The 72089-nt window shown below is 44.1% G+C and overlaps 1 non-coding gene across 1 annotated transcript; it reads left to right on the top strand.

Moving 5' to 3' along the window:
* Positions 1 to 54376: 54376 nt before the first annotated feature.
* trnat-ugu (transfer RNA threonine (anticodon UGU)) lies at positions 54377 to 54450 on the top strand. The gene has a single exon. It is a non-coding gene; the product is annotated as a tRNA-Thr (tRNA).
* The last annotated feature ends 17639 nt before the right edge of the window (positions 54451 to 72089 follow it).

Raw genomic sequence — 72089 nt, 5'->3', positions numbered from 1 at the left:
CCATTGCAGAAAATCTTTTCTGTTCATTTCATCCCTCATAAATAATTGAAATGAAATGTTTATTAGGAAATGCACAACATAAAAAGGAGAGAGAAATAAATGCTGAGTAAAATATAAGTCAATGTTTGGAAGGTAAAAAGAGCAAAAGATGTAACTTTTATTCTGGATGAGTGAGAGGAATACATCACACTTTGGGGCTTTTGTAAGAGGATTTACTGATAAACCTGGGATTTGAGAGGAAGCTGGTTCATGGTTTACAGAACAAATTCAGCCCCTGGGGTGGAGCCAACAGCTGCACCGTCCAATAACAGACAGGACGGGGACACTGTCTCAGGCCTGGTGAGCTCAGTCGATGAAAGCATGAAACTCTGAATCTCAAGTTTTTGAGTTTGAGCCCACGGTGGGTGTTTTCTATTTCCTTTTTAGGCTGATTTTACAGGCGTTATCCAGCTCTGAATTCCTCGGCAAAGAGTCCAAGGAGTGTTTGAAATGAGATTTAACAGCAGTATGAGAAAGTCTCTCCTTGATTCAGGACTCTTACCTCTCTGCAGCATCTCACTGCTGAAGATTGAATTTGGTCTCATTTCATTCTCAGCTCAGGATCAGTGTGGATCACTGGGACTTCTGGCTGTCTCCCACTTCACAATCCATCAGTGCTGAGAAATCAATGGGGAATATTACTCACATGTTGTAATGTTTTATAAATACTTGAATGTATTTCACACTGTGTCTAACAGTGTGAATCTCCCCTGGTATATCAGCTCATCAACACTTCAACAGAACATTCACATAATGTGAGCTCTGAGATCTGTTCAGATCCCATTCCCAAGACCTGGAAAGTGGGATTGGGCTGGATCACTCTTTTTCAGCTGGCACAGACACGATTGCCAAATGGTCTCATTCTGTGCCATAAATTTTCTCCATTTTCGATGTTCTATGAAGTGAGGTGTGATTGGGAGGGGCAATTCCACCAGGGTTATATTTTCTACCAAAACAATGACACAAGGGATACTTCACTTTTTTATTCATTCATTCATGCGATGTGGGCATCGCTGGCTAGGCCAGCATTTATTGCCCATCCCTAATTGCCCATGAGAAGGTGGTGGTGAACTCCCTTCTTGAACCGCTGCAGTCCATGTGGGGTAGGTACACCCACAGTGCTGTGAGGAAGGGAGTTCCAGGATTTTGACCCAGCGACAGTGAAGGAACAGCGATATAGTTCCAAGTCAGGATGGTGTGTGGCTTGGAGGGGAACTTGCAGGTGGTGGTATCCCGTGCATTTGCTGCCCTTGCCCTTCTCGGTGGTAAAGGTCGCTGGGTTTGGAAGGTGCTGTCGAATGAGTCTGGGTGCATTGCTGCAGTGCATCTTGTAGACGGTACACACTGCTGCCACTGTGTGCCGATGGTGGAGGGAGTGAATGTTTGTAGATGGGGTCCCAGTCAAGTGGGCTGCTTTGTCCTGGACGGTGTTGAGATTCTTGAGTTGGAATTGCACCCATCCAGGCAAGTGGAGAGTATTCCATCACACTCTTGACTTGTGAATTGCAGATGGTGGACAGGCTTTGGGGAGTCAGGAGTCATGGATGAGTGAGAGGAATATATCACACTTTGGGGCTTTTGTAAGAGGATTTATTGATAAACCTGGGATTTGAGAGGAAGCTGCTTCATGGTTTACAGAACAAATTCAGCCCCTGGGGTGGAGCCAACAGCTGCACTGTAATTACTCACCTCAGGATTCCAAGCCTCTGACCTGCTCTTGTGGTCACGTTATTTGTATGTCTACCCATGGTAACCTCCATGATGTTGATGGTGGGGGATTCAGTGATTGTAATGCTATTGAATGTCAAGGGGAGATAGTTAGATTCTCTCTTGTTGGAGATGGTCATTGCCTGGCACTTGTGTGGTGCGAATGTTACTTGCCACTTATCATCCCAAGCCTGTGAGACTGAAATAGCTCAGTTGGGAGTGTGTTAGACTGAAGATCCCTGGTTCAATCTGGGGTTTTGGCAGTTCTCCTTTATTCTGCATCGCCCTTTGGTTTTGACTCTTGAGCTGCACAATTTACACTGAAATTATTTCCCCAACTCTGAAGGTTGGATTGGAACAGAGAGATATCAAGGATGGGAAATATTTACATTGTCTGCTTTAGCTTATTTTCTATCTCCTTGTGTTCTTTCCCCCAGTTTTTGAATCTTTCGGGGCCGGGTGAACATTTGATTTGCTGCATATGTCCCAAACTGAAGCCTTTTCCACATCTCTGGGCGGTCAGACTTGCTCTGTCTGTTTTTGCTGCTCGTGACCATTAACGAGAACAGGCCACCAGTTCAATGTTTATCAGCAAATGGAAGATAATTGGAAAGAATTCTGTGTTACTCCAGACCAGTGACAAAGATACAATGGATGTTTTTCAAAATAAATTCCCTTTGACATTTTATGTAAACTTGTTTGCATCTAAAAGTTGGATTTTAAGTGTTGCAAAAATGTGACGAGTGAACACAAACCTCATGGTGCTCATTTTCAGATTTATTGCAGTCATCCGACAAAATAAGTGAAAGAATATTCCAATGAAATGATTTGGAAAGTAGGTGTGACTTTTGTTGGTGCCTTTCTTTGCTCTGTTGGTGAAACTTTCTTGCACCTGACTCCTGTTCATGTCTCTGTTTCCTCTATTGAATGAGGAAGGAGGTATTTGATCAGAAATCAACTGGATTGTGTACCTTTGAGAGGGGATTTCTGCACCATCAGGGCTGGAAACAGGAGTGAGTGAAAGACAATATGTGGAGTTTGATTTTGTACAGGGGGAGAGCAAATCTAACAGGACTGTGAGATATTGGCCTGGATTTTACAGCCCCAATAGCGGTGAACTCTGAGACTTTCACTGCTATTGAGGGTCTGAACAGCACTGCAACTGCTGGTACATTCACACACGAACACCAGCATCTGGAAGTTGTGGTGGTGAGAAATGAGCTTAGAAGGAGCCTCTGATCATAATCGCACCAGCCAACTCTTTAAAGTGACAGGGACCTGTAGTTCAGCAATTTGGGCTCATTGCCCACAATGTACCCTGATTTTTACCTGGGTTGGATTAGACCCGGTACCAACAGGCTCAGGGCCTGCTCGGGAAGGACTTTTCTGTTGACACAACAGCTCCACTATTCCAGGAAGACACCAGCAGGAGCAGTGGTCAACTTTCAGAAAGGAGTTCAGACATTTTAAATGTTGTATTTTATTTCTTAATTGTATGTAACTTTTTAGCATGGCCTTATCAGAGTTCTTAAATTTACATCTGACTTTTTATTAACAAGATTGAAGTGCTTTTAAAAGATCTCTAAATGTATATGACTTTTTATCAAGATTTACTTGGCTTCTTTGAAAAGACTCTTGAGCAAGATTGAAGTGACTTTTAAAAACTACATCTTATCCTTTAAAATCCTGCTTCCATGCAGATGACATTGGAAGATGACTTCAGAATAGCTTAGACTATCTTTCTAACAGGTACTGCAACAGCTTAAGACCTACTTTTCTGCAAAAGCTGGTGAATTACCTTCCGGGAGCGGAGAGGAGCGGAGCGGAGCAGACCGATATGGACCGATATGAGGAGAACGTTGAGAGCGGAGCCTATAAATCCAATCCGAGGATCGAGGCCCAGTCTCTTACCTTCCAGGAGTGGAGTGGAGCTCTTCCAGTGTGCTGGAGTTTTGAAAAAAAAAGAAGCCAACTGTGATGTCAGAGGAGAGCTGCAAGGTGATTGGTTGGTGAGTCACTGCTGTTAGTGTATTTAAATATCATAAAGAAAAGGGCAAAGTTTTTTAGTTGAAAAAAAAACCTCTGCTGATAAGATGAGTACTACTAAAGTGTTTTTTTTATTCAGTGTAACTTATGAAGGACTTTAGATTGTAGTGGGTAGAACAAGGCCCCGAGTGTCATTAGCATTTTTTTAATTAAGGGAGTAACTAATTAATCTAAGGGTAAGTCATGGCAGGAGAACTCAGTCCCGTGATATGCTCCTCCTGCGCTATGTGGGGATTCAGGAACCCTCCCAGTCTCCATGACCACCATGTGTGCAGGAAGTGTATCCAGCGGCTGCTACTGGCTACTCGCATTATGGAGCTGGAACTGCGGGTGGTTTCACTGTGGAGCGTCCACGAAGCTGAGGGCGTCATGGATAGCATGTTTAGTGAGGTGGTCGCACCGCAGGTAATGGATGCACAGGCAGAAAAGGGATGGGTGACCACCAGATGGAATAGTAGGAGCAGGCAGGTAGTGCAGGAGTCCCCTGTGGCCATCCCCCTCTCAAACAGATACACCGCTTTGGTTACTGTTGGGGGGATGACCTCCCAGGGGAAAAGAGCAACAGCGCGGTCCGTGGCAGCACAAAGGGTTCTGCCGCACAGCAGGGGAGGAAAAGGGTTGGAAGAGCTATTGTGATAGGGGATTCTATCATAAGGGGTGCAGATAGGCGTTTCTGTGGCCGCAAACGAGACTCCAGGATGGTATGTTGCCTCCCTAATACTAGGGTCAAGGATGTTTCGGAGCAGCTGCTGGAAATTCTGAAAGGGGAGGGTGTGCAGCCAGAGATCGTGGTCCATATTGGTACGAACGACATAGGCAGGAAGAGAGATGAGGTCCTGCAAAGTGAATATAGGGAGTTAGGCAGAAGGTTATAGAGCAGGACCTCGAGGGTTGTAATCTCAGGATTACTCCCTGTGACACGTGCTAGTGCGGGTAGGAATAGGAGGATTAGGCAAATGAATGCGTTGCTGAAGACTGGCGAAGGCGGGAGGGCTTCAGGTACTTGGATCATTGGGATCTCTTCTGGTGCAGAGGTGACCTGCACAAGAGGGACGGGTTGCATCTGAACTGGAAGGGGACCAATATCCTTGTAGGGAGATTTTATAGTAATACACTGCAGGGTTTAAACTAGTCTTGCAGCGGGGGTGGGACCCAAAGTAGTAGTCTCTCCGATGAGATAGTTGAGGCAAATGGAGAGGTTAAAGCAAGCAAGTCCAGTAGGCAGGCCAGGCAGGGGCAGGACAGGGAGTGTGGAAGGTCTGGTGGGCTAAACTGCATTTACTTTAATGCAAGTATCCTTACAGGTAAGGCAGATGAACTCAGAGCATGGATCGGTACATGGGATTGTGGTATTGTAGCTATTACGGAAACGTGGTTGAGGGATGGGCAGGACTGGCAGCTCAATGTTCCGCGGTACCGATCCTTCCGGCGTGACAGAGGTGGAGGTAAGAGAGGAGGGGGCGTTGCACTATTGATTAGGGAGGACATCACGGCAGTACTTAGAGAGGATATCCCGGGGTGAATGTCCAGTGAGGCCATACTGGTAGAACTTAGAAATAATAAAAGGGTGATCCCTTTGATGGGATTATACTATAGGTCCCCCAATAGTCAGAGGGAAGTGGAGGAGCATATATGTAGGGAAATCACAGATAGGTATAGGAATTATAGGGTTGTAATAGTAGGTGATTTTAACTTCCCTAATATTGACTGGGACTGCCTTAGTGCTAAGGGATCAGATGGGGAAGAATTTGTTAAGTGAGTCCAGGATAGTTTTCTGAAGCAGTACGTGGATGGCCCGACTAGAGAAGGGGCTACACTCGATCTCCTCTTAGGAAATGAGAATGGGCAGGTGGTTGATATGGCAGTGGGGCAGCACTTTGGGACCAGTGACCATAACTCTATTAGCTTCAAGATAGTTATGAAAAAGAATAGGACTGGTCCTCAGGTTGAAGTCCTAAATTGGGGGAAGGCTAATTTCCATGGCATCAGACAGGAACTCTCAAAAGTTGAATGGGAGAGGCTGTTTACAGGTAAAGGGACGTCTGGCAAGTGGAAGGCTTTTAAAAGTGAGATAGGAAGAGTTCAGGGCCAGCATGTTCCTGTTAGATGGAAGGGCAAGGCTGGCAAGTTTAGGGAACCTTGGTTGACGAGGGATATTGAGGGTCTGGTCAGGACAAAGAAGGAGGCATACGTCAGGTATAGGCAGCTGGGATCGAGCGAGTCCCTCGAGAAGTATCGGAGATATAGGAGTATACTTAAGAAGGAAATTAGGAGGGCGAAAAGGGGCCATGAGATTTCCCTGGCAGATAAGATAAAGGAGAATCCTAAAAGATTTTATAAGTGTATTAAGAGTAAAAGGGTAGCGAGGGAGAGAGTAGGTCCCCTTAAGGATCAGTGTGGCAATCTATGTGTGAAGCCACGCGAAATGGGCGAGGTCTTAAATGAATATTTCTCGTCTGTATTTACCGTGGAGAAGGTCATGGAAGCTAGTGAGTTCAAGGGAGGGAACAGCGATATCCTGCAGCATATCAACATTACAAAGGAGGAGGTGTTGGAGGTTTTGAAGCGCATTAAGGTGGATAAATCCCCAGGGCCTGATCAGATGTATCCTGGGATGCTATGGGAAGCAAGGGAGGAGATTGCTGTGGCGCTGGCAGAGATTTTTGTCTCATCGTTAGCCACGGGTGGGGTACCGGAAGACTGGAGGATAGCTAATTTGTTAATTAATAAATTAAATAACAAATCATGTCGCCTCTTTCTCTTCTAAACTCTGGCGGAGACTAGCCTAGCTTGTCCAATCTTTCCTCGTAAGACAGCCCACCCATTCCATGTATTAGTCTCGTAAACTTTCTCTGTACTACCTCCAATGCATTTCCATCCTTCCGCAAATAAGGAGACCAGTACAGTACTCAGTACTGCAGAAGAGGTCTCACCAATGTCCTGTATAGCTGAAGCATAACCTCCCTACTATTGTATTCAATTCCCATGGTGATAAATGATAACATTCTATTAGCTTTCCTAATTACGTGCTGGACCTGCATACTAACCTTTTGCAATTCATGCCCTCGGACACCCAGATCCCTCTGCATCTCAGAGCTCTGCAATCTCTCACCATTTAGATAATATGCTTTTTTATTCTTCCTGCCATAGTGGACAATTTCCGACTTTCCCACATTATACTCCATTTGCCAGGTCTTTGCCCAATCACTTAACCTATCTATATCCCTTTGTAGCCCCCTTATGTCCTCTTCACAACCTACTTTCCTACCTATCTTTGTGATCAGCAAATTTAGCAACAATACCTTCGGTCCCTTCATCTAAGTCATTTATATAAATTGTAAAAAGTTGAGGCCCCAGCACAGATCCCTGTGGCACACCACTCGTTACTTCTTGCCAACCAGAAAATGACCCATTTATGCTGACTCTCTGTTTCCTGTCAGCTAGCCAATCTTCTATCCATGCCAATATGTTACCCCCGACACCATGAGCTTTTATTTTCTGCAATAACCATTGATATAGCACCTTATCCTTCTGGAAATCGAAATACAATACATCCACTGGTTCCCCTTTATCCACAGCACATGTAACTCCCTCAAAGAACTCCAATAAATTGGTTAAACATGATTTCCCTTTCAAAAATAAATGTTGACTCTGCCTGATTACCTTAATTTTTTCTAAATGCCCTGCTATAACATCCTCTGTAATAGCTCCAAACATTTTCCCTAAGACAAATGTTAAGCTAACTGGCCTGTCGTTTCCTGCTTTCTGTCTCCCTCCCTTTTTGAATAAATGAGTTACATTCACTCTTTTCCAATCTAACGGAACCTTCTCGAATCTAGGGAATTTTGGAATATTAAAACCAGCGCATCAACTATCTCACTAGCCAATTCAGGACCTGGCGACTTGTCAACCCGCAGCTCCAACAATTTGTTTAGTACCACTTCCCTGGTGATTGTAATTTTCTTGAGTTCCTCCATCCCTTCAATTTCCTGATATACGGCTAATACTGGGATGTTATTTGTATACTCAATAGTGAAGACCGATGCAAAGTATCTGTTCAATTCATCTGCCATCTCTTAATTATCCATTATTAATTCCCCAGACACACTTTCTATAGGACCAACAGTCGCTTTGTTAACTCTTTTCTTTTTAAAATATCTATCGAAACTCTTACTAGTTGTCTTGAAATTCCTTGCGAGCTTTCTCTCATACTCTAATTTTACCTTCCTTATCAATCTTTTAGTAATTCTTTGCTGTTTTTTTTATATTCTGTCCAATCTTCTGACCTGCCTCCCACCTTTGCACAATTATAGTCTTTTTCTTTAAGTTTGATAGTATCTTTAACTGTTTTCGTGAACCATGGATGGTGAGTCCCACCTTTGGAACTTTTCTTTCTCGTTGAAATGTATCTATTCTGTGTATTCTGAAATATCCCCTTAAATGTCTGCCACTGCATCTCTATTGACTTATCCCTTAACCTAATTTGCCAGTTCCCTTTAGCTAGCTCTGCTTTCATGACCTTATAATTGACCTTATTTAAATTTAAAATACTAGTCTGGGACCCACTCTCCTCTCCCTCAAACTGAATGTAAAATTCAATCATATTATAATCGCTACTACCAAGGGGCACCTTAACTATGAGGTCATTAATTAATCCTATCTCGTTGCCCAATGCCAGGTCTAGTATAGCCTGCTCTCTGGTTGGCTCCAGAATGTATTGTTCCAAGAAATTATCCCCAAAACATTCTATGTATTCCTCATCTAGGCTACCTCTGCCCATCTGAATTTTCCAGTCTATATGTAGATTAAAATCCCCCATAATTATCACTGTACCTTTCTGACAAGCTGCCATTATTTCTTCCTTTATATCCCATCCGACAGTGTGGTTAATGTTAGCTGGCCTGTACACCACTCCCACAAGTGTCTTCTTGCCTTTATGATTTCTCATTTGTACCCAAACTGCTTCTACTTCGTGATCTCTTGAACTTAGGTCATCCCTCTCTATTACGCTAATGCCATCATTAATTAACAGAGCTACCCCGCCACCTTTTCCAAGCTTCCTGTCCTTCCAAAATGCCATGTCACCTCCAATATTCACATCCCAATCTATGTCGCCCTGCAGCCATGTCTCTGTAATGACTATCAGATCGTACTCATTTATTCTATTTGTGCTCTCAGTTCATCTGTTTTGTTTCGAATGCTCCATGCATTCAGATACAGAGCATTTAGTTTTGTCCTTTTATTATTTTTGTCACCTCTAGCCTTATCTGTCGATTTACTCTTAGATTTGTACATTCTGTCCCTTCCTGTCTCGGTCTCTTTATCATTTCCCATATTTATACCTTTCTCTCTTGCCTTGTCTCTCCTCCTTGATTCACCATATCTTCCCAAATTTGATCCCTTGCCCCCACTATTCAGTTTAAAACCGTCTCTACTTCTCTAGTTATTTGGCTCGCTAGAACACCGGCACCAGCATGGTTCAGGTGTAGACCGTCCCAACGGTACAGCCACCACTTTCCCCAGTACTGGTGCCAATGCCCCACGAACCAGAACCCACTACTACCACACCAGTCTTTCAGCCGCACATTACTTTCTCTAATCTTATTTGTCCTATGCCAATTTGCACATGGCTCAGGTAATAATCCAGAGATGATTAACTTTGAGGTTCTGCTTCTTAATTTGCTGCCTAGTTCCTCATACTGACTTTGCAGAACCTCTATCCTTGTCCTGCCTATGTCCTTGGTACCGACATGGACCACGTCGACTGGATCCTCCCCCTCCCATTGTATGTTTCACTCCAGCCCTGAGCAGATGTCCTGAATCCTGGCACCGGCAGGCAACACAGCCGTCTGGACTCTTGCTCTTTGCTGCAGAGAACAGAGTCAATCCACCTTACTATACTGTCCCCTACATTCCTTTTTTCTCCCTCTTTGAGCTGCAAACACTTACTGCAGACGTGTTTGCCCTGGATCACACTGGCATCCAGGAGCTCCCATATGCTGCAGCTGTGACACATCACCTGTCCTGTCATCCTTAATGTGTTTCAATTAACTACTTAAATATTTTATTCAATTATTCATTTTACTGTATATTTTATTAAACTTACCACTAGTTTGTTTACTATTTTAAACGTTTGGACGAAAATGGACCTTAATCACTGACCAGATTCGCATCAAGCAGGTCGGTTCTTCCAAACCAATCAACTACCTGCTTGCCTGTGATGTCACAGCTTACCAGATCCTCACCAAACAGCTCCTTCCACTGCACCGACGGAAGAACCAAATCCTGTGTCCTCACCCCAGCGGCTCTCTGTTTCCCTGCTCTCACTCTCCATTGTGACGTCACTCCACGATTTTTTTTTCCCCTGCTCTGCTCCTCTCTGTCTCGCTCTGTCACCGAGTCTGTGCTTTTGGCGCATTTCTTCATTTGTTGTTCCGTTGTGCTCCTCTGCTTCTGGTCCAAAATCTGACTGTGGTGGGACTTGAACCCACAACCTTTAAATATCTTCTTAATCATTAATTAGAAGTCCAACACGCTATCCATTGCACCACAGAGCATCACACATTTGTATTAACATCACTAAGGCCTTTGATCTTGTCAGCAGAGACGGCCTCTTCAAACTGCGATGGAACATAGGCTGCCCTCCTGACCTCTTGGGCATCATCTCTTCTTTCCACGAGAACATGCACAGTTCCATCAGTTACAATGGAGCAACATCAGACGCTTTCAAGATCAGCAGTGGGGTAAAGCAGGGCTGCACGCTGACGCCAACTCTCTAAGGAACAGAGCAACATAGGAGTAAGCCACTCAGCCCGTCGAGCCTGCTCTGCCATTCAATTCGATCATAGCTGATCATCTACCTCAAAGCCCCTTTCCCGTGCTATCCGCATATCCCTTGATGTCATTAGTATCAAGATTACTATCAATTTCTGTCTTGAACATGCTCAATGATTGAGCTGCCACAGCCCTCTGGGGCACAGTATTCCAATGATTCACCACCGTCTGAGTGAAGAAATTCCACCCATCTCAGTTTTAAATGGCCTGCCCCTTATTCTGAGACGATGTCCTTTGGTTTTAGACTCACCAACCAGGGCAAACATCCTGTCTACATCCACACTGTCGCGCCCTGTAAGAATTTTGTCAGTTTCAATCAGATCACCTCTCATTCTTCGAAACTTTAAGGAATACAGGCCCAGTTTCCTCATAAGACAATCCCACCATCCCAGGGATTAGTCTGGTGACATAAAAACAAGAAATGCTGGAACCACTCAGCAGGTCTGGCAGCATCTGTGAAAAGAGAAGCAGAGTTAACGTTTCAGGTCAGTGACCATTCTTCGGAACTGACATATATTAGAAAAGTCACAGGTTATAAGCAAGTGAGGTGGGGGTGGGGCAAGAGATAACAAAGGAGAAGGTGTAGATTGGACAAGGCCACATAGCTGACCAAAAGGTCATGCAGCAAAGGCAAACAATATGTTAATGGTGTGTTGAAAGACAAAGCATTAGTACAGATTAGGTGTTAACGGACTGAATATTGAACAGCAGCAAGTACAAACCTGAAAAAAAAAACAGTAGGTAAGCAAACTGAACAAACTGAGATGAAATGAAATAAATGCAAAAAAAAGATTAGTCTGTTGACCCTCTGTTTCACTCCCTCTTTGGCAAGTATATCCTTCATAAGATGAGGAGACTAAACTGTACACAATACTCCAGTGCGGATTCACCAAGGCTCGATACAATTGCAGCAAGACATCTTTTCTCCTGTACTCATGACCCCTCGTGTGGGTACAACATACCATTTGAATTCCTAATTGATTGCTGCACCTGCACAAGAGCTTTTAGTGTCTCAGGAACAAGGACACCCAGGTCCCTTTGGACATGGACACTTCCCAACATCTCACCATTTAAGAAATACTCTGTCTTTCTGTTTATTCGACCAAAGTGGATAACTTCACACTTATTCACATTATATTCCACGTTCTTGCCGATTCACTTAGACTCTCCAGATCCCCTAGAAGCCTCTCTGCATCCTCCTCACAACTCATACTTCACCTAGCTTTGTGTCATCTGCAAACTTGGAAATATTACGTTTAATCCCCACATCCAAATCATTTATATAGGTTGTTAACAGCTGCGGCTCCAACACTGATCCTTGCAGTACCCCAATAGTAACAGCCTGCCATCCTGAGGAGGACCCGTAATTCCTGCTCTCTGTTTTCGGTCTGTTAACCAATTCTCAATCCATATCAGTATATTATCCCCAAGCCTATGTGCTCTAATTTTGTTTACTCACCTCCTGTGTGGGACCTTACCAAAGGAAAATGCAAATACCACACATCCACTGGTTCTCCTTTATCTGTTCAATAGGTAACATCCTCAAAAAACTCAAGAGGTTTTTCAAACCTGTTTTCCTTTTCATAAATCTATGTTGACTCTGCCCAATCATATCATCATTTTCGAACTGTCTAGTTATCACATCCTTTATAATTGGCATATTCGTCTCCATGCTGCTATTGTACAATTTCAATGACTCAGATGGGGGTGTTCAGCTGCACATCAGAGCTGACGACAAGCTGTTGAAATTGGCAAGACTGTGCGCCAAGACCAAAGTGGGTAAATTCCTAGTCTGTGAGTTGCTGTTTGCTGATGATGCTGTGCTGACATCCCATAATGAAGTTCAGTCACAGCAGCTTGTAGATCGGTTCTCCCTGGCCTGCAAAGAGTTTGGACTGACGATCAGCATCAGGAAGATGAAAGTTATGGGCCAGGACGTAGAGACTCCACTTTCCATCAACATCAACAACCTCACTTTGGAGGTTGTCAACAGCTTCACATCCCTTCGATCAACAATCACCAGCAATCTGTCCCTTGATACTGAAATCAGCACCAGGATTGTCAATGCTGCAGCTGTCATGTCAAAGTTGAGAAGACAAGTGTGAACCGACAGCAAACTGACCGAAAATACAAAGCTCCACGTGTACCAGGCTTGTGTTCTCAGCACCCTCCTTTATAGTAGAGAAGCATCAACAACTTATACAAACCAAAAAAAGCGGCTGAACAGCTTCCACCTCCACTGCCTCAGATGGACACTGGGCATCTCCTGGCAGGACAGAGTGCCGAATGCGGAAGTACACCAGCGTGCAGGGATCCGCAGCATGTTTGCCCTCTTGACTCAGCGGTGACTCTGTTGACTGGGCCAAATGGATGATGGTCACATTGCCAAATACATGCTCTATGTTGAGCTTGCTATCAGCACGAGACCAACAGGTCAGGGAAAAAAATCAAGTCCTTTGGAGAGTGGGCATGGATTTATAAATGGGAGTTCATGCTTGACGAATCTAACTGCATTTGTTGATAAACGATCTGAGAATGCTGATGAAGGGAATGCAGTGGATGTTGTTTATATGGATGTTACGAAAGCATTTTATAAAGTACCACATAAAAGGGTGGTTAACAAAATTGGGGTTCATGGATTAGAAGGGTCAGTGTCCATTTGGATAGTAAATTGTTTTAAAGACTGAAAACAGCGAGTCATATTAAATGGTTCTTGGTCAGACCGGAGGATAGTCGACAGTGGTGTTCCCCAAGGGTCAGTGCGAGAACCACTGCTTTTTTTGCTAAAGGTAAGTGACTTGGATCTTGGAATACAGAGTAGAATCTCAAAATATGCCGATGACACCAAACTTGGAGGAGTGGCAAACAGTGAGGATGATATGAACTGCCTGCAACAGGACAGTGATGGGCTAGCAGAATGGGCAGACAGGTGGCAGATGGAATTTAATAGTGACAAGTGTGAGGTGATGTATTTTGGCATAAGGAATAGGGAGAGGCAATATATACTTAATGGCACAGTTCTAAAGTGTGTACTGGAATAGAGGGACTTGGGGTTCATGTGCATCGATCTTTGAAGGTGGCAAGACATATTGCGAGAGTGGTTAGCAAAGCATATGGGATCTTGGGCTTTATAAATAGAGGCATTGAGTACAAAAGCAGGGAAGTTATGCTGAACCATTATAAAACTCTGGTTAGGCCCCAATTGGAGTGTTGCTTCCAGTTCTGCTCAGCTGACTTTAGAAAGAATGTGAGGGTCCTTGAGAGGATGCAGAGGTGATTTACCAGAATGGATCAAGGGATGGGAGATTTTAGTTCCAAGGTTAGGTTGGAAAAACTAGGATTATTCGGCCTATATCAAAGGAGATTGAGTGGAGAATTGATAGAGGTGTAAAACACCTCTCGAGAACAGGCCATCCTGGACTGGGTATTGAGAAAGGATTAGTTAACAATCTTGTTGTGTGGGGTCCCTTGGGGAAGTACGCCCTTAATCTGATAAAATTCTTCATTAAGATGGAGAGTGAGAGAGTTGATTCCGAGACTAGGGTCCTGAATCTAAACAAAGGAAACTTTGAAGGTCTGAGGCGGGAGTTGGCTATGATAGATTGGGGAACGTTACTTAAAGGGTTGACAGTGGATAGGCAATGGCTAGCATTTAAAGGGCGCATGGATGAATTACAACAATTGTTCATTCCTGTCTGTGCAAAAGTAAAACAGGAAGGGTGGCTCAACTGTGGCTTACAAAAGAAATTAAGGAAAGTATTAGATCCAAGGAGGAGAAATATAAAATGGCCAGAACAAGCAGCAAATCTGAAGATTGTGAGCAGTTTGGAATTTAGCAGAGGAGGACAAAAGGATTGATTAAGAAGGGGGAAATAGAGTATGAGCGTAAGCCAGCAGAGAACATTAAAACTAACTGTAAAAGCTTCTATAGATATGTGTAGAGAAAAAGATTAGTGAAGACAAATGTGGGTCCCTTACAGTCAGAAACGGGGGAATTTATAATGGGGAACAAAGAAATGGCAGACAAATTAAATACATACTTTGGTTCTGTCTTCACAAAGGAGGATACAAATTACCTCCCAGAAATGTTGTGGAACATAGGGTCTAGTGAGAAGGAGGAACTGTATGAAATCAGTATTAGTAGGGAATGTTTGGGAAATTGATGGCATTGAAGGCCGATAAATCCACAGGGCCTGATAATCTACATCCCAGAGTACTTAAGGAAGTGGCCCTTGAAATAGCAGATGCATTTCTGGTGTTTTTTCAAAATTCTGTAGAATCTGGAAGAGTTCTAATGGATTGGACGGTAGTTTATGTAACTCCACTATTTAAAAAAAGAGGCAAAAAGAAAACAGCGAATTATATACCGGTTAGAATGACATCAGTCGTGGGGAAAATGCTGGAGTCTATTATAAAAGATGTAATAGCAGAGTGCAATAATAACTCGTCTCCACTCCTAGTATTTCTAAATCCCACACATTCACTATAATGTGAACAATTATTTCCTGTTGTGTCTCTCTCAGATTTGTAAACTTCACTGTTTTGGAGTGAGGTGACATCTACTGGCGGGAAGCAAGAACTGCAATCAAGCAGCAGAAACTCCACAGTCTGTCAGGGTTAAAGAAACATTGCAATGTGAGGAAACAGCGAAGTGGTTTGATTGGGTAGATGGAGACATGATTCCACTTGTGGTGGTGTCTGAAGCAAAGGCCAGAAATACAAAATTGTCATCAATAAAAGAAATGAGGAATTCATGAAAAATGTAGTAACGTTGTGAGTGGTTAGAATGTGGATCGAATAGAAAGTGAGATTGGGTGGACAGAAGCAGTCTGAAAGGATGGCTGACACAAAAGATGAGTGCCTTGAAACGTTAACTGTGTTTCTCTCAGCACAGATGCTGCCAGAGCTGCTGAACATTTCCAGCACTTTCTGTTTTTATTTCAGCATTTGCAGGATGTTGCTTTGATCTGAAAAAAATTGGATGATTGACTGTGGGGTTCCAGTGAAATTCCAGAGCAGCTAAAGAAGCCCAACCCATCAGTGGCTCGTTGGTCTAGGGGTATGATTCTCGCTTCGGGAGTATGGTTAATTAACATGCGAGAGATCCTGGGTTCAAGTCATTGTTGATTGTAATCAGCTTCAATTCGCTGATAGTTTTGGAAGTGAGCAGATTTCCTTTGCTTGAGTCTACAACATGGAACTCAGTCTGACATGTGGACCCATGGGAGGATTTGAATGCCATCCCTGCGTTGGAGTTGTATCCATCCAATAAGAGACCGAGTAGAAGTGACAGTTCTGTCAGTCGAATATGAGACTTTTAATGGCAGGGTTGTGAGTTTGAGTGCCATTCTGTTTTTCCCTTTTTTAAGGCTTCATGAGCAGAGAGTACAGGGAGTGTTTGAAATGAGCAAGTCTCGCTTTGATTCAGGACTCTTACCTCTCATGCAGCATCTCACAATGAAAGATTGAATTTGATCTCATTTCATTCTCAGCTCGGGGTCTGTGCGGCTCAGTGGCACTTCTGGCTGTCTCCCGCTTCACAATCCATCAGCACTGAGAAAGCAATGGGGAATATTACTCACATGTTGTGTTCTTGAATTTTTTGGAAAACTTGAATGTATGTATTTTCCTTCAAAACAAGGACACCAAGAAACTGTTAATGTAGGACTGAAATAGCTCAGTTGGGAGAGCGTTAGATTGAAGATCTAAAAGTCCCTGATTCAATCCTGGTTTTCAGCAATTCCGTTTCCTTATGCGTCCCTTGCCTTGGTTCTGATTTTCCAGTTGCATAATTTCCTTTGAAATTATTTACCAAGAACCAGTGGATTGAATTTGAGAAACAACACAGAGCCATTTACAGCATAGAAGGTGGTCATTTGGCCTATCACGTCCATTCTGGCTATCCCCGGAGCAATCCAGTCAGTCCCACTCACCAGCTCGATCCCTTTCGTCCTGCAAATTTCTTTCCTTCAAGTATCCATCCAATTTCCTTTTCAAATCATTGATTGTCTCTGCTTCCACCACACTCGTGGGCCAAGTCATGACCACCAACAACATAAAAAAGTTCCAGCTCATTAAGAATGGGAAATACTTATGTCTTCTCTTTGCTTATTCTCTATTTCTATGAGAATAGACTGACAGTCAACATGAAAGGGAACACAAAAATCTTCGAGCAGCATGTAAATGATAAGTGGGGAGTAAGAAGTTGAGTAAGGCCTATTAGGGACAAAAAGGATAATATAAGCTGAGAGGTGCAGGGCAATGTTAATCTACTTAATGAGTACTTTGTATCAGTGATCACTAAGGAAGTGGAATTTAACAAAATATCAGCGAGGCAATGGAGAGAGTACAAATTGAGAGAGGGAGGTACTAAAATGAGGTATAAAGTATCAGGGTGACCTGGTATCCATGTCAATAAGTCACTGACAGCTAACATGCAGGTGCAGCAAGCAATTAGAAAGGCTAATAGTATGTTAGCCTTTATCACAATAGGATTTGAGTACAGGAGTAGTGAAGTCTTGCTTCAATTGTATAGAACCTTGGTTAGACCGCACTTGGAGTACTGTGTGCAGTTTTGGTCTCCTTACCTTAGGAAGGATATTATTGCCATAGAGGGAGTTCAACGAAGGTTCATCAGACTTGTTCCTGGGATGGTGGGCCTGTTCTATGAAGAGAGATTGGTAAACTGGGGCTGTATTCTCTAGAGTTTCGAAGAATGAGAGGTTAACTCATTGAAACCGACAAAATACTTAAAGGACAGTCAGGGTAGATGCAGCTAAGATGTTTCCCCTGGTTGGGGAGTCGAGAACCAGGGGATGCAATTTCAAAATAAGGGGGAAGCCACTTAGGACAGAGATGTGAAAAAATGTTGTTATTCAGAGGGTTGTAAATCTTTGGAATTCTGTACCCCAGAGGGCTGTGGAAGCTCAGTCATTGAGTATGTTTAAAGCAGAGATTGACAGATTTCTAAATACAAATGACATAAGGGAATATGACGAAAGTGTGAGGAAAAGGACATTGAAGTGGATGATCAGCCATGATCATATTGAATGGCGGGGCAGGCTCGATGGGCTGAATGGCCGACTCCTGTTCCTATGTTCCGAACCCCACATGATCAGCGAGGCACAGCCTCAGACCGACTTGTCGGGTGGTGTAAACAGATATCACTGCTTCTGATCTTCACCAGAACAGAGAGTGAGATATAACATTGATCATCAAACAGACTGTGAGAGAATGCAACAGAATAAAACACATGGAGAGACAGTGTGGAATAACAAATAGATTAGATTGGAATGTTGAATTCTGATTGGAATGGATAAAACACCAGAAACAACAGATTAAATTGGGATTCTCATCACTATATTGATCTGAGACAGAAAAGCGAAACTGATGGAAAGAAGGGAAGAAGGAAGAAAAGAAAGAATGGAACTGTTCAATTTTTTTCAGTTTTTTCAGTCGCCCATCAAAGCTGGATTAAAAAAAGTTGCAAATAACAGAGAATTTCACCAAAAAGGGAGATTAAACGCTGCTGAAAGCTTGGATCGAAGGATGTCCCAACAGATCACCTGTTTAACTGTCTCCTCACTGGGGGATTTCAATCAGTGAGAAATATTATTCGCTACCTTTGTTTTGTTAATGAACCCAGAACTGTCACTTGGTGTAATATCTGTGTTCCGACTCCTGAATAATAAAATTGTGAGTTTCTCGATATTTTCGGGACAAATTTCCTGCTGAAAGAACTAAGAACTCTTTTCTAATTTACTCAATACTATATACACACTCATCAAGCCTCCGAAGCTCGCATCCTTGGTGCTGCTCTCTCTTCTCCCAAACCTCATCCCATGTGACTGTTACATCATCACTCTGACAGTGGGAGGGGTTGATCCCACTGTCTTCAGCATTAACCCTTTACATCCTTATACTGCACTGTCTGTCCAAAAAAATCAGTGGAGGGAACTTGATTTATCGAAACACCAACAGCTGCCAGTTGAAAATCAACTCAACCCATCAGAGAGAGAGAGAGAGACTGTCAGAGAACTTCCTGCATCCAGTCCTGACCCTGTCACACTCAGCAGATGCTCACCCAGACCCCGCTCTCATCAACACTGAACATTTTTACTGAGACACTTCAAATACTGTTTATAAAAGGCAGGAAAGGTCAAAGTTCACACAGTTGCATTGAATAGAACAAAGTTTAATATCTTGTGACCTTTTCTCGGTAACCACGAGACATAGGTTTTCTTATCTGGTTACTTTGATTTTTCTTGTTCCTGACTGACAAATATTCCAAACCTCAGATAAACCCTCCCACTTGCGTCATGTCCCAGTCTCGGTTAAAAGCAACACATAATGACACAAACACTCTGCAACACAGAACGCGGTCACACGTTCCTTCAGTGAGATTAATGTCAAGCTGTTTTCCAGGTTGAATGGAACGGTGAACAAATTTCGATCAAAGAAGTTACCTTTGAAATATCAGGACTGAATTTCTGGACAAGGAGGAGCAGCCATTCCAAACTCACATCCTTCACAAAGGTTGTTTTCTCCTGTGACTGAAATTCATCATGTAAATTGAATTATGAGTTCAAGCTCACAAGACGCAGATGTGAACTTCTAAAGCATGTTGCTAATAATGACAGAAGGCTCTGCTGGGAGTTGAACCCAGGATCTCCTATTTAATAAGCAGGTGTTTTAGCCAACTAAGCTACAGAGCCAAAAAACAAATACTTCTGCAGTTGAAATCAGAAGAGGGCAGTATATTCTCATCCCATTTCTCCACTGGTCACAACATATTTTAAATATTTCCCACTTATTGAGACAGGCAATCATATACTCTATTTTTCTCTGTACTGAGAATGAATGTTTTGGAAGGAAATAGATACATTCAATTGTTTCTGAAAGGTTACAGAACACAACATATGAGTAATATTCCAGATTGCTTTCTCAGCACTGATGGATTGTGAAACGGGAGACAGCCAGAGGTCCCACTGAGCCGCACTGACCCCGAGCTGAGAAAGAAATGAGATAAAGTTCAATCTCTCACAGCGAGATGCTGCAGAGAGAGGATTCCCAAATCAAAGTGAGACTTTCTCATACTGTTGTTGAATTTCATTTCAAAGACTCCTTGTACTCTCTGCTAATGAAGCCCCCAAAAAAGGGAAAAACAGAATGGCACTCAAACTCACAACCCTGAGATTAAAAGTCTCATGTTCGACTGACTGAACTGTCACTTCTACTCAGTCTCTTATTGGATGGATGCAACTGTATGCTCCAATGCAGGGGCAGCTTTCAAATCCTCCCATGGATCCACATGTCAGTCTGAGTTACATGTTGTAGACTTAAGCAAAGGAAATCTGCTCACTTCCAAAACTATCAGTGAGTTGAAGCTGATTACGATCAACATCATCAGAGGTCAGAACTACCTGGTGAAAGAAAACACCCTGAAGAAGGATCCACAATTCTTCAAACGCATCAAAAAAGTGAAAAACCAATAAATGCATGAGTTAATCCAAGACAAACAACAGAAACACAGAAGAATTCCATTCCATACCAGATACAAGTCGTATTGTTTCTGTATCCAGCTCTCAGTTACTGCTCCACCTTCATACACCCCCTTGGTGATCTGTACATTTTGTTCATTTCAATTTTGTCGACAGGCTCTTTGAATCCAGTTCTCTGGTCCTCAAACAGGCTCCGCATGAAAGTCAATTACGCCTGCTGTCAGGCTGCAACCGATCGATGACCTTCAACTAAAAACACAAAAGACAATGGGTTCGTCCAGGAGTTGAACCCCGAACTTCTCGCATATTAAGCAATTATACACCCAAAGCGAGAATCATACCTCTAGACCAACAAGCCACTTACAATGCATGTGTTTTTAGCTCCTTTGGAAAAGCTGTTCATCCATTTTTTTTCAGATCAAAGCAACATCCTGTAAATGCTGAAATCATAACAGAAAGTGTTGGAAATGTTCAGCAGCTCTGGCAGCATCTGTGGAGAGAGAAACACAGTTAACGTTTCAGGGTGTTCACCTTTTGTCTCAGCCATCCTTTCAGACTGCTTCTGTCCACCCAATCTCACTTTCTATTCTATCCACATTCTAACCATTCACTACATAATTACATTTTTCATGAATTCCTCATTTCTTTTATAAATGACAATTTCGTATTTCCGGCCCTTGCTTCGGACACCACAGCAAGTGGAATCATGTCTCCATCTACCCAATCAAACCACTTCGCTGTGTCCTCATATTGCAATGTTTCTTTAACCCTGATAGACTGTGGAGTTTCTGCTGCTTGATTGCAGTTATTGTTTCCTGCCAGTAGATGTCACCTCACTCCAAAACAGTGAAGTTTACAAATCTGAGAGAGACACAACAGGAAATAATTGTTCACATTATCGTGAATGTGTGGGATTTCGAAACACGAGGAGTGGAGACGAGTTATTATTGCATTTTGTCAAAACAAACATAACTTACAATGTTGTGTTAAATCCATCACTCTGTTTTCTTGACTCTGCGAGTGACCTGGAGTCATTGAGTCACTGAGTCATTTGTGGGATAAAAGGAGGCCATTCGCCCCATCGAGTCCATGGCGGCTCTCCAGGGAACGATCCAGTCAGTCCCACTCGAATGCTCGATCCCCGTAGCCCTGTAAATTTATTTCCTTCAAGGGCCCATCCAAATTCCTTTTGTAATCATCGATTGTTTCCACTTCCACCACCCTCATGGGCAGCGAGTTACAGATCATCACCAATCACTGTGTAAAAAAGGTTCTTCCGCACATCCCCCCTGCATCTCTTGCACAAAACATTCAATCTGTGTCCTAGTCCTTGTACCAATAGTTAATGGGAACAGTTTTTCCTTGCCAACTTATCTAAAACTGTCATAGCCTTATACACCTCTATCAATTCTCCCCTCAATCTCCTTTGATGCAGGCAGAACAACCCTAGCTTTTCCAGCCTCACCTTGAAACTATAATCCTCCATCCCTGGAACCCTTCTGGTAAATCTCCTCTGCATCCTCTCAAGGATCCGCACATTCTTTCTAAAATGTGGTGAGCAGAACTGGACACAACACTCCAATTGGGGCCAAACCAGAGCTTTATAATGGTTCAGCATATTTCCCCTGCTTTTGTACTCAATGCCTCTATTTATAAAGCCCAAGATCCCACATACTTTGCTAACCACTCTCGCAATATGTCTTGCCAACTTCAAAGATTGATGGACATGCACCCAAGTCCCTCTACTCCTGCACATTCTTCACCACTGGAGCATTGAGTATATATTGTCTCTCCCTATTCCTTCTGTTAAAATACTTCACCTCACATCAATCACTATTAAATTCCAGCTGCCACCTGTCTGCCCATTCTGCTCGCCTATCACTGTCCTGTTGCAAACAATTCATATCATCCTCACTGTTTGCCACTCATCCAGGCATACTTTGAGATTCTACTCTATATTTCAAGATCCAAGTAATTTATCTGTAGCAAAAAAAGCAGTGGTTCTAGCACTTACCCCTGGGGAACACCACTGTCGACTATCCTCCAGTCTGACAAAGAACCATTTAATATGACTCACTGTTTTCTGTCCTTTAGCCACTTTTCTATCAAATTGCACACTGATCCTCCTATTCCATGAACCTCAATTTTGTTAACCACCCTTTTATGTGGTACCTTATCAAATACTTTCATAAAATCCATATAAACAACATCCACTGCATTCCCTTCATCAACATGCTCTGTTAGTTCATCAAAAAATGCTGTTAGATTAGTCAAGCATGAACTTCCATTTATAAATCCATGCTCACTATCCTTAATTAACTCAAACCTCTCCAAGTGACTGTTGATTTTTCCCTGTTTATTGTTTCTGAAACCTTACCCACCACTGCTGTTAATCTAACAGGCCTGTAGTTAGCCGGACTGCCCTTACACCCTTTCTTGAATAAGGGTGTCACATTTGCCTCTGTTCAATCCTCTGGCACCTCCCCCGTATCCAGGGAAGATTGGAAGATTATAACAAGCCCTTCCGTTATCTGCATCCGCATTTCCTGTTGCAATCTGGGATGTAAGCCAACTGGACCAGGTGATTTATCTACCCGAAGCACAGCCAGCCTTTTTAGTAGCTCCCTCTCTCAATTTGTACCCTTTCCATTGCCTCTACTCTCTCCGCTTCTACTGATATTTTGTCAGATTCCAATTCCTTAGTGATCACTGATACAAAGTTCTTTTGGGCCTCCTTATCTCGAGAGACAATGGATACGCGCCTGGAGGTGGTCAGTGGTTTGTGAAGCAGCGCCTGGAGTGGCTATAAAGGCCAATTCTGGAGTGACAGGCTCTTCCACAGGTGCTGCAGAGAAATTTGTTTGTTGGGGCTGTTGCACAGTTGGCTCTCCCCTTGCGCCTCTGTCTTTTTTCCTGCCAACTACTAAGTCTCTTCGACTCGCCACAATTTAGCCCTGTCTTTATGGCTGCCCGCCAGCTCTGGCGAATGCTGGCAACTGACTCCCACGACTTGTGATCAATGTCACACGATTTCATGTCGCGTTTGCAGACGTCTTTATAACGGAGACATGGACGGCCGGTGGGTCTGATACCAGTGGCGAGCTCGCTGTACAATGTGTCTTTGGGGATCCTGCCATCTTCCATGCGGCTCACATGGCCAAGCCATCTCAAGCGCCGCTGACTCAGTAGTGTGTATAAGCTGGGGGTGTTGGCCGCTTCAAGGACTTCTGTGTTGGAGATATAGTCCTGCCACCTGATGCCAAGTATTCTCCGAAGGCAGCGAAGATGGAATGAATTGAGACGTCGCTCTTGGCTGGCATACGTTGTCCAGGCCTCGCTGCCGCAGAGCAAGGTACTGAGGACACAGGCTTGATACACTCGGACTTTTGTGTTCCGTGTCAGTGCGCCATTTTCGGACACTCTCTTGGCCAGTCTGGACATAGCAGTGGAAGCCTTACCCATGCGCTTGTTGATTTCTGCATCTAGAGACAGGTTACTGGTGATAGTTGAGCCTAGGTAGATGAACTCTTGAACCACTTCCAGAGCGTGGTCGCCAATATTGATGGATGGAGCATTTCTGACATCCTGCCCCATGATGTTCGTTTTCTTGAGGCTGATGGTTAGGCCAAATTCATTGCAGGCAGACGCAAACCTGTCGATGAGACTCTGCAGGCATTCTTCAGTGTGAGATGTTAAAGCAGCATCGTCAGCAAAGAGGAGTTCTCTGATGAGGACTTTCCGTACTTTGGACTTCGCTCTTAGACGGGCAAGGTTGAACAACCTGCCCCCTGATCTTGTGTGGAGGAAAATTCCTTCTTCAGAGGATTTGAACGCATGTGAAAGCAGCAGGGAGAAGAAAATCCCAAAAAGTGTGGGTGCGAGAACGCAGCCCTGTTTCACACCACTCAGGATAGGAAAGGGCTCTGGGCTCATTAAATATATTAACATTGCCCAGCACCTCTGAGCACATACTATCCTCTTTGTCCTTAATAAGGCCCACTCCACCTCTTGCTACCCACTGATTACTTATCTACTGCTCAAAGATCTTTGGGTGCCCTTTCATGTTGACTGCCATACTCTTCACATAGAAATAAAGAATAAGCTAAATATAGAAGATATAAATATTTCCCATCCTTGGGTGAGGTGGAATTTTTTTATGTTGTGAGTGGTAATGTCCTGACCCACGAGTGTGGTGGAAGCAGAGACAATCAATGATTTGAAAAGGAAATTGAATGGATACTTGAAGGAAAGAAACTTGCAGGAGGAAAGGGATTGAGCTGGTGAGTGGAACTGACTCGATTGCTCCGGGGAGAGCCAGCATGGACATGATGGGCCAAACGACCACCTTCTATGCTGTAAATGACTCTGTGTTGTTTCTCAAATCCAATCCACTGGTGTTTGGTAAATAATTTCAAAGTAAATTGTACAACTGGAAAATCAGAACAAAAGCATGGGACGCATAAAGAATTGAAATTGCCTTTAGATCTTCAATCTAACACTCCCCCAACTGAGCTATTTCAGCCCCACATTGTTAATGTCTTTGTGTCCTTGTTTTGGAAGAAAATACATACATTCAATTGTTTCTGAAAGGTTACAGAACACAACATAAGAGTAATATTCCCCATTGCTTTCTCAGCTCTGATGGATTGTGAAGTGGGAGACAGCCAGAAGTCCCACTGAGACGCACAGACCCCCAGCTGAGAATTAAATGAGATAAAATTCAATCTTTCATCGCAAGATGCTGCAGAGAGATGAGTCCTGAATCAAAGCAAGACTTGCGCATACTGTTGTTGAATTTCATTTCAAACACTCCTTGTACTCTCTGCTAATGAAGCCTAAAAAAAGGGAAATATAGAATGGCACTCAAACTCACAACCCTGAGATTAAAAGTCTCATATTCGACTGACTGAACTGTCACTTCTACTCAGTCTCCTATTGGATGGATACAACTGTATGCTCCAATGCAGGGGTGGCTTTCAAATCCTCCCTTGTCAGACTGAGTTACATCTTGCAGACTCAAGCAAAGCAAATTTGCTCAGTTCCAAAACTATCAGAAGCTTATTACAATCAACATCATCAGAGGTCAGAACTTCCTGGTGAACGGAAACACCCTGAAGAAGGATCCACAATTATTCAAACGCATCAAAAAAGAGAAAAACAAGAAAATCGATGAGTTATTATTATTAGAGATACAGCACTGAAACAGGCCCTTCGGCCCACCAAGTCTGTGGCGACCAACAACCACCCATTTATACTAACCCTACAGGAATCCCATATTCCCTACCTCCTACCGACAGTAGGGGCAATTTACAATGGCCAATTTACCTATCAACTGCAAGTCTTTGGAGGGGACAGGAAACCAGAGCACCCAGCAAAAACCCACACAGACACAGGGAGAACTTGCAAACTCCACACAGGCAGTACTCAGAATTAAACCCAGGCCCCTGAGACTGTGAGGTTGTGGGGCTAACCACTGCGTCACTGTGCTGCCCTAATCCGAACCAAACAACAGAAACACAGAAGAATTCCATTCCATACTAGATACTAGTCGTGTTGTTTTTGTATCCAGCTCTCAGTTACTGCTCCTCCTACAGACACCCACTTGGCGACCTGCGCATTTTGTTCATTTCAATTTTGTCGACAGGCTCTTTGAATCCAGTTCTCTGGTCCTCAAACAGGATCTGTATGAACGTCAATTTCGCTTTCTGTAAGGCTGCAACCAATTGATGACCTTCAACTAAAAACACAAATGAAGAAGGGCTAGTCTGTTAACCTCTCGCATATTAACCAATCAGACACCCAAAGCGGGAATCATACCCCTGGACCAACAAGCCACTTACAAGGTGCATTATTTTTAGTTCTCTTTAGAACTGTGCCATTAAGTATATATTGTCTCTCCCAATTCCTTCTGCTATAGTGCATCACCTCACACTAGTCGCTATTAAATTCTATTTGCCACCTGTCTGCCCATTCTGCTAGCCTTTCACTGTCCTGTTGCAGGCAGGTCATATCATCCTCACTGTTTACCACTCCTCCAGGTTTGGTGTTATCGGTATATTTTGATATTCTACTCGATATTCCAAGATCCGAGACATTTCCATATAGCAGAAAAAGCTGTGGTTCTCGCGGTTTCCACTGGAGAACATCCACTGTCGACTATCCTCCAGTCTGACAAAGAACCATTTACTACGATACGCTATTTTCTGTCCATAAGGCAATTTTCTATCCAATTGGACAGTGACTCTCCTATTCCATGAACCTCAAATTTGTTAACCGCCCTTTTATGTGGTACCTCATAATCCATTCTTAATCCATCCATCCATCCTTTCTTAAAATCCATATCAACAACATTCGCTGCATCATCTTCCTGTTAGTTCATCAGAAAATGCAGTTAGTCAAGCATGAACTCCCATTTAGAAATCCATGCTCACTCTCCTCAATTAACTCAAATCTCTCCAAGTGACTGTTGATTTTTTCCCTAATATTGTTTCTAAAACCTTACTCACCACTGCTGTTAATCACACTGGCCTGTAGTTACCCGGACGATCCTTACACCCTTTGTTGAAATAGGAAGTCACATTTGCCACTGTTCAGTCCTCTGGCACCTCCACAGTGCTTTTTGGGAGGGTGTTCCTGGTTTTTGACCCTGCAACAGTAAAGGAATGGCGGAATAATGCCGAGTCAGGATGGTGTGTGACTTGGAGGGGAACTTGAAGGTGGTGATGTTCCCATGCGTCTGCTACCTTTGTCCTTCTAGGTGGTAGAGTTTGTGGGTTGGAAGGTGCTGTTGAAGGAGGCTTGGTAAGTTGCTGCAGTACGCATTGTAAATGTTACACACTGCTGCCACTCTGCACTGGTGCTCGAGGGAATGAATGTGTAAGGTGGTGGATGGGGTGCCAATCAAGTGGGCTGCTTTGACCTGATGGTATCAATCTCTTGAGTGTTGTTGGAGCTGCAAGCATCCAGGCATGAGTATTCCATCACATTCCTGACTTGTGCCTTGTAGATGGTGGGCAGGCTTTGGCGAGTCAAGAGGTGAGTTAGTTGCCGCAGAGTGCCCAGCCTCCGACCCGCTCTTGTAGTTGTAGCTGTAGCTGTAATAGTAATAGGCAACCGTCCGTCTCGGAAGACGATGGGCTACGCCCGGGGTGTACGTTACTTCTGTATTAAACATCGTTTGTTGTGGCTGTAGAGGACGACACGTGAGTGACAATCCCTTACACAGCTGGTACAGATGAATATCATTGGTCCGATGTCGACTGACAATTTTTCCTTCCTCTGAGCTCTCTTCCCCCCCAACTGGTCATTTCTTTTGTCCTCTGCTTTTCCCATGGTCTTCCTGAATGCCCTTCTCCAGGAATTCCAGTCAGCAGGAAGGAATTCCCATGCATCGACTACACTCCCAGTCTGCTGGATATCTCGCTTGCAGATGTCCTTGTATCACAGACGTGGGTGACCTGTTGGTCTCATGCTGATAGCAAGCTCACCAAAGAGCGTGTCTTTGGCAAAGTGACCGTCATCCATTCAGCACACATGACCCAGTCAACAGAGTCACCGCTGACTCAAGAGGACAAACATGCTGCAGATCCCTGCACGCTGGTGTACTACCGCATTCGGCACTCTGTCCTGCCAGGAGATGCCCAATATCCATCTGAGACAGCGGAGGTGGAAGCTGTTCAACTGCTTTTCTTGGCTTGTATAAGTTGTTGATGCTTCTCTACTATAAAGGAGGGTGCTGAGAACACAAGCCTGGTACATGTGGAGCTTTGTATTTTTGGTCAGTTTGCTGTTGGTTCACATTGGTCTTCTCAACTTTGACATGACAGCTGCAGCATTGACAATCCTGGTGCTGATTTCAGTATCAAGGGACAGATTGCTGGTGATTGTTGATCCTCCAAAGAGAGGTTGTCGATGTTGATGGAAGGTGGAGTCTCTACGTCCTGGCCCAAAACTTTGATCTTCTTGATGCTGATCGTCAGTCCAAACTCCTTGCAGGCCAGGGAGAACCGATATACAAACTGCTGCAAGTGAATTTCATTATGGGATGTCAGCATAGCGTCATCAGCAAACAGCAACTCACAGACTAGGAACTGACTCATTTTGGTCTTGGTGCGCAGTCTTGCCAAGATGAACAGCTTGTCATCAGCTCTGGACACCCCCATCTGTGTCACTGAAAGTGTACAATAGCAGCATGGAGAAGAGTATGCTAATTGTAAAGGATGTGAGCTGTGAGGAGGTTATAAGGAGGCTTCCAGGGGACTTGGATAGGATAAGTGAATGAAATGACAGATGGAATATAATGTGAATAAGTGTGAAGTTATCCACTTTGTAGAATAAACAGAAAGACAGAATATTTCTTAAATGGTGAGAGGTTGGTAAGTGTTGATGTCCAAAGGGACCTGGGTGTCCTTGTTCATGAGACACTAAAATCTCGCATGCAGGTGCAGCAATCAATTAGGAAGGCAAATGGTATGTTGGCCTTAACACGAGGGGGCATGAGTACAGGAATAAAGATGTCTTGCGGCAATTGGATAGAGCCTTGGTGAGATCGTGCTGGAGTATTGTGTACAGTTTTGGTTTCCTTATCTAAGGAAGGATATACATGCCACAGAGGGAGTGCAACGGAGGGTCACCAGACTAATCCCTGGGATGGTGGGATTGTCTTATGAGGAAACTGGGATTGTATTCCTTAAAGTTTCTTTTAAAAGGCCATTTAAAACTGAGATAGGGTGGAATTTCTTCACTCAGAGGGTGGTGAATCTTTGGAATTCTCTACCTCAGGGGTTTGTGAAAGTTCAATCATTGAGCATGTTCAAGACAGAAATTGATAGAAACCTTGATACTCATGACATCAAGGGATATGGGGATAGCATGGGAAAGGGACGTTGAGGCAGATGATCAGCCATGATCTAATTGAATGGCAGAGCAGGCTCGACGGGCTAAATGGCCTCCTCCTATGTTCCTCTGTTTCTAAGAGAGTTGTCACCAGGACACAGCCCTGCTTTACCCCACTGCTGATCTTGAAAGCATCTGATGTTGCTCCATGGTAACTGATGGAACTGTGCATGTTCTCGTGGAAAGAAGAGATGATGCCCAAGAGTTCAGGAGGGCAGCCTATGTTCCATCGCAGCTTGAAGAGTCCGTCTCTGCTGACAAGATCAAAGGCCTTGGTGATGTCTATAAAGACAATGTAGAGTGGTCTGTACTGTTCACAGTACTTCTCCTGTAACTGCCGAAGTGAGACAATCATGTCGACTGTCGATCTACCAGCTCTGAAGCTGCACTGAGACTCAGCATAGATGTGCGATGCCAGGGTCTGCAATCTGGTCAGAGCAATGTGAGCAAAGACCTTCCCCACAATACTTAGCAAGGAGATGCCTCGGTAATTGCTGCAGTCACTGTGATTCCTATATTTTTGTACAAGGTGACAATGTTTGCATCACGCATGTTTTCAGGCGCAGATCTCTCCTTCCAACAGAGACACAGAAGTTCATGGAGATGCTACAACTGTGCCGCTTTTCCGCTTTTGATGATTCCAGGTGGTATACCATCATTTCCCGGGGCTTTATCACTGGCAAGACGGTCAATGGCATTGTTGAGCTCTATTATAGTGGACTCACTGTCGAACTCCTCCATGACAGGGAAGTCTGGAATGGCACTGAGAGCTACTTCAATGACAATGTTCTCCGTTATGTAGAGTTCAAGGTAATGCTCCACTCACCTTTCCATCTGCTTGTTAGGTTCAGTGATGATTGTCCCTGTCTTTGTCTTCAAAGGTGCTGATTTAGTTACTGCTGGGCCGGTTGCTTCCATAATTTTTTTTTTATTCATTCATGTGATGTGATCATCACTGGCTGAGCCAGCATTTATTGCCCATCCCTCATTTCCCATGAGAAGGTGGTGGTGAGCTGCCTTCTTGAACCGCTGCAGTCTATGTGAGGTAGGTACACCCACAGTGCTGTTAGGAAGGGAGTTGCAGTATTTTGACCCAGCGACAGTGAAGGAAAGGCGATATAGTTCCAAGTCACGATAGTGTGTGGCTTAGAGGGGAACTTGCAGGTGGTGGTGTTCCCATGAATTTGCTGCCCTTGTCCTTCTAGTTGGTAGAGGTTGCGGGTATGGAAGGTGCTGTCTAAGGAACCTTGGTGTGTTGAATTCCTTCATATGTCCCTCCAGCATCCCCCAGATTCAGCGGCAGATTGAATACTGTTGCAGTGTTTTTACCAGTATTGATTGGTGCAGTGCCGAGCAGTCTGCAGAGACTTGTTTCTGGTAGTTCTGAGAGTGTCGAGAGTTTGTCTGCTGGGGACTGGTTTGTAGTTCATGAGGGCTCTCTTCTTAGTTCCAGTAACTGACTCCATTTCAGTCCAATAAGCCTCAAACCAGTCAGCATTCCTCCCATCTCTTTTCCCGTGCAGAGTTATAGATGGTGGCGTGCAGATGATTCCACTTTGACACCGCACTGACGCCTTGGGTGTTTTCTGAAAGAGCCTGATCAATGATGTTGAGGAACTCCTGGGTCCTTTCTGGATCAGTGGTTCGGCAAGTGTTGATCCATGAAGGACCTTTCTTCTTGGATGGGTGAAGCTTCCTTGGCTGAAGCCTGACCTTGCTACGCACCAGGGTGTTGTCAGTGTCACAGACAGCGCTGTGATAGCTGTGAGTGATGAGGACACTGCTGAGGGTGGTACATCTGGTGATGTTAAGTTCTAGCTGGTGCCAGTGGCGTGATCTTGGATGGCTCCAGGACACCTTGTGGCACAGCTTGAACTGGAAGTAGCTGTTTGTCACACAGAGTCCATGGTGACAGCATAGATCCAGCAACCTCTGTCCATTTTTGATCATCTTGCCAATCCCCTGGTGCCCTATGCTCGTTGGCCAAGCTATAGTCAGTACCCACACTTGCGTTGAAATCTCCTAGAAGATACAATCCCTCAGTGCTGGGAATTCTACTGATGGCAGCGTCAAGTGTCTCATAGAATTGATCCTTGACATCTGGGGTGGAGGTGAGTGTCGGGACATAGATGCACATGAGATTAACTGGGCCCACGCTTGTTGACAAGTGAAGAGTATGAAGTCTCTCTGAGCCTACTGTGGGTGGTTCACTCATCACATGTAGCGTGTTTTTTACTGTGAAACCCATGAGTTGCCTCTTGGGCTTTCCCCTGCCAGAAGAAGGTGCAGTGTTTCTCTTTGAGGGATCCACTTTGAACGAGTCTAGTTTCTTGCAGCACAGCAATGTCCACATTGAGCCTTGTGAGCTCCTTGTCGATCACAGCTGTCTTGTGTGTGTCATCAACCTGCAGAAGGTTGTCAGTAAGTCCAGGACACATGGTCCTCACATTCCAGCTTGCGATGCGAAGGACTGGTGTCTTCTTTGTTAAGTCTGTCTTGCCTGGTGCATAGATTATCGAACTGCCTGTTGAGAGATGACTCTCTAAGCTCCAAGCACCCATTGAAGCAAGTAGGTCGTGGCAGGACAGCAGTTAACTGAGTGGGTGGTAGCTATCCAATGAGACATGATGATCTCTCCCTCTGTCAGAAGTAACCCCTGGTGCTCATACTCTACACCAATTGAGTGAGAGCTTACAATCAGCAACTGTTTATTCCCGTGTTGTGCTAATGTTCAAGCACAAAGCTGGAGTATCCTCTCCAGGGCACAGGCCTGGGCAAATAGTATGGAGACACTGAGCATCAGGACACCCTCTCAGCATTGCTAGTATTGTCCAAAGGAAAGGAAAAAAACAGTACTGTTTGGTATTGCTCTGCTGTAGGAGTTGCTGGAAAACTACCTGATAAGTAACAGGTAACTGCCAAAGGGACTCCAATCCAGATTTACTGTCCAGGTTTACTCCCTCAGCCTTCTTCTCTCTCAAGCAATCCACAGGGAAGTGAGATTTTTTGCCCATAGCTGGGGCTCTGTTTCTTGGCATCAGGATGGAACCACACGCCAGTGGGCCTGCATGACATGCACAAGGATATCACACATTGCCCCATCCCTGTGACAGCTCAGAGAGATACCCTGATGATAATGCACCCCACAGGAACATCACAAACAGCCCCCTCCCGAGGACAGCTCAGGGTCAGACACTGCACACACTGCAACAACAGTGACATTACTGTATTAGTCCCTCCATTCTGAAAAACAAGCATTCACCCTACTTTATGCTTTCTGTCCCTCAGCAAATTTTGTATCTACGCTGCCACTGCCCCTTTAATCCCATCTGCTCGAATTTTGTTAACAAGTCTATTTTATGGTACTTTTTCAAACACAATTTTGAAGTCCAGACGCACACCATCAACCTCACCACCCTGGTCAACTCTCTGTGAAACTTCATCAAACAAATTAATTAATTATTTCAGACACAATCTTCTGTTAACCAATCTGTCCTGGCTGTCATTTATTAGCCCATGTTCTACCAAGTGACAGTTAATTTTCTCCTGGATATTTGTCTCTAAAAGTTTCCCCACCACCGACATTAGACTAACTGGTCTTTAGTTCCTGGGTTTATCTCTCTTTTTAAACAGGGCTGTAAATTAGCAATCCTTGCAGACTTATCTTTCAGTTCTGGAAAGTCTATTGTGGACAATCTCTTTGGGCATGACTTTAACCAATTAAAGCAACAGGATACTTGATTACTAAGTCCAGAACTTTTATTGAGAGTAAAATAGTGCTTAATAATTGAAAGCAAAATTATCTTTAACAAACTTGGACAATATAACTTTACTGCTCCAGCAGGTGTGTGGACTGGTCGAGCTTGGTCTCAGAGTGTCACGGTCCTCTTTGTCCAGTCTAGATCCCTCATCAGGTGGAGAACTTGGTTGATGATCTGAGCCTTTACCCCTGAGATCTTCTAGTGTTCCTGCGCACTGAAACCTTACAAAATCCCTACTTTTAACCCCTGGATTGCCATCACACCACCTTGCAAAATAATATTTGGTCCGAGCTGTTGCTAGGTACATTTAATAAGTTCTTAATGATGTCTTCCACTAACAGTCACCTGTCCTCAGAATCTCAGACATGAGCACAATGGAGTGGTTTCACACTGTCTCCCAAACTAATCTGAAACAAGTTTCCTATTCATTAAATCGAGACTCTTGACGGTCACGATGTACCAGACCATGGGTTTTATCAGGGGTCCGAGAAAGGTCCATTGTTTGAATACATTTAGCTGAAACTGTCCTTTCCCACACAGACACAGAAACTCACAGTAATTAGATTGAACTAACTTTAAATGAAAACCCATTCTCTCTAAAATGTTTATTGATTCATTATTTATAACTCAATCAAGGTTCATTACCTTTACAAACATCTGTTTCATGATGGGTAGCTACTCATTAATTATACAGGATATAAACGTTAGTACTGAACACAAAATGGCTCCTTTGGTCATGTGTTAATTGTAAAATGGCTTCCTTGACCTGATTAGTTATTACAACAGATACATTATAAAAATGGTCAAGTTAACCTGAGATCGAACTACCCAAGCTTACCTGCATCCTCCAGTCCTCTGGCATCATTCCCATATTCAAGGAGGATTGAAAGATTGTGGTTTGAGTCTCTGCTATTTCCACCCTTACTTCCCTCAGCAACCCAGGATGCAGCCCATCCAGACCGGGTGACCTTTCTACTGTGAGCACTGCTAACCTTGTAATTATCTCCTCTTTATCTATTTTCATCCCCTCCAATTTCTCCACAACCTCCTCCTTTACTGTGACATTTGCACAATCTGCTTGTTTTGTGATGACAGATGAAATGTACTTAATTAGTACCTCAGTTACAACCTCTGCCTCCACAGGATCTCCTAATTGACCCACCCTTTCTTTGACTGTCCGTATGTTGGTAAAAGACTTCAGTGTTCCCAGTTCTGTGACCTGCTAATCTTTTCTCATACGTTCTCTTGCTGATCTCATTTCCCTTTTCAGCTTCCCTTTGTACTTTCTGTATTTTGCTTGTTTCTCTACTGCATATGAATCCTCACATGATTTCGATATTAATGGTTTATGAACTATTTTGTTGAAGGATTGAGTTTTGTAAATTTCTCCAGAGCTCCCCTCATGGTCAGGCAGAAAGTTTAACTGCTGTGTTTTCAAACAGCAACAGCTTTATTTGAAAAGCCATTGGGACAGGATTCCGGGTTTTAATCCATCACAAATCTGGTTCTGATGTCTTGTGGCTCCAGCTGTCACATGACCTGTCAGAGGATGACCTCATAATTGACCAAGTAATGGAGCTGTGGGTTGATGTTTAAATTGTTTCAAAATAATTTTCAAGAAGGACAATCAAAATGAATCGATATATAAAAGGTAGATTTTGTGAATTTGTGCTCCCAGTGGAAATTCCTGCAGAGTCTGCTGGTTTTCATATCCCCAATTCCCCACAGGAAGCTCTGTGCTCGGAGTCTGTATTCCTTACATCAACATTATACAGAATCATTTCATGGGAGACCCCAGTGTGAATTGTGGACAGGTGGGTCAGTTTTAACTTTCAAAGTAACACAGGAGCAAAATACTGCAGATACTGGAACTCTGAAATAAAAACAGAAAATGCTGGAAATACTCAGCAGGTCTGGCAGCATCTGTGGGGAGAGAAACAGAGTTAACGTTTCAGATCTGTGATCTTTCATCAGAACTGGGCTGAAATTGTCAGAGGGACTGCGATTGTGGAATCAATTTCAGGGTCAAAGACATTGTACTCTGTAATGATGGGAAGATGGTGATTATTAAGTATGGTGCAAAAATATAGATGCTTTTACATTATTTGAATCAACATTGATTTAAACTTTGTGCTCATGAATCCTATATTTTGATCAAAATGACACTGATAACAATGGAAAAAGCAACACATGCATTTCACGACCACAGGACTTTGTAAAGCCTTTTACAGCCAATGAAGGACTTTCCAAGTGTTGTCACTGTACAGTACAATACAATACCCGACAATAAGGATATTTCACATTCGAGTCACACAAGTCCCAGGCAATGACCATCTCAAACAAGAGAGAATCTAACCATCTCCCCTTGACGTTCAACAGCATTACGTTTGCTGAATCTCCCACTATCAACATCCTGGGGGTTACCATTGACCAGAAACTGAACTGCAGTAGCCATATAAATATCATGGCGACAAGAGCAGGTCAGAGACTACGAATCCTGCGGCGAGTAACTCACCTCCTGACTCCCCAAAGCCTGTCCACTATCTACAAGGCACAAGTCAGGAGTGTGATGGAATACTCTCCACTTGCCTGGATAGGTGCAGCTCCAACAACACTTCAGAAGCTCAACGCCATCTGGGACAAAGCAGCCCACTTGATTGGCACCTCATTCACAATGTTCACTCTCTCCGTCACCGATGCACTGTTGTAGCAGTGTGCACCGTCCACAAGATGCACTGCAGAAAGGCAGCAAGCCTCCTTCGACAGCACCTTCCAAACCCGTTACTTCTACTACCTAGAAGGACAAGGGCAGCAGATGCATGGGAACACCACCACCTGCAAGTTCCCCTCTAAGCCATACAACATCCTGAATTGGAAATATATCACTGTTCTCTTCCTTTTGATGGGTCAAAATCCTGGAACTCCCTTCCGAGCATCATCACATGGACTGCAGTGGTTCAAGAAGGCAGCTCACCACCACTTTCTCCAGGGAATTAGGGATGGGCAATAAATAAAAATAAAATCAATAAAAAAGACAATAATTCCCAAAAGTAGAAAATACATATGAAAATGAAAATATAATAAAGCACAGTCAGCATGGATTTCACAAAGAAAGACTTGATTAACCTTATCTTTGAAGAATCAACAGCAAGAGTAATACAGCAGATGTAGAAGAGTTTAAGTTAATAAAGCCTCATCCTTTTTTGTGTTTAAACCAACAAATTGTGGGTGAACAGACAAGCACACTAACTGACAGAGCTGCATGTTGTGCTTTCTAAATTACCCTAAAGCAGGGTGTAAATGAGTTAAATCTTCAAGTTGCTGCAACCAGAATAGCCATTGTCCACTATCAGTTTTACTGTTATAAATAAAGATGAAACATTCATTGTGAATCTATAGAAACAGTCTGGTCCTGCACACTGCAGACACATCCACGTCATCACCAACCAACTCACCTATAATTGATGCAGTTATTTGACTTTTCCCCATTAGCTCCATGGAATTAATTTTAAAAAGTTTTAATTCTAAGAAGTTTTGTTAATATTCAGCCCTTGAGAAGAAACCATTCCCTGGCCACAGTGGAGAAAGCATTGAATATAAAACAGTAGACGACCAGGTAACACAGTGAAAGCTTATCAGCTAATCTATAATTGCTTAGTATTCTTACTTTTGCTCTTGCTATTCGGTTTTTCATCCTTTTCAGCTCCTGACTGTGGATATTATTGTGATTAAATGTGAAAAGATGCACTGTGTCTCAGCCCCGTTATATTGACTCTTTCTCTGTCCAGTGCTGTATACACACAGATACTGACAGTGTCTCTCCCTCCCTCAACTTTCCAGCCCTGACGGTGCAGAAAGCGCTGTTCAAAGTTACACATTCTGACTGTTTGCAGTTGATTAGTGAGAGATTATTAACGTATCCTTCTGCAGCGCTGCCTCGGTTAATAACAGCAGATCGAAGTCACATTTCAGATACAGAAACAGACGCATCAATTATACACTCTTTCCCAGAGTGAGTGAGGCCGGGACAAGCAGCAACATTCCAGCCCCACACTCTGCAATTACCCAGCACCAGCGGAAAGCAGTGAATACAGATTCAATCAGTGGGTTAATGTCCATTACAGGGATGCAAGATTCCACAGCCCAGGATAAACATCCCCATACACCGAGAACAAGCTCAGGAAAACCCGGGGGAGTTAATATCCCAGTCACTGAGCATTCCAGTAACATTGAACAAGTTACTGAACTGAGTGAACTTTCAAAGTACAGAAGTGATGACGAGGTCAAAAAGGTCTGAACAGTTGAGGTGACTGAGCGGTTTCAGCTTCTCTGTTCAGGTTGCAGCTTTAACTGGAGGCATGTGTTTAAATCCCACTTCTGACAACTTGATTTTCAGTTACTTTACAGAGCTTCCTTGAAGGTTTGAGGTGGAGTAAATACTGAAGAACTGTTTCTAACTGCTGAACGGTCCATAACGAAAGTTACAGATTTAAGGTGACTCACAAAACCAGAAGGAACTTGAGGAAAAATTCCTTTCTGCAATGTGTGGTTAGGATTTCAGTTATGTGGATAGATTGGAGAAGCTGGGGTTGTTCTCCTTGGAGAGGAGATTTGATAGAGGTGTTCACAATCATGAGGGGTCGTGACAGACCAGATAGAGAGAAACTGTTGGTAGAAGGATTGAGACTCAGGTAAAAGCTGTGGCTCAGTTGGTCACACACACCTCTAAATCACAAGCTTCTGGGTTCAGATTTCACAGCTGACACTCCAGTGCAGCACTGAGGGTGTTGAAGGTGCTGCCTTTCAGGTGTGATGTTAAACCAAGACCTGGTCTGCATGTTTGGGTGAATGTAAAAGATCCCATGCTACATTTTCAAACAAGTGAAGAGCAAAAGTTGCAGGTTCCAGGATTTAGATGTTTCAGTAAGAACAGAGAAGATGGTAAAAGAGGGGGGGGGGTGTGGCATTGTTAATCAAGGAGAGTATTACAGCGACAGAAAGGACGTTTGAGGACTCGTCTACTGAGGTAGTATGGGCCGAGGTTAGAAACAGGAGAGGTGAGGTCACCCTGTTGGGAGTCTTTTATAGACCTCCAAATAGTTCCAGAGATGCAGAGTAAAGGATAGCGAAGATGATTCTCGACAGGGGCGAGAGTAACAGGGTAGTTGTTATGGGGGACTTTAACTTTCCAAATATCGACTGGAAATACTATAGTTCGAGTACTTTAGATGGGTCAGTTTTTGTCCAGTGTGTGCAGGAGGGTTTTCAGACACAGTATGTAGACAGGCCAACCAGGGGCAATGCCACATTGGATTTGGTACTGGGTAATGCACCCGGCTAGGTGTTGGATTTAGATGTAGGCGAGCACTTTGGTGATAGTGATCACAATTCGGTTAGGTTTACCTTAGCGATGGGCAGGGACAGGTATATACCGCAGGGTAAAAATTATAGCTGGGGGAAAGGAAATTATGATGTGATTAGGCAAGATTTAGGATGCGGAGGATGGGGAAGGAAACTGCAGGGGATGGGCACAATCGAAATGTGGAGCTTATTCAAGGAGCAGCTACTGCGTGTCCTTGATAAGTATGTACCTGTCAGGCAGGGAGGAAGTTGTCGAGCAAGGGAGCCGTGGTTTACGAAAGAAGTTGTAGCGCTTGTCAAGAGAAAGAAGAAGGCTTATGTTCGGATGAGACGTGAAGGCTCAGTTAGGGCGCTTGAGAGTTACAAGCTAGCCAGGAAGGATCTAAAGGGAGAGCTAAGAAGAGCAAGGAGAGGACACGAGAAGTCATTGGCGGATAGGATCAGGGAAAACCCTAAGGCTTTCTAGAGGTATATCAGGAATAAATGAATGACTAGAGTTAGATTAGGGCCATTCAAGGATAGTGGTGGGAAGTTGTGTGTGGAATCAGAGGAGGTCGGGGAAGTGTTAAATGAATATTTTGCGTCAGTATTTACAGTAGAGAAAGAAAATGTTGTCGAGGAAAATACTGAGATTCAAGCTACTAGGCGAGATGGGATTGAGGTTCACAAGGAGGAGGTGTTAGCAATTTTGGAAAGTGTGAAAATAGATAAGTCCCCTGGGCCAGATGGGATTTATCCTAGGATTCTCTGGGAAGCTAGGGAGGAGATTGCAGAGCCTTTGTCCTTGATCTTTCTGTCGTCATTGTCGACAGAAATAGTGCCGGAAGACTGGAGGATAGCAAATGTTGTCCCCTTGTTCAAGAAGGGGAGTAGAGACAGCCCTGGTAATTATAGACCTGTGAGCCTTACTTCGGTTGCGGGTAAAATGTTGGAAAAGGTTATAAGAGACAGGATTTATAATCATCTTGAAAAGAATAAGTTCATTATCGATAGTCAGCACGGTTTTGTGACGGGTAGGTCGTGCCTCACAAACCTTATTGAGTTTTTCGAGAAGGTGACCAAACAGGTGGATGAGGGTAAAGCAGTGGATGTGGTGTATATGGATTTCAGTAAGGCGTTTGATAAGGTTCCCCATGGTAGGCTATTGCAGAAAATACGGAAGTATGGAGTTGAAGGAGATTTAGAGCTTTGGATCAGAAATTGGCTAGCTGAAAGAAGACAGAGGGTGGTAGTTGAAGGCAAATGTTCATCCTGGAGTTTAGTTACTAGTGGTGTACCGCAAGGATCTGTTTTGGGGCCACTGCTGTTTGTCATTTTTATAAATGACCTGGAAGAGGGTGTAGAAGGGTGGGTTCGTAAATTTGCTGATGACACTAAGGTCGGTGGAGTTGTGGATAGTGCCGAAGGATGTTGTAGGGTTCAGAGGGACATAGATAGGCTGCAGAGCTGGGCTGAGAGATGGCAAATGGAGTTTAATGCGAAAAAGTGCGAGGTGATTCACTTTGGAAGGAGTAACAGGAATGCAGAGTACTGGGCTAATGGGAAGATTCTTGGTAGTCTAGATGAACAGAGACATCTTGGTGTCCAGGTGCATAAATCCCTGAAGGTTGCTACCCAGGTTAATAGGGCTGTTAAGAAGGCATATGGTGTGTTAGCTGTTATTAGTAGGGGGATCGAGTTTCGGAGCCACGAGGTCATGCTGCAGCTGTACAAAACTCTGGTGAGACCGCACCTGGAGTGCTGCGTGCCGTTCTGGTCACCGCACTATAGGAAGGATGTGGAAGCTATGGAAAGGGTGCAGAGGAGATTTACTAGGATGTTGCCTGGTATGGAGGGAAGGTCTTACGAGGAAAGGCTGAGGGACTTGAGGTTGTTTTCGTTGGAGAGAAGGAGGAGGAGAGGTGACTTAATAGAGACATATAAGATAATCAGAGGGTTAGATAGGGTGGATAGTGAGAGTCTTTTTCCTCGGATGGTGATGGCAAACACGAGGGGACATAGCTTTAAGTTGAGGGGTAATAGATATAGGACAGATGTCAGAGGTAGTTTCTTTACTCAGAGAGTAGTAGGGGCGTGGAACGCCCTGCCTGCAACAGTAGTAGACACGCCAACTTTAAGGGCATTTAAGTGGTCATTGGATGGACATATGGATGAAAATGGAATAGTGTAGGTCAGATGGTTTCACAGGTCGGCGCAACATCGAGGGCCGAAGGGCCTGTACTGTGCTGTAATGTTCTAATTCTAATTCTAATTCGAATTCTAATTATCCCTGGTGTTATGATCAATATTTTCCCCTCAATCAGATCAGTTGGTCATTATCACATTGCTGTTTGTGGGTATTAGCTGCTGCATTTCTGACATTACAACAGTGATTACACTTCAAAAGTATTTCATTGTTTACAAAGTGCTTTGATATGTCCAGTGGTCTTGAAAGGTGCTATATAAATGCAAGTATTTTCTTTCTTTATCACAACACATTGCTGTGTAAAAAATGGTTCTTCATGTCACCTCTGGTTCTTCTGCCAATCACCTGATATCTGTGTCCTCTGCTGACTGACCCTTTTACCACTGGAAACAGTTTCGCCTTATTTAAAATGATTTTGAACAAATGTGTCAAATCTCTTCTGACCTTTCTCTGCTGCAAGGAGAACAACCCCAGCTTCTCCAATCTCTCCACATAACTGAAATCCCTCACCCTGCTACCATTGTGGTAAATCTCTTTTTTATTCTTTCATGGGATGTGGGCATTGCTGGCAAAGCCAGCATTTATTGCCCATCCCTAATTTCCATTGGGAAGGTGGTGGTGAGCCGCCTTTTTGAGCCATTGCAATACCTGCTGTTAGGAAGGGAGTTCCAGGATGTTGATCTAGTGACAGTGAAGGAATTATGATATAGTTCCAAGACAGGATGGTGTGTAGCTTGGAGGGGAACTTGCAGATGGTGGTGTTGCCATTCATCCAATGTCCTTATAGGTGGTCGAGGTCGTGGTGGATGGAGTGCTGATCAAGTGAGCTGCTTTGTCCTGGATGGTGTTGAGCTTCTTTGGTGTTGTTGGAGCTGCACTCATCCAGGCAAGTGAGGAGCCTTTCATCACACTCCTGACTTGTGTCTTGGAGATGGTGGACAGGACGTGAGTGATTCACTTTAGAATTCCCAGCCTCTGACCTGCTCTTGAAGCTATGGTATTTATATGGCTGTTCCAATTCAGTTTCTGTTCATTGGCAGACCCCGGGATGTTGATAGTGAGGGATTCAGCAATGATAATGCCATTGAATGTCAAGGGGAGATAGTTAGATTCTCTCTTGTTGGAGATGATAATTTTGGGAATTGATAGGAAGCTGCTTCATGGTTGGTGGAACAAACGCCCGCCATTGGGGTGGAGCCAACAGCTGCATCCGTCCAGTAACAGACAGAGTGGAAGTACTGTATCAGGCCTTGTTAGCTCAGTTGGTGGAGCATGAGACTTTTAATCCCAGGGTCTTCGATTTGAGACCCATGTTGTGTGGTTGTTCTTCCCTTTTTCAGACTTCGTCAGCAGAGAGTTCAAGGAGTGTGTCTGGTCCATTTCCCACACATCTGCCCTCCCCTCTTCCCATCCCTCCCTGAAACGCCACAGGTTTCCCCTTGTCCTTACTTTCCACCCCACCTGCCTCCACATCCAAAGGATTATCCTCCGCCATTTCCACCACCTCCAGCGTGATGCCACCACCAAATGCATCTTCCCCTCCCCTGTCAGCATTCCGAAAGGATCGTTCCCTCCGCAACACTCTGGTCCACTCCTCCATTAACCCCAATACCTCGTCCCCTTCCCACGGCACCTTCCCATTCAATCGCAGGAAGTGTAATAGCTTCCCTTTTACCTCCTCTCTCCTCACTATCCAAGGCCCCAAACACCCCTTTCAGGTGAAGCAGCGATTTACTTGTACTTCTTTCAATTTAGTGTACTGTATTTTCTGTTCACAATGCGGTCTTCTCTAAACTGGGGAGACCAAACGCAGATTAGCTGACCGCTTTGTAGAACACCTCCACTCAGTCCGAAAGCATGACCCTGAGCTTCTGGTTGCTTGCCATTTCAACACATCCCCCTGCTCTCATGTCAACATTTCTGTCTTTGGCCTGCTCCAGTGTTCCAGTGAACATCAACGCAAGCTCGAGGAACAGCACCTGATCTTTCGATTCGTCACTCTACAGCCTTGTGGACCGAACCTTGAGTTCAATAACTTCAGAACATGACTGGTGTCAGGAAAACCCCCCCAACCCACCTGCCAAGACTGAGGCACACATGATTTTTGCCACATGAACATTAAAACTTAAAATTGCAAGCGCCTGACTGGAAAGAATTTTGCATAGTAACAAACAGTATTGAAACAAAGGGACGCAGTCTTTTGCTTCCCCAAGACACAGCAGAAGTGGTCAGACCAGTTTTAGTCACATGACTAGTTGGCTGTTGGTTTTTTGAACTTGCCACAGATTTGAACTCAGAACACCATGTGCTCCCGGATGGGGCAGACCCTCTCCAGTCCTGCCTGCCTCCATCTCTTTCCCACAGAACTGAACCTTGTGAAAACATGTGAATCTCAAAGAGAGAAAAGTCTCCAACATGTACAAGGTTTAAGTAGAATACTGGGCCCTACGAAATGCAAGAATTACCTACAAAAGTGCTATACCGTGAGCTCGAAGCACAGTAACAAGATATTGCCTCAAACTGTTCCACTTTATCTTTTATTTTTTCTGTCCCCGCTGCATCTGTATATCACGTGTGCATGCTAGCATGGGTACATCGTATGTTTGTAGGCCTGAACCGTATTAAAGTTTAAGCAAGTTTAATAAGTTTCACTTTTCTTCTTTAAACCAAAGAAAGCCTGTTTGTGTTCATTTCTTTGCATTATAATTGGAAAGCTGTGAACAAGGATTCACAAAAGGGGGAGCACAAAACACAGTGTGTTTAAAACCATGTGCCTGTTTTTCATGTAGTCAGAGCTGCTCATTATTCTGCTATTAACACTCTCTCTGGACAAATGCTTTGTCTTTGACCACAAGAATTAACGGACTCTTTGCCTTTGTCCCAGGACAACTTTGTTATTTAATCTTTCCTGCCCTCTGCCCTATCAAACACCTTCCCCTTTGTTCTCTCCCACAGGCCCCTCTCCTTCACTTGTTTAAAACCTAATTCTTTTCTAACCTTTGCCAGTTCTGATGAAAGGTCACAGACTTGAAACTTTAACTCTGTTTCTCTCTCCACAGATGATGCCAGACCTGCTGAGTATTTCCAGCACCTTTGTTTTTATTTCAGATTTCCAGCATATGCAGTATTTTGCTTTTACTATATCAGAAAGTCTCTCCTTGATTCAGGACTCTTACGTCTCGCTGCTAAAGATTGAACTTTATCTCATTTCACTCTCAGCTCTGGGTCAGTGTGGATCAGTGGGATTTCTGGCTGTCTCCTGCTTCACATTCCATCAGTGCTGAGAAAACAATGGGAAATATTACTCATGTTGTGTTCTGTAAATTTTGACAAACACTTGAATGTAAATATTGTCTTCCAAAGCAATGAGCGAAGGATGGTTTTAGTGTGTGGCTGAAATAGATCAGCTGGATTTGCATTGCACTAAAAATCGCAGTTCTTGGTTCAATCCCAGGTTTTGGCACTTTCAACCTCTCCTGTGTCTTTTTCTTTGGCTCCAATTGTCAAGCTGCATGATTTACTCTGAAATTTGCACCAGAGAATCAAGGCACCAGCGAGCATGAGGAGCTGAAATTAGCACAGATCGAAACCACTTAATACTTCTGACTGAAGATGGTTGCAAATGCTTCAGTTTTGCCTTTTGCACTGACGTGCTCGGCTCCACCATGATTGAGGATGTGGGTGTTTTTGGAGCCTCATCATCTGGTTAGTTATTAAATTATCCACCACCATTCACGACTGGATGTGGCAGGACTGTGGAGCTGTGATCTGATCATGAAGGAGATATCCGTGCGTGGAGTGGCAGGATGTATGGAGAGTGATCCTGAAGAGGGTGTCCGAGCCTGGAGTGGAAGCTTTCCATGGAGGTGCAGGAGTAGGCCATTCAACCCCAATGTTTTATAAAGGTTTAGTATAACTTATTTGCTTTTACTCAATGCCTCTATGAATAAAGCCAAGTGTCCTGTTTGCTTTTAGCAACATTTTCAAACCTTCTGAGATTGGTGCACATTGTCTCATTCTTCCTCCCAAACTTTATCACTTTACACTTCTCTGTGGAAAATTTTATCTGCCATGTGAAAGCCCATTTTGACAGTTTTTTTTATCTTCTCCTGAAGTGTGTTACTGTCACTGGCATAAGACGAAATTCCCCAGCATTCTTTGATGCTATCTCCATGGAAAGAGCAATCTTACACGCTAGCTGAAATGTAGGATTTTGCGTGTTTAGTATCTTTTCTCATCCACCAATATAAGCACAAATCTGTCTCATAATGTACGGTCTAAGAATGTGCCAAAGTTGCAATGTAGTGATAAATTCTTCAGTTCCACAATGTACTCACGAACTATTTCACTACTTTTCTGCTTTCTGGTTCCAAATTTCTAGCTTGCCGTGATCTCTAGTGGCTTAGAGGTTAAAATGTTCCTCCAACTTGGTGATGATTGTTTTGAATTCACATCTTTTGCCTTGATGGGAGCAGGAAGATGTGTTAGCATGTCATACACTTCGAGGATAATTTACATTCGCAAAATTACTTTCTTGCCCTCAAGAATTGCCTTATTCTGAGTCTTGACCTCTTCACTTTCACCTTCAAGTTCCAAAATGTTATTAGCTCTGAAAAACATGTCCAGTCTTTCAATATATGAACTGAATGGTTCTCGAGCCCTCTCATAAGTTCCGAGCCTTCTGATGTATCCCTTGGGTGCAACCATATTGTCCCAAATAATCACTTTGAATCTGATGCACACTAAGACCCTGCGGTAAAGGCCTGCTCATTTATGAAATTGAAACCCGACCCGGTCCGACCTGACCACATCCAACCTGAACCTGACCCGGGCCCGAGTCCTTTGATTTTTTTCCCGCACCCGACCTGAACCGACCCGACTACCATAATAAAGTTAATTATATCAAACATAGCTTGTCCAAATGTTGTGATCCTCCATTCCGAAAGCTGGCTATTCCTGCGGAATCATGCAGAAGTTCCCTCCCTGAGCAAGGCAGCACTGTGTCTGCCTCCAGCCCGACCCGTCACGAACCCGAATGCCGGACACGGAAGAGAGACCCGACCCGAACCCGACACATGTCTTCGGGTCTGGTCGGAGTCGGGTCAGGTAGCCATGCTTTACCCTTGGGCATCTCATTCAACTGAGGAGACAGTCTGTAGCACAGGCTTCACACAATCCACCCAAAATCTCCACCATCTGAGCAGGTAGGTCACCAGGAGCTGGCTGTTCTTGTTCACTGCAGTCCCTGCTGCTGTTTGCTGCCTATATTTACAGACTTTTATCTCATCCTCATCACCATTTTCTCCAATATATTCAGGGGGCATCAGCAGAGAAAATGGAGACCAAATGCGACAAGTGCAAGGAAATGTTTATTTACAATATTACATCATAAACATAATATACAAAAACATTACATGTGTGAAACACGTCCCGATCAAGATGTGTCTGAATAAATGGATCCCCTCACAATAAACACTGTCACCTTTCAATGTTTAGCAGACGAGTGTGAGGGCCAGATGTGTGTGATTCCCACAGTAATGTGTTTGTTCAAAGTTCAGGAAAAGATGGAGATATGAATAATTTACAGGGAAATCTTTGAAGCATATCTCCATGTCTCTCACTCACAAAGATCTGCAAACTTGTGGATTCAGAAAGAACCCAGAGACAGATAGTCCTGCAATAACCTGTAACTCCAGGAAAGGATGTTTTCGAGATTTTGCCCTGTAGCTTAGTTGGTTAAAGCCTCTGTCTAATAAACAGCAGAACCTAACTTCAAACACCAACAAAGCCTCACTGCAGTGAAGAAACGGAAAGTTATGATTTAAAGATTACTCTGTCAATCATTCACATCTCTGTCTTCCCCTGAACTTCGAGTTCAAATTTGTTTGTGAAGTTGAGTGACACGTTAAGAAAGCACAGTCTTTGTCTTTGTGAAAGAAGTGATTTGGGAATGGCTGTTTGAAACTGTCCCTCCTTGCACAGAAATTCAGTGCAAATGCTCAAATCACCCACAATTTCCACGAGAGAAATGTGTTCACAATTGCATTTGACGTGAAACCGCCTCAACATTAATCTCACTGAAGCAGAGTGTGACCATGTTGTATGTTTCAGAATGTTGGTGCCGTTATTTGTCGCTTTTAACCGAGACTGGGACACAACGCAAGGTTGATCCAAGGTTGGAATATATTATCATTCAAGAGCAAGAAAAATCAAAAGGAACCGAATAAGAAAACCCAGTCACCAGATTTGAGAATCTGTAGATCCGCTTTGGGAAAGTGAATCAGAGCAGAATGAAGGGTGAACTGTCCGACTGCCCAGAAGAGATGAAGACACAACTCAGTCAGCACGTTCCCCTGGTTCATGATGCTGGAACATTCCGCTCACAGAAATGATTCAACCCGATGACAAACATTCTTGCAGCTGATAAATTATGCTAATGATTGAAGGACTTTCTCATGTGGTTACCTAGTGGTAAGAAGATATTAAACTTAGTTTCAATCAATCCAGCTGCGATGAACTTTGAATTTTTCTGCCTTTTATAAACATTATTTGAAGGGTCTCAGTGACAATGTTCAGTGTTGATGAGAGTGGGGTCTGGATGAGCATCTGCTGAGCGTGACAGGATCAGGACTGGATGCAGGAAGTTCTCTGACAGTCTCTCTCTCTCTCTCTGATGGGTTTGAGTTGGTTCACAACTGGCAGCTGTTGGTGTTTCGATAAATGAAGGAAGTTCCCTCGAACCATTTTTTTTTGATTCACAGAGTAGTATAAGGATGTAAAGGGTTAATGCTGAAGACAGTGGGATCAACCTCTCCCACTGTCAGAGTGATGATGTAACAGTCACATGGGATGAGGTTTGGGAGAAGAGAGAGCAGCACCAAGGATGCTAGCTTAGCAGGCTTGATGAGTGTGTATATAGTATTGTGTGAATTAGAAAAGAGTTCTTAGTTCGTTCAGCAGGAAATGTGTCCAGATAATATCAAGAAACTCACAATTTTATTATTCAGGAGTCGGAACACAGATATTAACTCCAAGTTACAGTTCTGGGTTCATTTAACAAAAAAAATAGAGAATAATATTGCTGACTGATTGAAATTCCCCAGTGAACAGACAGTTAAACAGTTGGGACATCCTTCGATCCAAGGTTTTGGCAGCATTTGCAACTTTTGCAACTTTTTTAAATCCAGCTTTGATGGACGAGTGAAAAAACTGAAAAAACTGAACAGTTCCATTCTTCCTTCTTCCCTTCTTTCCATCAGTTTCTCTTTTCTGTCCCAGATCAATATAATGATGAGAATCCCAATTCAATCTGCTGTTTCTGGTGTTTTATCCATTCCAATCAAAATTCAACATTCCAATCAAATCTATTTGTTATTCCACAGTGTCTCTCCATGTGTTTTATTCTGTTGTATTCTCTCATAGTCTGTTTGATGATCAATGTTACATCTCACTCTCTGTTCTGGTGAAGATCAGAAGCAGTGATATCTGTTCACACCGCCTGACAAGTCGGCTGAGGCTGTGCCTCGCTGATCACGTGGAGTTGAAGCAATTCTTCCAGTCAGTTAGTTCAGTTGTCATTTCATGAGAAATTCGAAGTCATCATGACTTCGTCAGTGACCTAATGGTTCAGGTGTCTGAGTGATGTTAATCATGCTGTGATCAAATGATTGTATGTTCCAGTCTTTCCGTGGTGGGTTTTCACACTGAGTAGAAACGTGTTGGACATGGTCTGGAAATGTTTCACACCGCTCCATTCCCAACAGGCCATGACCTGATGTGATGGAAATTTCATTTACTTACAGAAGCTACATTTCCATGATTGCACATCTGGCTGCACAGTCAGGATCTGTGTGAAGGTGACGGTTGTGCTTCTATTACTTGCCAGGTGCCGAGGTGGCTGAGAGGTTAAGGTGATGGACTGCTAAACCATTGTGCTGTGCACGCGTGGGTTTGAATCCCATCCTTGTCGTTCGATTATCAACTGCCTGTTGCGTTCTTGTTTACAGCTTCAATGTGAAGTCGGCCTGGAAACCTGTTCTTGTCAGTATCTTGACGGTGGTTCCAGAATTGTTTATACTTTATTAAAATTGAGACAGACAATTGGAATTCATCACCCAAATTGGACTGGAATGAAGATCAAATAGGGATCACGAAATGGAGCAGGATTTTCCCTCCCCTCCTTCCTTCCTTCCATCTTTACTTTCTCTGGATTTACACCAAGTGAACGACTAACGGGAAAAGCAAATGGCGAGGGAGCAGAAGCAGAACATTATCCTTTGGCAAGAAATTTATTTTCAAATCTTCTTGATAGATTAAGTGAGTGAGTAATGTTTTGGCAGATGGAGTTTAAAATGAGGGGTCATCTAGTACCTACGAAAGATAGATCAGAGTGTTTTCTGTTAAGTGGTGAGATAATAGAAACTGCGGAGGCGCAGAGACCCAAGTACTGAATCATTAAAAGCTCGTGGACTGGTAGAAAAATAATGTGAAAAGTGAACGGAATATGAAGATTGGAACTCATGTTGTAGTTATATAAAGCTCTGTGCTCCTGAAGTAAATGTCCAAGCCCAGATTGTGGGGAATCTGTGGAGAGTGATTTGTTTTTATTCATTAATGGGCGCGAGTATCGCTGATAAGGCTGGCATTTATTACCCATCCCTAATTGCCGTTGAGAATGTGGTGGTGAGCTGCCTTCTTGAACTGATGCAGTCCATATGGTGCAGGAACACCCACAGTGCTATTGGGGAGGGAGTTCCAGGATTGTGACCCAACAACAGTGAAGAAATGGCGATATAGTTCCATGTCAGGATGGTGAGTGACTTGGAGGGGAACCTGCAGGTAGTGAGTTCCCATGCATCTGCTGCCCTTGTCCTTCGAGGTGGTAGTGGTCACGGGTTTGGAAGGTGCTGTTGAAGGATACTTGGCGAGATACTGCAGTGCATATGGAGATGGTACACACTGCAGCCACTGTGTACTGGTGGTGGAGGAAGTGAATGTTTAAGTTGGTGGGTTAGGTGCTGATCAAGTGGGCTGCTTTCTCCTGGATGGTGCTGAGCTTCTTGAGTGTTGTTGAGTGGGATGTATTCCATCCCACTCCTGACTTGTGCCTTGTACATGGTGGACAGGATTTGAGGTGGCAGGAGGCGAGATACTTGTTGTAGAATTCCTAATCTCTGACCTGCACTTATAGCTGCAGCATAGATGTGACTGGTCCAGTTTAGTTTCTGGTCAATGGTAACCCCCAAGTTGTTGATGGTGGGGGATTCAGTGATGATTATGCTGCTGAATATCAAAAGGTAGATGGTTTGATTCTCTCTCAATGGAGATGTTCACTGCTGAGCACTTGTGTGGCCAGAAGGTTGCTTGTCACTTATCAGCTCAAGCCTGAAGTTTGTACAGGTCTCGCTGCTTGTGGGCACAGACTGCTTCAGAATCTGAGGAGTTGTGAGTCATCAGCGAACATTCCCACTTCTGACTTATGTTGAAGGGAAAGTGATCAATGAAACAGCTGAGGATGTTTGGGCCGAGGACACTACCCTGAGAAAGTCCTGAGGCAGTGTCCTGGGCTGAGATGATTGGCCTCCACTAACCACAACCATCTTGCTTTGTGCGAGGTATGACTCCACCAAGTGGAGAGTTTTCCCCTTCATTCTCATTGACTTCGGGATCCTTGATGCCACACTCACTCAAGGGCAATCACTCTCACCTCTCCTCTAGAACTCCACTCTTTTGTGTCTGTTTGGACCAAGCTGCAATAAAAAATAAGAACAGAAGAAATATTAGCAGGAGTAGGCCATTTGGCCCCTCGAGCCTGTTCCACCATTCAATAGGATCATGGCTGACCAGATCATGGCCTCAACCCCACTTTCTTGCCTGCCCCCCATAACCCTTGACTTCCTTGTAGATAAAAATCTGTCAAACTCAGTCTTGAAGACATTCAATGACCCAACCTCCACTCCTCTCTGTGGTAGAGAATTCCAAAGATTAATGACTCTCTGAGAGAAGAAATTCCTCCTCATTTCCTTCTTAAATGGAAGACCATTATTCTGAAACTGTGTCCCCTAGTTCTAAATTCCACTATGAGGGGAAACATCCTCTCAGCATCCACCCTGTCAAGCCCCCTCAAAATCTTATATGTCTCAATACGATCACCTATCATTTTTCTTAACTCCAATGAGTATAGGTCCAACCTGATCAACTCTCCACATAAGACAACCACTTCATCACAGGAATCAATCCAGGGAACCTTCTCTGAACTGCCTCCAATGCAAGTATATCCCTCCTTAAATAAGGAGACCAAAACTACACAGTACTCGAGGTGTGGTTTCACCAACACCCTGTACATTTGCAGCAAGACATCTCTTCTTTTATACTCCATCCCCCTTGAAATAAAGGGCAACATTCCATTTGCCTTCCTAATTATTTGCTCTACCTGCATGGTAACTTTTTGTGATTCATGTACGAGGACACCCAGATCCTTCTATACCGCAGCATTCTGTAATCTCTCACAATTTAAACAATATTTTGCTTTTCCATTCTTCTTACCAAAGTGGATAACCTCACATTTTCCGACATTATACTCTACCTGCCAAGTATTTGCCTGGAGTCGAGGAACCCTGGCAGAACCTAAACTGAGCATCGATGAGCAGATTATTGCTAAGTGTCTGGTGCTTGATAGCACTGTTGATGACATCTTCCATCACTTTGCTGATGATTGATAGGAGACTGATGGGGTGGTAATTGGTCAGATTGGATTTGTCCTGCTTTTTTTTAATGGAGTGGGCACACCTGGGCAATTTTCCACATTGTCGGGTAGATGCCTGTGTTGTAACTCTCCTGGAACAGTGTGGCTGAGAGCACAGCTAGTTCTGGAGCACAAGTCTTCAGTACTAGAGCCGGGATGTTGTTAGGGCGTATTGTCGTTGCTGTATCGAGTGACTTCAGTTGTTTCTTGCTATCATGTGGAGTGAATCGAATTGGCTGAAGACTGGAAACTGTGATGCTGGGGACCTCAGGAGGCCGAGATGAATCATTCACTGAGCAATTTCTGATGTAAGATGGTTGGAAATGATTTAGCTTTGGCTCCACCATTATTGAGGATGGGGATTTTTTGGAGCCTCCTCATCTGGTTAGTTATTTAATTGTCCACCATCATTCATGACTGGATGTGGCAGGACTAAGGACCTGTGATCTGATCATGAGGGAGATATCCATGCATGGAGTGGTGGGATCTATGGAAAGTGATCCTGAAGAGGGTGTCCGAGCCTGGAGTGGCGGGATCTGTGGAGCGTGACCCTGACGTGTGTGTGCAAACCTGGAATGGAAGCTTTCTGTGGAGGTACAGGAGCAGGCCATTCAAACCCAGTATTTTATAAAGGTTTATCATAACTTATTTGCTTTTACTATATGTCTCTGTTAATAAAGCCAAGTGTCCTGTTTGCTCTTTGAAGCCTTTTCAAACCTTCTAAGATTGGTGTACATTGTCTCTCTGTTCCGGCACCCACTTTAGAATTGTAACATTTCATTTATATGGCCTCTCCTTATTCTTCCTCCCAAATTGTATCTCTTCACAATTCTCTGTGTAAATTTTATCTGCCATGTGAAAGCGCATTTTACCAGTTTTTTTAAGTTCCCCTGAAGTGTGTTACAATCACTGGCACAGGATGAAATTCTCGAGCATTCTTTGATGCAATCTCCATGGAAAGAGCAATCTTACATGCGAGCTCGAATGTGAGATTTTGTGTGTTTAGTATCTTTTCTCATCCACCAATATAAGCACAAATCTGTCTCATAATTTCTAAGAATATGCCAAAGTTGCAATGTAATGATAAATTCTTCATGCCACAATGCACTCACCAACTGTTTCACTACTTTTCTGATTTCTGCTTCCAAACTTCTAGCTTGCCGTGATCTCTAGTGGCTTCGGGTTGAAATGTTCCTCCAACTTGGTGATGATTGTTTTGAATGGCACATCTTTTGCCTTGATGGGAGCAGGAAGCTTTGTTAGCTGGTCATACACTTCCAGGCTAATTTCCATTGGCAAAATAGCTTTCTTGCCCTCAATAATTGCCTTATTCTGAGTCTTGACCTCTGCACTTTCACCTTCAAATTCCAAAATGTTATTAGCTCTGAAAAACATGTCCATTCTTTCAATATATGAACTGAATGGTTCTCAAGCCCTCTCATAAGTTCCTCACCTTCCGATGTATCCCATATGTGTGCAGCCATATTGTCCCAAATAAGCAATTTGAATCAGATGCACAGGAAGACCCTGCGGTATCTCATTCAACTGAAGAGACATTCTGTGGCCCAGGCTTCACACAATCCACCTAAAATCTCCACCATCCGAGCAGGTAGGTCACCAGGAGCTAGCTGATCCTGTTCACTGCAGTCCCTGCTGCTGTTTGCTGCCTATATTTACAGACTTTTATCTCATCCTCATCACCATTTTCTCCAATATATTCAGGGGGCATCAGCAGAGAAAATATACACCAAGCGTGGCAAGTGCAAGGAATTGTTTATTTGCGTCATTATGTCATGCACATAATATACAAATACATTGCCTGTGTGAATCATTTCTTGAGCACTTTTATACCAGATGTGTCTGAATAAATGGAACCCCGTCACAATAAACACTGTCACCTTTCAATGTTTAACGGAGAGGTTTGACGGCCTGATGTGTGTGATTCCCACATTAATGTGTTTCTACAAAGTTCGGAGAAAGATGGAGATATGAATAATTTGCAGGGAAATCTTTAAGCATATCTCCATGTTTCTCACTGACAAAGTTCTGCAAACACATGGATTCAGAAAGAACCTGAGTGCAAAATCAACAAAAATAAACACAGCCAGAGAGACTTGCAATAACCTGTAGCTCAGGGAAAGTACATGATGTTATGGAAGTGATTTTGATTTTTTTTTTGTGAATTTTTTTTTGAGGAATTCATCGTCAAACTTAATAAATGTCAGACCAGTTCTTTTTCAAGAGGGTACTGAAAGTACTAATTTGGCAACTATGTTTACTGGTTGTCACATGACTCAAGTTGAATGTAGAACAGAAACCCTGGTAACAGGGGGAAATGTGGACAGAGAAGTCAGTTGCGCCTCTTGATTGGACAAACCCGGCAGCAGCAGCACTCACCGAAGAGGGCAGAACAATCACAAGCTTTTATTCGTAGCAGTCATTGTGTTTTACCTTCTGGAGTGAGCAGCTGATAAAGTTAGCCTGAAGAAGTGTCAAGGAAGGAGAGAAGATCACAACCCACGTTGTTTTGCAGCAAATCTTTAAAAGACCCTGAGAACTTCACTGTGTCAATTCATCTCTTCTCCTGTCTTTGAAGAAAGTCTGCTAAAATTAATTTTCAACACTGCCTCTAAAAAACTGTTCTAAAAGACCCGAGTGACCTGTCTACGCACACTCAGAAGTTAGACTGTATGCCAGTTTTGGAACAACATATCTCATCTGCTGTTTTCTTCAGGAATGAACAAGTAATCAGCCCAAGTGTTGTTTTTGTCTTTAACAGAACTCAGAATTGTAAAAAATAATTCTTTTTTTTTCCGTTAACCGGTGTATGTATGTGTGCATGTGTGGGGCTGTGGGAAGAAAGGGGCTTTAAATGTTGGTTAAGGTAAAAAGGGAACTTTTAAAATTTCTACCTGTGTATTTATGCTTTATTTCATGACTAGTTAAAACTTGTTCTGTAATAAACTGATAATTTTGCTGTTCATTAAAGAAACATGGTCAGTGTCTTCTATTCTGGGAAGAATAGAGTACATGATTGACTGTTTCAGGAAGTGGGAAAAGTTAAAATATATGTTGTGACCTGTGGAGAAGTGGGATGAGAATATATAGAAGGGTCTGAAGAAGGGTCATTGACCTGAAACGTTAACTCTGCTTCTCTCTGCACAGATGCTGCCAGACCTGATGAGTATTTCCAGCATTTCTTGTTTTTATTTGAGATTTCCTGCATCTGCTGTATTTTCCTTTGATATTGATATTATATGAGAATAAATAGTGCACTCCTCTGATTTTAACTTTAACAACATCTGGCTCTGTAGCTTAGTTGGTTAAAGCACCTGTCTTGTAAACAGGAGATTCTGGGTTCAATTCCCCATAGAGCCTTGTTTCACATTTATGATGTAGAAGTTATCTCATCAATCGCTTCCATCTGTGTCCACTGAACTTTAAGTGAGAATTCAAATTACATGATGAATTTTCGTCACAGCCTTTGTGAAGGATGTGAGTTTGGAATGGCTGTTCCTCCTTGTGCAGAAATTCAGTCCTGATATTTCAAAGGCAACTTCTTTGATACAAATTTGTTCACACTTGCATTCAACCTGGAAAACAGCTCGACATTAATGTCACTGAAGGAAAGTGTGACTGCGTTGTATGTTTCAGAGTGTTTGTGTCGTTATGTGTTGCTTGTGACTGAGATTGGGACATGACGCAAGTGGGAGGGTTGATCTGAGGTTTGGAATATTTGTCAGTCAGCAACAAGAAAAATCAAAGGAACCAATTAAGAAAACCTGTGTCTCATGTGGTTACCGAGAAACGGTCAGAAGATATTAAACTTTGTTCTGTTCAATAAAGCTGTGTGAACTTTGACCTTTCCAGCCTTTCATAAACAGTCTTTGAAGTGTCTCGGTAACAATGTTCAGTGTTGATGAGAGTGGGGTCTGGGTGAGCATCTGCTGAGTGTGACAGGGTCAGGACTGGATGCAGGAAGTTCTCTGACAGTCTCTCTCTCTCTCGCTGATGGGTTTGAGTTGATTTTCAACTGGCAGCTGTTAGTGTTTCGATAAATCAAGTTCCCTCCACCCATTTTTTTGGACAGACAGTGTAGTTTAAGGATGTAAAGGGTTAATGCTGAAGACATTGGGATCAATCACTCCCACTGTCAGAGTGATGATGTAACAGTCACAGGACATGAGGTTTGGGAGGAGAGAGCAGCACCAAGGATGCTAGCTTAGGAGGCTTGATGAATGTGTATATAGTATTGTGTAAATTAGAAAAGAGTTCTTAGTTCTTTCAGCAGGAAATGTGTCCCGAAAATATATTGAGAAACTCACAATTTTATTACTCAGGAGTCGGAACACAGATATTAACTCCAAGTGACAGTTCTGGGTTCATTTAACAAAGAAAGGTAGAGAATAATATTGCTCACTGATTGAAATCCCCCAGTGAGGAGACAGTTAAACAGGTGATCTGTTGGGGCATCCTTCGATCCAAGGTTTCGGCAGCATTTAATCTCCCTTTTTGGTGAAATTCTCTGTTGTTTGCAACTTTTTTTTTATCCAGCTTTGATGGGCAAGTGAAAAAACTGAAAAAACTGAACAGTTCCATCCTTTCTTTTCTTCCTTCTTCCCTTCTTTCCATCAGTTTCTCTTTTCTGTCCCAGATCAATATAATGATGAGAATCCCAATTTAATCTGCTGTTTCTGGTGTTTTATCCATTCCAATCAAAGTCAATGTTCCAATCAAATCTATTTGTTATTCCACAGTGTCTCTCCATGTGTTTTATTCTGTTGTATTCTCTCACAGTCTGTTTGATGATCAATGTTACATCTCTCTCTCTGTTCTGGTGAAGATCAGAAGCAGTGATATCTGTTTACACCACCTGACAAGTCGGCCTGAGGCTGTGCCTCGCCGATCATGTGGAGTTAGGAACAGAGGAACATAGGAGCAGGAGTTGGCCATTCAGCCCATCGAGCCTGCCCCACCATTCAATATGATCATGGCTGATCATCCACTTCAATGCCCTTTTCCCCACACTTTCCTCATATTCCCATATGTCATTTGTATTTAGAAATCTGTCAATCTCTGCTTTAAACATACTCAACGACTGAGCTTCCACAGCCCTCTGGGGTACAGAATTCCAAAGATTCACAACCCTCCGTGTAAAGAAATTTCTCCTCATCTCTGTCCTAAGGAGCTTCCCCCTTATTTTGAAATTGAGCCTCTGGTTCTCGACTCCCCATCCATATGAAACATCTTAGCTGCATCTACCCTGACTGTCCTTTATGTATTTTGTAGGTTTCAATGAGATCACCTCTCATTCTTTGAAACTCTAGAGAATACAGCCCCAGTTTCCCAATCTCTCTTCATAGAACAGTCCCACCATCCCAGGAACAAGTCTGATGAACCTTCGTTGAACTCCCTCCATGGCAATAATATCCTTCCTAAGGTAAGGAGACCAAAACTGCACACAGTACTCCAAGTGCGGTCTAACCATGGTTCTGTACAATTGAAGCAAGAATTCACTACCCCTGTACTCAAATCCTCTTGTGATAAAGGCTAACATACTATTAGCCTTCCTAATTGCTTGCTGCACCTGCATGTTAGCTTTCAGTGACTTATTGACATGGATACCCAGATCACCCTTATATTCTGTACCTCAGCTAATAAAGGAAAGGATTCCATATACCTGCTGAACCACCTTATTGACCTGTACTGCTACTTCAGGAATCTGTGGACATTCACTCCAACGTCTCTCACTTCCTCTGCACAGTTCAGTGTTCTACCATTCATTGTGTATTCCTTTGCCTTTTTTGACCTCCCAAATGCATCACCTCACCCTTGTCCAATTTGAATTCCATTTACCACTTCTCTGCCCACCTGACCAGTCTATTGATATCTTCCTGCAGTATACAGCTATCCTCCTCCCTATCAACAACACGGACAATTTTTGTGTCATCTGCAAACATCTTGATTGTGCCCTCTACATTTATGTCCATATCATTAATATATACCACAAAAAGCAGGGGACCTAGTTCTGAGCCCTGTGGAACACCACTGGAAACAGTCCTCCAGTTGCAAAAACACCTGTAACCAATTCCTTTTTGTTTCCTGCCACTGAACCAATTTTGTGTCCAGCTTGCTACATTCCCCTGGATCCCATGTGCTTTTATTTTTTTTAACCACTTTGCCATGTGGGACCTTGTCAAAAGTGTTGCTAAAATCCATGTGCTTCCCTGAACAAATCCATGCTGATGATACTTGATTAATCTGTGCCTTTCTAAGTGACAGTTTATCCTGTCTCTCAGAATTAATTCCAATAATTCGCCCACTATTGAGGTTAGGCTGACTGGCCTTTAATCATTTGGTCGATCACTCGCTTCCTTTTTCAAGAATGGTGCAAAGTTAGCAATAAAAACAAAAAGTGCTGGACATACACAGCAGTTCTGGCAGCATCTGTGGAGAGAGAAGCAAAGTTAACTTTTCAGGTCATTGACCTTTCATCAGAACAGAAACGTTAACTTTGCTTCTCTCTCCACAGTTGCTGCCAGATCCGCTGTGTATTTCCAATGCAACTAGTTTTTATTTCAGATTTGCAGCATCTGCAGAATTATGCTTTTATTGCAGTGTTACGAGACCTCCAATCCTCTGACATCACACCCGTATCCAGTGAGGGATTGGAAACTGATGGTCAGACCTTCCACTATTTCCTCCCTGACTTCTTTAACAGCCTGGGGTACATTTCATCCGGCCCTGATGATTTATCCACTTTCAAGGATGCTAATCCCATTTATACTTCTTCTCTCCCTCAGTTTATCATGTCCAATACTTCACACTCCTTCTTCTTAATTACAATATCTGCATCACCCCCCTCATTTGTGCAGACAGTAAAATATTCATTAATAAACATACCAACATCTTCCACACTGACACATAGGTTACATTTTTAGGTCTTTGATGGGCCCTACTCTTTCCTCAGTTGCCTCTGACTGCAATGTATTGATGAAACATCTTTGGATTTGTTTTGATTTTGCTTGTCAATATTCTTTCGTGATCTCTGTTTGTTCTTCACCGCTACTCCCAAATACCTCTAGTCATGTCAAAACACAACTTATCAGAAGGGGAATTTGAACCCACCCCTGCAGAGAGAATTGTGATCTGAATGAACCGTCTCAGACTGCTCGACCATCCTGACTACCGCATGTGTATGTTTAATGCTGACGAAATTATCCATTCATTGTGAAAGTATTTGTGAGATTGTGGAAATGTCTGGAAGAGGAAAGACCAGCGGGAAAGCTCGGTCCAAGGCCAAGTCTCGCTCCTCCCGGGCTGGACTGCAGTTCCCGGTGGGCCGTGTTCTCAGGCTCCTGAGAAAGGGTAACTATGCTGAGCGTGTGGGTGCCAGAGCCCAGGTCTATCTGGCTGCTGTGCTCGAGTATCTGACCGCTGAAATCCTCGAGCTGGGTGGTAACGCGGCCCGGGACAACAAGAAGACCTGCATCATTCCCAGACACCTACAGCTGGCCGTCCTCAATGATGAGGAGCTCAACAAGCTGCTGGGAGGGGTGACCATCGTTCAGGGTAGGGTGCTGCCTAATATCCAGGCCGTGTTGCTGCCCAAGAAAACCAGCGCTCCGGGCACCAAAGCCAAGTCAATCTGCCAGGATTTTTTCAAATACTCAAAGGCTCTTTTCAGAGCCACCCACAGTATCTGAAAGGGCTGATTACTGTCTGAAGTCTGCTGTACCCACACCTCTGTCTATCCCTCTTCATCTGGAACAACCAGCGTCATCTTCCATTCCTTTCACCATTATGTGTTTAACTAGCTTCTCCTTATAGTCAGTCCAATATCAATGTACTAATGAAATGATCTGTGTCAGTGCTGGCAATTTCCATAGAATCAGAGAAAAATTAGGGCACAGAAGGAGCCCATTCAGCCCATCGTGTTTGCTCTGGCCGAAAAAACTAGCCACCCAATCTATTCCCAACTTCCAGCACCTGATCCGTAGACTTGCAGGTTGCAGCACTTCAGGTGCATGTCCAGGTATTTTTAAATGAGTTGAGGGTTTCTGCCTCCACCACCCTTCCTGGCAGCGAATTCCAGACACCCACCACCCTCTGGGTAAAAACGTTTCCCCTCATGTCCCCTCTAATCCTTCTACCAATCACCTTAAATCTGTGCCCCCTGGTAACTGACCTCCCCACCAGGGGAAACAGGTCCTTACTGTCCACTCTGTCTAGGCGCCTCATAATTTTGTACACCTCATTCAAGTCACCCCTCAGACTCCTCTGTTCTAAGGAAAACAACCCGAGCCGCTCCAATATTTGCTCATAGCTGCAACTTTCCAGCCCTGGCAACGTTCTTGTAAATCTCCTCTGTATTCTCTCCAGAGCAATTATGTCCTTTCTGTAATGTGGTGACCAGAACTGTACGCAATACTCCAGCTGTGGCCTAACCGCCGTTTTATACAGTTCTAGCACTACATCCCTGCTTTTCTATTCTATACCTTGGCCAATAAAGGAAAGCATTCTATATGCCTTCTTCACCACTCTATCTACCTGTCCTGCCACTTTCAGGGACCTGTGGACATGCACTCCAAAGTCTCTCACTTCTTCTACCCCTCTCAATATCTTCCCGTTTATTGTGTCTTCCCTTACTTTGTTTGCCCTCCCCAAATGCATTCCCTCACACTTCTCCAGATTGAATTCCATTTGCCATTTTTCCGCCCACTCAACCAATCCATTCATATCATTCTGAAGTCTACAGCTATCCTCCTCACTATCAATTACACGGCCAATTCTTGTGTCATCAGCAAATTTCCCAATCATACCTCCCACATTTAATTCCAAATCATTAATATATACCACAAACAGCAAGGGACCCAGCACTGAGCCCTGTGGAATGCCACTGAAAACTGCTTTCCATTCGCAAAAACATCCGTTGATAACTATCCTTTGTTTCCTGTCACTGAGTCAATTTTGGATCCAACCTGCCACATTCCCCTGTATTCCATGTGCTTTCATTTTACTGACCAGTCTGCCATGTGGGACCTTACTAAAATCCATGTAGACCACATCCACCACACTATCCTCATCAATGTTTCTTGTTACTTCCTCAAAAAACTCAATCAAGTTAGTGAGACATGACCTTCCCTTAACAAATCCATGCTGACTATCCCTGATTAATCCGTGCCTTTCTAAGGGGCAGTTTATCCTGTCCCTCAGAATTGATTCTAATAATTTACCCACCACCGAGGTCAGACTGACCGGCCTATAATTATTTGGCCTATCCCTCACATCCTTTTTAAATAATAGTACAACGTTCGCAGACCTCCAATCCTCCGGCACCTCCCTCATATCCAGTGAGGATTTCAAGATGATCCCCAGCGCATCCACTATTTCCTCCCTGGCTTCCTTTAACAACCTCAGATGCAAACCATCCGGCCCTGGTGATTTATTCATTTTGAAGGATGTCAGACCCTCTAGTACTTCCACTCTCATTATGCTTATCGTATCTAATATTTCACACTCCTCTTCTTTGTCTGCATCATCCCTCTCCTTTGTGAAGGCAGAGACAAAAACTCATTAAGAACCCCACACACATCTTCTGCATCCACTCATACGTTCCCTTGTACATCTCTGATAGGCCGTACCTTTCCCTTAGTTATCCTCTTACTCTTAATGTACTGAAAGAACATCTTTGGGGTTTCCTTCAAGTAGTTGTATCCAGTCCACATCCACCAAGTCACCTCTCAGTTTTGTAAAATTTGCCTTCCCCCAATTTAGATCTTTTACTTCTGTTGTATCTTTGTCCTTTTACATGATTATGCCAAAACCAATTGCAGTATGGTCACTAGGGGTGGTGGTGGCGTAGTGGTCTTGTCAGTGGACTTGTCAGTGGATTAGTAACCCAGACACCTAGGGTATTGCTCAGGGGACGTGGGTTCAAATCCCACCATTGAAATTTAAATCCAAATAATAAATCTGCAATTAAAAAGCAAGTCTAATGATGGCCGTGAAACAATTGTTGATGGTTGTAAAAACCCATCTGGTTTACTCATGCCCTTTAGGGAAAGAAATCTGCTGTTCTTGTCTGGCCTGCATGCGACTGCAGACCCACAGCAATGTGGTTGACTCTGAAATGGCCGAGCTAGCCACTCAGTTGAAACTAAACACTACGAAGTCAATAAAAAGGACTGAAACCAGACGGACCACCCGGCGTCGACCTGGGCACCAGAAATGACAATGGCAAACCCAGCGCTGTCGAACCTGCAAAGCCCTCCTTAGTAACATCTGGTGGCTTGTGTTAAGTTGGGAGAGCAACAGCCTGACGTAGTCATACTCACAGAATCATACCTTACAGGCAATGTCGCAGACACTGCCATCACCATCCCTGGGTATGTCCTGTCCCACGGGCAGGACAGACTCACCAGAGGTGTCGGTTAAGTAGAGAGGGAATTGCCCTGGAAGTCCTCAACATCGACTCTGGACCCCATGAGGTCTCATGGCATCAGATCAAACAATGGACAAGGAAACCTCCTGCTGATTACCACCTACTGCACTCGCTCAGCTGATGAGTCAGTACTCCTCCATGTTGAACAGCACTTGGAGGAAGCACTGAGGGTGGCAAGAGCACAGAATGTACTCTGGGTGGGGGACTTCAATGTCCATCACCAAGAGTGGCTCGGGAGCATCTCTACTGGCCGAATCCTAAAGGACATATCTGCTAGTGCTGCTTGATGGCAATGTTGATGACACCTTCCATCACTTTAGGCCCCATCAGTCTACTCTCAATCATCAGTAAAATGATGGAAGGTGCCATCAAGCGGCACTCGCTTAGCAATAACCTGCCTCAGTGACACTCAGTTTGGGTTCTGCCAGGGCCACTCAGCTCCTGACCTCATGACAGCCTTGGTTCAAACATGGACAAAAGAGGTGAGGTGTGAGTGATTGCCTTTGACATCAAGGCAGTATTTGACCGAGTATGGCATCAAGGAGCCCGAGCAAAACTGAGGTCAATGGGAAAACCCTCCCCTGGCTGGAGTCATACCGAGCGCAAAGGAAGATGGTTGTGGTTGTTGGAGGTCAATCATCTGAGCTCCAGGACATCACTGCAGGAGCTCCTCAGGGTAATGTCCTCAGCCCAACCATCATCAGCTGCTTCATCAATGACCTTCCTTCAATCAGAAGGTCAGAAGTGGGGATGTTCGCTGATGATTGCACAATGTTCAGCACCATTCATGACTCCTCAGATACTGAAGCAGTCCGTGTAGAAATGCAGCAAGACATGGACAATATCCAGGCTTGGGCTGATAAGTGGCAAGTAACATTTGGGCCGCACAAGTGCCAGGCAATGACCATCACCAACAAGAGAGAATCGAACTAACTCCTCTTGACATTCAATGGCATTACCATTGCTGAATCCCCCACTATCAACATCCTAGGGGCACCATTGGCCAGAAGCTGAACTGGAGTAGCCATATAAATACCGTGGCTACAAGAGCAGGTCAGAGGCTAGGAATCCTGAGGCGAGTAACTCACCTCCTGACTCCCCAAAGCCTGTCCACCATCTACAAGGCACAAGTCAGTAGTGTGTTGGAATAGTCTCCACTTGCCTGGATAGGTGCAGCTCCAACAACACTCAAGAAGCTCAACACCATCCAGGACAAAGCAGCCCACTTGATTGGCACCCCATCTACAAACATTCACTCCCTCCACCACCGACACACAGTTGCAGCAGTGTATACCATCTACAAGATGCACTGCAGCAATGCACCAAGGCTCCTTGAACAGCACCTTCCAAACCTCTGACCTCTACCAACTAGAAGTACGAGGGCAGAAAATGTATGGGAACACCACCACCTGCAAGTTCCCCACCACGACCCACACCATCCTGACTTGGAACTATTTCGCTGATCCTTCACTGTCACTGGGTCAAAATCCTGGAACTCCATTCTGAATAGCACTGTGGGTGCACCTACCCCAAATGGACTGCAGCGGTTCAAGAAGGAAGCTCACCACCACCTTCCCAAGGGCAATTAGGGATGGGTAATTAATGCTGACCTGGCCAGCGATGCCCAAAATCCCATGAATGAATAAAAAAAAGCTATCTCCAAAATGGTCACCCACTGCTTCTTGCCCAGTATCATTACTGAAGACTCGCTCTAGAATTGTGCCCCCTCTCATTGGGCTTGTGATGTGCTGGCTATGAAAGTTCTCTTGAATGCAGTTCAAGAATTTTGTGCCCCCTGTGCCCTTCACACTGTTTGTATCCCAGTTGATATTGGGATAGTTGAAATCCCCAACTATAATTTCCCTATAGTTTTGCACTCAGCAGTTTGCCTACATATTTGTTCTTCTATCTCTCTCTCACTATTTGGGGGTCTACAGTACACTCCTAGTAGTGTGGCTGCCCCTTTTTTATTTCTGAGCTCCACCCATATGGCCTCATTTGATGATTCATTTAGCATATAATCCCTCCTCAAAGCTGTATGCCTTCCTTAACTAATAATGCTACACTCCCACCTTTTTTATCCCTATGCCACATGCAAACTCTATATCCAGAGATGTTGAGCTGCCATTCTTGCCCTCTTGAAGCCAAGTTTCCCTTATTGCAATGATATTGTGTTACCATGTGTGGGCACAATGGCACAGTGGTTAGCACCACAGCTCCAGGAACCCGGGTTCGATTCTGGGTACTGCCTGTTTGGAGTTTGCAAGTTCTCCCTGTGGGTTTTCGCCGGGTGCTCCGGTTTCCTCCCACAGCCAAAGACTTGCAGGTTGATAGGTAAATTGGCCATTGTAAATTGCACCTAGTGTAAGTAGGTGGTCGGGAATATGGGATTACTGTAGGGTTAGTATAAATGGGTGGTTGTTGGTCAGCACAGACTCAGTGGGCCAAAGGGCCTGTTTCAGTGCTGTATCTCTAAATAAAAATAAAAAGTGTGATGTTACTTTATCAGCGCAGGCTTGGAGGGCCGAATGGCCTGTTCCTGTGCTGTATTGTTCTTTGTGTCTATCTGTGCCCTCAGCTCATCAGCTTTATTTACTATATGAATAGACATACAAGTATAAAAATTAGGAGCAGGAGTAGGCCATTCGACCCCTAGACCCTGCTTCCCCATTCAATAAGTTCACGGCTGAACTGATTACTCCACATTCCCGCCTACCCCCGATAACCTTTCACCCCTTTGCTGATCAAGAATCGATGTCCCTCTGCCTTAAAAATATTCAAAGTCTCTGCTTCCACCGCCTATTGAGGAAGAGAGTTCCAAAAACTCACCACCCTCTGAGGGAAAAAAAGTCTCCTCATCTCTGTCTTAAATGGGTGACCCCTTATTTTTTAGCAGTGACCCCTAATTCCAGATTCTCCCACAAGGGGAAACATCCTTTCCACATCCACCCTGTCAAGACTCCTCAGGGTCTGATATGTTTCAATCAAGTTGCCTCTTTAAATAAATAAATATCCTTTAACACTGCCAAATTCCTCTGCTGCACACTTTTTAAACTTTGCTTCCTCTGTCTTTCAGAGTCATTCGCTAATTTTCTGCCTCCCGTTCCCTGCCCTGAAATTGCCCTGTCTGAAACTGCCCTCAGGTTCCCAACAAGCTGCCAAATTAGTTTAAACAATCCCCAACAGCACCTGCAAGGATATTCATCCCAGTCCTGTTCAGGTGCAGACTGTTCGACTTATATAGGTCCTACCTTCCCCAGAACTGGTCCCAATGCCCCGAAATCTGAAGCCCTCCTTCCTGCACCATCTCTCCAGCCATGCATTCATCTGGTGTATTCTCCTATTTCTATACTCACTAGCATGTGGCCTTGGGAGTAATTTGGAGATTACTACCTTTGAGGTCCTGCTTGCTAATCTCTTTCCTAACTCCCTAAACTCAGCCTGAAGGATCTCATCCCTCTTTCTTCCTATATCGTTGGTACCAATGTGGACCACGACCTCTGGCTGTGCATCCTTGCCCTCCAGAATGCTCTGTAGCCAGTGATATCCATGATCCTTGCACCAAGGAGGAAACCTGGTTTGCGAGCACTGAAATACCTATCTGTTCCCCTAACTATACAATCCCCTACCAGTATTGCTCTCTTGTATTTTCTACTCCCTCCCTGCACAGCTGAGCCACCCATGGAGTTCTGGTCATGACTCTCACTGCACTCTCCAGAGGAACCCTCTCTCCCATCAGTACTCAGAACTGAATACCACTTAGAAAGTGGGATGCCCCCCAGGGACTCCTGCACTACCTGCCTTGACCTTCTTGTCTGTCTGGCAAACTCCCAATCCCTCTCAGCCTGTGCTCTCTTCAGCTCCGAGGTGACAACCTGCTGAAAAGCCCTATCCACGTAGTTCTCTGCCTTGCAGATGCACAACAGTGACTCCAGTTGCTGCACGAGTTCTGAAACCTGGAGCTCAAGCTTCTGCAGCTGGTGTCACTTCCTGCAGATGTGTTTGTCAAGGACACATGGTGCATCCATGACTTCCCACATACCACAGGAGGCACATTCCACTTGGCCGAGCTGCCCTGCCACAACGTAGCTGTACAACCTCATTATTGCTCGTGTAATAAGTGTAATAAGTAGAATTATTTACCAGTTACTCACCAATCAGCTTCTTCCCCTGTACCATGGAGGCTGAAAAGGCAGAAAAGAAAAGACCAAACAGCACCTCCTTCCCCTGGTCAGTGAAGTCCCTCACACATCAACTCACAGCTTTACACTCTGTCCAAACAGCACTTTCTAATGAGTAATTATTATAAATTACACTAACTAAAACATTAGTAACCTAACCGATTACAAGGTAGCTATTTGAGGGTTTTTAAACAAAGAGCTTTTTCCCCTATCCTGATTTCAGGTCCCACTCTGGACACTTGCTTTTGATTCCAGGACACTGAGGGCAGGGTGCTGCCGAATATCCAGGCCGTGCTGCTGCCCAAGAAAGCCAGCGCTCTGGGCACCAAAACCAAGTCAATCTGCCAGGATTTTATCAAATACCCAAAGGCTCTTTTCAGATCCACCCACAGTATCTGAAAGGGCTGATTACTGTCTGAAGTCTGCTGTACCCACACCTCTGTCTATCCCTCTTCATCGAGAACAACCAGCGTCATCTTCCATTCCTTTCACCATCATGTGTTTAACTCGCTTCTCCTTATAGACAGTCAGATATCAATGTAATAATGAAATGGTCTGTGTCAGTGCTGGCCATTTCCCTGTCCTGATTTCAGACCCCACTCTGGACACTTGTTTCCCATTCCAGGTCCTTCTTGTATTAATATTCAGCACCACCTGTCAGTCAGAAACTTGTCTCAATGAACCGATCCTTTTACTGAACTTCCAACTGCTGCTGTCCATTTCTCGAGGGAGAGAGCAGCTCACTGTGTCAGGATGTGAGGGGAATGTAACCCGGCTGCTGGTGAGAAGGTCCCGTCTTCTCAATCAAAAGCCTTTTATTTTATTATAGTGATTCACAGATTCCCAGCTGGTCCGTTGAGGATTTTGTTTTCACAGAAATAACTTGTTAAATACAAATCTGATTCCAACACGTCAATAACAGGACAGAATGGGAACCTTTTAAAAGGATGCAGCAACTATTTCAGTGGCTTCTCACTGTCCCCCTGAAGCCTGTGTGAAGGGGAATTACCAATCGTCTGTAATTTATTACTTCCACACCGAGTTTGAGTTATTTGTCGCGTGAAAGATTGCTGAACGGAGTCTTTTACTGTCAGTTACGGATAAGAAGTTGACAAAAATTGGCAAAATAAAGTTGTTCATAAAATAGCGCCAGCAATTTGAGTCGGTATAAGCAGAATTGTGTTTTAAAAGCTTTTTTTAAAAATCATGATGGGAAAATAGATTTTTATGTACTTTTCCAGTCGATCACTTCTTTTCCATAGTGAAATTGGCGGCTTTCACGAATTCAAATATTCTGCCAGGTTGACAGGTTCAGCCAATGATTTGCTGTATTTTGTGCTTCGAGGTTCTCCGATTGGATCATTCATTTTATCTAATGACCGTTGGCCTAATGGATAAGGCGTTTGACTTCAGTGTATTTCATGATGTCATCAGAAAATTGCAGGTTCGAATCCTGCCACGGTCATTTTGACCCAAAGGGATTATGCAGGGCTTTGGGGATCGAGTCGGGGGCTGAACAGATTGGAAACCCGACTTGGACTTGATGGGGCGAATGGCCTCCTCATGTGTGTCACTGACTTTATGAGAAGAGGGTGACCAATCAGAAATGGGCTGGGGTGACAGCGGGTTCAAACTGCAGGAATTCCAGGTCCCTCAATGACTGAGCTGAAACTGATCAGTTTCACTGCAGGAAACACCGTCTCGGGGGAAATAACATCACAAATAATACCATTTGACTAATTATTCAATTATAAAACAATGGGCAGATGTGAAGGTGTGATGTTACTTTTCACTGTGAGGGGAGAATCCGCCATATGGGTAAATCAACAACTTTATAACATCGTCAGTACGTTTAGAAAAGAAACGATGAAAACTCTCCCCATAACCCTTGTGCGTTGGAAAGGCTCAATTCAGAGATTGGAATATAACGAGAGCACAACATAAATCATTAACTGTTATTTCCGGCATAAAACACACCCCAGCTCCCGTTCCCATGTCACTGCTGTCCCTATGAGGCGGTGGGTGACTCTGAAAAGAGACTTTGTTTTGTGTTTGAGAGAAATGGTCGAGTTTTTTGACTGCCGAATCCACAGGGAGTGCGGCCCTGCCGTTTCAGAGCAGACACCACATGGTTACATCTTGCGCTTGACCTGCTCAGTGCAGGTGACCACTTCACTGATGCTGCATTCTGCAGGAAAACCACAAAGATCCTCCCAGGCAGTGAAACTCATCTTCCCAGAATCTCCATACCAGATTGAAACAGAAAACATAGACAGTGAGAAAGTTCCAGAGAGTTACTTAAAATTAAAACCAATTAAATAAACCAATTCTAGAGAGATGTTGGTGCAGCTTTTTTAGAGAGATTGTGGGTGGCTCTTAAAAGAGCCGTTGTGTTTCGAGTGTTTTCACCACATGGTGGAGTTTTACTTGGAGTTGATGTACTTGGTCACTCACTTTGTCCCTTCTCACATTCCGAGTGCTTTGTTGGGTGGAAATGTTTCTTCAGGCAGTTTCAACAGCTCAGAGCCGACATTGAGTCTGAAACCAGAAATGGGAGTACGGGACACAGACAAGGAATTGAGGCTGAACCTTTATAAATCTCACTGGTTATAGGCCTCAGCTAGAGCATTCTGTCTAATTCCATGTTCCACACTTTAGCAGGAATGTCAAGGCCTCAGAGAGGGCACAGAGGAGATTTACTAGAATGGTATCAGAGATGCACGAATTCAGCGAATGTGGAAAGAATAGGGGTCTGGGGTGTGTGAAGCTGGGGTCCTTCTTCTTCGAGCAGAGATGTTAATGAGGCAGTTAATAGTTGTGTTCAACATTGTGAAGAGTTTTTATAAGAACAAAGAAGTTTGACTACAATTAGACAGAGCCTTGGTGAGATCACACCTGGAGCACTGTGTACAGTTTTGGTTCCCCTTATCTAACGAAGGACATTCTTGCCTTGAAGTGTAACAAAGTGTCACTCGATTGCTTCCTGGGATGAGGGAATTGTCCGATGAGAAGAAATTGAGTCGACAAGGCCGATATTCCTCGTACTCGGCCCTGTGGGACTGGGTCGGCCCGGACCTGCTGGAAGTATACGAGAGTATGCTCCTGGCCGGCAGCATGTCAGAATATATGAGGAAAGGCATCATCACCCTCATTTACAAGCGGAAGGGGGAGAGGGCAGAAATCAGCAATTGGCGGCCCATCTCACTGCTTAATGTTGACTACAAGATACTGTCCAAAGTCATAGCCAGTCAAGTCAAGTCTGCTCTGGAGTTGGTGATCCACCATGATCAGACCTGTACTGTACCGGCAGGAAGATCTCTGATAGTCTCGTGCTACTCAGGGGTACGATCGCCGACGTACGGTACAGGAGGGTGGACACCTGCCTCATCAGCCTGGACCAGGAGAAGGCTTTTGACAGGATATCGCACACCTACATGATGGACGTGCTTTCCAAAATGGGGTTTGGGGAGGGAATCTGCAATTGGATCAAACTGCTCTACACAAACATCAGTAGCGCAGTCTCAATCAACGGGTGGGAATTGGAAAGTTTCCCGATCAAATCTGGAGTCAGACAGGGCTGTCCTCTCTCCCCGGTCTTGTTTGTTTGCTGTATTGAACCCTTTGCTGAGTCTATTTGGAAGGATGCGAGCATAAGAGGGTTGACAATCCCAGGCAGCGGAGGCACTCAGGTCAAAACCTCCCTGTACATGGATGATGCCGCCGTCTTCTGCTCGGATCTGCTGTCCGTGCGCAGACTGATGAGCATCTGCGACCAGTTCGAACTGGCCTCGGGAGCCAAAGTTAACCACGGCAAGAGCGAGGCCATGTTCTTTGGGAACTGGGCTGACCGATCCTTTGTCCCCTTCACCGTCAGGTTAGACGACCTGAAGGTGCTGGGGATATGGTTCGGAAGGGAGGGGCAGCGATCTCTCTCCATTGTGGGTAAGAACCTGGTCATCAGGTGCGAGGCACTCACGTTGTTGCTGTACATGGCGCAGGTCTGGCCCATACCCCACTCCTGCGCTGTGGCAGTCACCCGAGCCATTTTCTGCTTCATCTGGGGATTTAAAATGGACCGGGTCCGGAGGGACACGATGTTCAAATCTCTGGACAAGGGCGGGAAAAATGTACCCAACGTGGCCCTCATCCTGATGACCACCTTCGTGTGCGGCTGCATCAAGCTGTGTGTAGACCTCCAGTACGCAAACTCCAACTGTCACTACGTGCTGAGGTTCTATCTGTCCCCGGTGTTGTGAAGGATGGGCCTGGTCACATTGCCGCGGAACGCTCCATGCAGTTGGGCCGTGCCGTACCACCTATCCTTCGTGGAGCAGTTTCTGCAAGAAAACACCTTTGACCACCGGTCCATCAGGCAGTGGTCTGCACGGAATGTCCTCAAGGCCCGACGGGAAAAGGAGACAGTGGATCCTGTCGGATGGTTCCCCGAGCAGACTGTCAAAGTCATTTGGCGGAATGCCTCATCACCAGAACTTTTAAACAAGCACCAAGATGTAGCTTGGCTGGTGGTGAGAAGGGCCCTCCCCATCAGATCCTTCATGCACACCCGACGTCTCGCCCCCTCCGCACAATGCCCCCGTGGTGGCTGTGGTGGGGAAGAGAGGGTCACCCACCTCCTCCTGGAATGTGTTTTCGCAAAGCAGGTGTGTAAAGAGATCCAGTGGTTTTTTTCGAGGTTCATCCCAAGCAGCTCTGTAACACAGGAGTCTGTGCTCTACGGGCTGTTCCCAGGGACGCACACCGAGACAAACATCAACTGCTGCTGGAGGACTATCAATTTGGTGAAAGACGCCCTTTGGTCTGCCCGAAATTTGCTGGTCTTCCAGCGAAAAGAGTTGTCCACCACCGAATGTTGCAGACTGGCACATTCCAATGTCCAGGACTACGTGCTGAGGGACGCACGAAAGCTTGGGGCAGCCGCAGCAAAGGCTCAATGAGGAAAGACCACTGTGTAAGCTCCCCCCACCAAGCTGAACTGAGGGGTTGGATCCATGGGAAACCCCTCGAACTGTATCGTTGATATTTTCAATTGCTGTAAATGTAAAACTGTAATTGGCATGACAATTGTGAAATGGAAGGGTTGTGAAGAAACTCATGACAGTATTGAAGGAAACTGATCTCCCTTGCAATGTTTGTATTTTTTGGTGCTGCTTGGAAACTGTTTGGCAATGTAATTTTTACAGATTTTTATGAATAAAGTATATTTTGGAAATTAAAAAAAAGATATTCCTCAGAATTTAGAAGAGTGAGAGGTAATCTTACTGGCACCTAAAAATCTTAAGGGATTTAACAGGGTAAATGCTGGGAGGATGTTTCCTCTGGCTGGGGAATCTAGAACTAGGGATCACCGTCTCAGTATAAATGGCTCAATCATTTAGGACTGAGAAGAGGAGAATTTCTTTTCACTCAAAGTATTGTGAATCTTTGGAATTCTCTACACACAGTGGTTAGCACCGCAGCCTCACAGCTCCAATGATCTCGGTTCCGTTCTGGGTATTGCCTGTGCGGAGTTTGCAAGTTCTCTCTGTGACCCCGTGGGTTTCCGCCGGGTGCTCCGGTTTCCTCCCACAGCCAAAGACTTGCAGGTTGATAGGTAAATTGGCCATTGTAAATTGCCCCGAGTGTAGATAGGTGGTAGGAGAATGGTGGGGATGTGGTAGGGAATATGGGATGAATGTAGCATTAGTATAAATGGGTGATTGTTGGTTGGCACAGACTCGGTGGGCCGAAGGGCCTTTTACAGTGCTGTATCTCTCTGTGACTCTAGAGATGTGGATGCTCAATCATTGGGTATATCCAAGAGAGAGATCGATAGGTTTTTGGATACTAAGGGAATCAAGGGATCTGTGCTAGTGTTGTAAGTTGGAGTTGATGTAGGAGATCAGCTGTGATCTTATCTGAATAATAACAGAAGATTCTGGAAACGCTCAGCAGTTCCAGCAGTATCTGTGGAGAGAGGAAAGGAGCAGCAATGTTTCAGGTCTATAGAAGGGTCACAGAACTGGACCATTAACCCGAGCTTCTCTTCTCCACAGTTGTTTCCGGACTGGCTGAGTGTTTTCAGTATTTTAGGCTTTTTCTTTCTGTATTTCATCCTTTTCCCATTTGACTATTTGCTGTGAAACTTTCAGCGTTGTGCTCAGTTCTTTGTGTCGTTGTGTTTTCTTTATTTGAAGTAATGTAAATACTATCCTGAAATGAATTTGCCAAATGGTTGGGCAAATTGTTACAACCAGTTTTTGAGCAAGTTCTCCACAAACACGGTGAAGGATTCCTTCACATTTGTGAAGACCATACAGGACTTGCATATCGATAGCAATGCCGTGTCCATGTGTCATTTGACATTGCTAGCCTATTCACCAATGTACCACTTC

This window comes from Heterodontus francisci, unplaced genomic scaffold (genome assembly GCF_036365525.1).
Source record: "Heterodontus francisci isolate sHetFra1 unplaced genomic scaffold, sHetFra1.hap1 HAP1_SCAFFOLD_59, whole genome shotgun sequence".
Classification (NCBI taxonomy): domain Eukaryota; kingdom Metazoa; phylum Chordata; class Chondrichthyes; order Heterodontiformes; family Heterodontidae; genus Heterodontus; species Heterodontus francisci.
The sequence above is the reverse complement of the archived record's forward strand: the minus strand, read 5'-3'. Positions and strand labels throughout refer to the sequence as shown.